Raw genomic sequence first — 70,564 nt, 5'->3', positions numbered from 1 at the left:
GAGCAAGAAACCAAATACCCGGTCCTGAGACATTGGTCATTGCCCTCTTCTTGTTGCTGGTTCTTTGTTGTTGTTGCCAGAAGTTAAAATATCTTTGTGTTTTTGCCCTATTCAAAACTGTTATTTCTCAGTTGTAGTCCTAAAGACGTGTGCCATTCCCTGTGTTAAGGGATTTTTTTATGAACAAAGTGTTAAGGAAAAATGTTCTGTGTCCAAGCACCAGAAAGAATATTATATAGCCATAAGCAACAAGAGCGGCTGTTCCAAAGAAACGTTTACGTAACATCATATCATCCGTAAAACCCCAGGGTCTCCGTGAGACGAGGGTGGGACCGCAGCATCCCTCCGTGAGTGACAAGCGTGGCTCTCCCGTGGCCTGCAAACGGGCCAGTGCTCAGGCCCGTGTTTCCTACGAGCCATCTGTTTTGCTATTTATGACTTAATGTGATCTAGAAAAAATGTTTTGCAACAAGCCATTTCCATCCCTGTGGACAGTGCTGCCTCTCTGCACCGCAAGCCTTCAGTGAACGACCCCCGCGGAGCTGAGGTTGGGAGAGGGGGTGGACGGCACTGGTGTCACCAGCTGCGGTCCCTGGGCAGAGCGACAAGGTGGAAGGCCCTTCCTGTAACCCCCAGCTCTGTGGCTCTTCCCCATTGCCCCCCAGAAGGCAGCTGTAAATCACAGGACATCATGCTGGACGTAACCCATTTAAATCTCATCCCAAGCAGACAGGGCATCGGTGTGATCCAGCCTGATCCAGATGTGACATGGACTTTGTACCCTCGTTATTTAGGAGAACCTCCCTTACCGTCCAAACAAAAGAACAAAACAAGTGAATTTCTTCTAGGCAGAAAACTCCTGGCCTCCATTGCAGGCAGAAGTGAAGAGTTACGGTCCTTTGAGACAGTGCAGAAAATAGGTAGTTGTAATGGAAACGGTGACAGACGCCCTCTCTCCTCGTCCGGCCACCACGGCGCTGCCAGCGATTTGGCTGCGCTGGGTCTCCTGGGACGCTGTGCTGGAAGGGATAGCCAAGCCAAGCATGTGAAACTCATGAGAAGCTCAGTTGCAAACCCTCCTTTCGGCTTCACGGCACACACTGTGCACTTATGAAAACCAGATCTCAAGCACTGCCGGGCTTCTTGATGAGTGAGGACTGTCCTCGCCATCCTTGGAGGAACCGCGGGGGTATGAACTCCGCAGGGTGGATGTGCATGCTGTGGGGAGAGGCGAGCGGTGTTCATCGCAGCACCCCTTCTCAAGATGTCCTCTTTGCTTGGGACTGCCACCATTTCGGCTGACAGTTTCCCATCTGGGCTCTCACCCAGAGATGTCTTCCATTTTAAGGTTGAGCAAGATGAAAGCAAGGGTCTGTGCAACAGAAGAGTAAAATGAAGTTTGAGCAGAAGCTAGTTTTACTATTCAGATTAATACTAATTTTACATTCAGATTGAAAAAAAAGATTTAAGTACAGTCTAGGCCTTGATCTTGCTCTCTAACATGACTGATCTCTGCTCAGGGAGAACAAATGCATCTTTGCTCACATCAGAAAAATCATGGCTCAGTCGCCTCTTGAGCAACTTTGCCACAAATTAGCCGAAGGCAGAGAGCTGAAGCTTGGGATGGAAATAGCTCTCATCAAGAACAAGTGCTCCAGGGAGTTGGGAATGTGATTTTATTAACTTTCTGACAAAGTTCAGTGCAGGATAAATGTCTATTTAAGAGTATTAGCGATGCACTCTGTCAGAAGAGCCATTTGCAAGACCTCTTTCTTGCCGGTCTTCTCACCAACTGCTCAACTCGCTTTGGAATGTAAATGAATGAGCAGTTGGGAAGTGTTTTAAAAGGATGTGAGTGGAGGTAACATGCACAGAACCGCTAAAAGGCCGCACTCGGCTGCTTTTGCGTGGAGCCTGGAGCAGCCCCTGCTCAGAGCAGGCGTGAGAGCCGCGTTTGGAAGCAGGAGTGATTGTGAAATCTCTCAGCGACGAGCAAGGTACTCACTGACCATTTCAGATGATTTATTTTGAAATGGAAGTGAATGTATTCCTTGGACAGGCTGTTCCTGTGATGAAAGGAGTCTTGTTTGTACACCAGGGACGCAGCATCCCACAAACAGGAGTTCGGACTTTGGCATAACGCACAAAAAGACAGCTCCCACGAGCAGTAATGGGAGCCAGGTGGGACGAAAAAGCAATTGCAGCAGACTAAACTTTACGCTGCTTGGTGAGAGCATGTGCTGAAGCTCACTGCTGGTCCCCCCCGTAACACCAGTAGGTAGGCAGAGCTTGTTCAGTTATTATTCACTTAACTGATTCCTTTCCCAGCTCGAGGTATAACCAAATGGGACCTGAATCCTACTGGGGGCTGTTGGGTAACAGGACCCCACGCTTCACTGCTGATTTCGAACTGAACCCAGCGTTTAAGACTGTCAGCTTAAAGACAGTGACCTGTCTGTAAAATTTACATTGAATTAACGAGTAATGCCCCCAACTCCTGGCCAGCCAAAAGGACATGGTGACGCAGCAGGGGACACGAGTGAGGTGTTGTCCCCTTGCAGCATCTTTTGAAGCAGGATCTGGAAGACGAGCTCGAAGCACCTCCCCTCCCGCTGCCAGCTGTGTCAGAAGGTCTTTTTTGGCACTGACTACAAATCCCGGCCTCCACTCTCAACAGCCGGGTTTTCGTTTTACTGGATGTTATAAATCCACCTTTGTTACAGCTCGGAGATGTCCAGCAGAAAAGGAGGAAGATCTCTCGAGAGCCGCCAACGAGAGGCAGTGGTCGCAGGAGCACTGGGGCTGCGGGGGACAGTGGTGCCACAGCTGGAGCGGGGGCCACGCAGCGTGGAGGAGAGCGGGCTGTCATCCCCCAGCTCCTTCTGCTCTCCTAGATCGCCTTTTCTTTGAAACACATTCCCAAAGTTCACAGCCCTTCATCTGGTTTTTTTATACCATCTGAAATTTTCTGAGCCTGAATGTCATCTCAGCTGTGCTCCTAGAGCTTAATTCATTCTGGGCCCGTAACCGTTCTTTCATGCTTAAAGTAAGTATTTTGAATTAGCTAAATTAGATTTCTCTCTGTTGTCAGTGACTGTCAGTCATGATGCTTTCGACTTTCAACTGCAAAACGCGTGCAGGTTCAAAAGCAGCACAGTAAGCCGATGTTTAAAGCATGAATTAGACTTTTAAGAGGCAAAAAAGAAAATGTGAGAAAGATTGGACTTATAAATGAGTTCAGACATGAGGCCATAAATTATTACATGCATTTGATTTCTGTATACATATATAGGGATTTTTAGGAGGCTGGTTGCTATGGTAACTCCTTTACTGCATGGTCCATATGTTGCTTCTGAAATTCTTTTTTCCTTAATGGAAAATTACACCCATGGACACAGATGACATCCGTAAATCTCCTAAAAAAGCAACAGTTTTTCTTTTCTTCCTAAATGTCATCAGCTGTGCAACGGAGGCTTTTGAAGTTCACTTTTTCCCCTGGTCGGTTTGCCAAATGAGAGCCATGAATGGCATCCCAACCTTTCTTTCTCTGCCCCGAAATCTGTCGAGAGCCTTGCTGCAAACCTGCCTTACCTTGCTGCCCCGCGCCCCGCCGCACCCAGCACCTGTGTAAACGGGCTGCAGTATTTGCACTTCGCCCTTCTCCAGTCTCTGAGAGCTTTGATACGTGGTCGGAGCACCTACAAGCCAAATCCCCACGGGGCAGGAGACAGGCAATAGTGAATGCCCCGACCTTTATGTGGGATGAGGATATGGGTCTGAACAAGCTCTGCATTACAGAATAGCTTCCTCTTGAGGCAGCAGCCGAAAGTGTAGGTAGGCAGCAGGAGAGAAGGAGCTGGACCCTATGCTGGTGTGAACTCAGTTCTCGAGACCTGAGTGCATTTGGATTTTCTGTTCCTGAATCAATCCAGATGCCTAAAATGGTTGTTTCTTGCTCTTGCTGGAAAAAGCCTGTTGTATTTTGTGGGTTATGGAAGGCCTTTCGTGAATGCACATGTCAACACTGCAACTATCTCACTGAAACATTATCAATTCCAACAGCGCTCTTGCCAGGAATTTTTATGTCTCTGTTGGGACAAGAAGAGGGCTTCTGCAAGAGCCACCCAGAAAAGAAACTATGGTGGTGCCTAATGACACCCTCAAACAGCCCTGGGTGGCTCGTGATGGGGCCTCGTGACGGGTCCTGCTCTAGGGACTGCGCCTTGATAGCTCTGAACCTTCAAACAGCTCTTTTAAGGTAGTGTCATTTCTCCATTCGTCTGCTGCAGTGGGGGAAAATAAGCAAACCCAGCTGCCTGCACAGTTGCAACCAATTGCTTTGCCTGGTCTGTTTTCAAAGTTTAAGCCAAGGGACTCGAAATCCACGGTACAAAACTCCAGTGCGGGAGCTGATGGAGCAGGTCCCTGAGCTGAGGGCCATCCCAGACAACTGCCCTTCGGTGTGCCCATGCTCAAGTTGTCCCTCAGCATTTCACTGCTGCCGTCAGCTAAGAATATGCGTTTCAGTAGTGATGTTAGGAGTGGATTTCATTTTGCATATCTGAAGTTTAGCAAAAACCCAGAGCCATTTCAATGAATTTTTAACCTTATTTTTTCCTGAAATTCTTGCTAATGGCTACAGCCTGGAAACTACTGCATCTCTATATTTAAAGAGACTGTGAATGTTGGCTTTTCAGAAACCTTTCTCTGAGCCGTACACAGCTGCACTCTGTTTTACATTTGAAAGGTTTGACACCTTCGCAGTATAAAGTTATAGGTTTTATCCCTAAAACTTCCCAAATGCAGTTTCCATTATTAACACAATCGTGACAGCTACAGTTTGTTTATATTGCTTCACCTGGGGCACATAAACTTAAAGGACTGAAAATACCTCTATGCAATAAAAGAATTTTATATAATTGCTACCTCTTGCTGTAAGGGACAGCTGGCCTTTGAAAGTTAGGAACTCATTTACGTCATCGAAGTAAAATGTAAGCCTGGGCTTTACATGGCTGTAATTTATGTTCCTCAAGCTCAAAACAAAAATATGGCTGTCCAAAGGGCAAATACCTATCCAAACAAACTAATATTTGTAATTCGACTTGAAGAAAATGAATGTCTACAGCTCCCTGATGGGAGGCCGTCAGCAGCTGTCGAGCATCGCTGCCTTTTCTTCTGCTGCCTCGCTTTGTTCCTGTCTTGGGTTTGTTGGCACTGATAAGTTAGTGATGTTGATGTTTCTACGGACACTTTGCGAATTCAGTGGGTGGAGAAGGCACCCGCCGGATGCACCCGGGCTCTGGTGGTGGGTCAATGCACCAGACACCCCCGTAGCCCCGTGGTTAATTATTTTAGTGTCCTCACTGGGGTCTGCGCCAGTCCAGCCCATCACACGCAGACGTGGCAGTGGCTGTGCAATTCGAGTGTCTCTCATCCCTGGGAATGGCCCAGTTCATATCGCTGGACAAAAAGGCAGTGTCCAGCCTGCAAGGCGAATAGCTAGAAATCACCCTGGAGTTCTTGTGAAGAGTGTTTTCTTGTCACTGCCTCTTGACATTTGTCTGAAAACCACTCATGTACTTCAGGTTTAGGGCCCAGTTCCAAACAGCTGTTGCTTGTTTGGATTTTTTTCCCCTCTATTTTATTTTATTTTGTTTTATTTTTTAATTTATAACATTGAAAACCTCTCTGGAACGGGCTGACACCAAAAATATCTGTTCTGGTCCTTGGATGCAGGCACCCACCCGTGCTCCATGCTTTTATGGTTTGCAAATTCACCAGCACATCTTAGGGTGTTGCAAAACACCAGCGACAAAAAGAAACCAAACCACAAATCCCTCCGAACAGATTCCCGTCTCAGAGCCCCGTTGTAGGCCTGCAGATCCAGCCTCGCAGGGAGCCTCCGGCAGTGTGAAAGGTATCTTTCCAAATCTTAGTTCTGGCACGAGCACGAGCCTTGGCTCCGTCAGACAGAACGTGAATTTGTCATGTGCTTTTAATATGTGTTTGGATGCATCTGTGACTTAAAAATAGTTAATCGCATTTTTGTAGGATTCAAAAATTTGTTTTTGTTGCCTAATACAGCTCAGTGGCAGATTTTCTTATTACGGGATTGTGTAAGTATGAACACTGAAATCCGGTTTCCAGTGCAGAGAGGCGGTGGAAATTGAATTCAGGTTTCGCTTGAGCGTCGTGTGGGTGAACACGATTCCTTCCCTCGCGCCGCCTCGTCGGGCAGACTCGCTCCTGTAAAAAGTGAGCACAACTTCGGACAAAACATATCCAGCTAAAACGAGACTGGATATTCAGGTGAGGTTTGCTGCTGTATTTCCCATGGGCGTGCCGAGAAGGTGCTTCATTTTAATTTATTTTTTAATTCTTTGACAGGGCAAATAACAAAAAGCCTTTGGGGCCCCGAGTGCTTGAGTCTGGTCCTCTGCAGTCAGCAGAAATGGCAGCAGCGGCGAGCAGAGCTGGGGTCCAGGGTGGAGATGGAGGGGCTGATGGGGACGGACTGGGGAGCAACCTCAGACAATTCATGTGTGCCGTCCTAGCAAAATGAAAGCAGTAAAAACCCTGTGAAATGAAGGCAGTATTTCCCTGTCTCACTGGCACCATGTGAGAACACAGGGTTTGGAAGATGCCAAGATACCTTGCGGAGCAAAGGGAGCCAGAGGGGAAGCAGCAGACAGGGCTGATTACACCAGCTCGTGAGCAGGCTGTCATGCTGTTCATCGCGGCCTTTTTGGGCTGGGTGCCTGGCGCTGTGGGTTTGCGATGCCAGCTAGGTGCGTTTTTGTTTTGTGCTCAAATGCAAACAGGGGGTACGTTCCTCAAGAGCAGACAAGGACCTGGGGGAAGGAAATGCAATGGGAACGTGTCCTGGTGGCCGGCTTAGGAAAACAGCCTGGGGAGTCCAGCTCAGTCCCTGTTCCCAAATTTCCTCATTTCCCAAGCCCATGAGCAAATTGGCAATCCGTCTTGCAAGTGTCTCAGCAAGAAAGCCAATGTCTGGAAACTGTACCGGCCTTCTGCTGTGAGATCTAGTCCTGCCAGGAGGGGACACATCATCGGGGCCAGGCGAGAGGGGTGGCTGAGCACGGCCTGTGAGGATACTGTGTCAGAGGAGGGAGAATAATAATAAAAAAACTATTAAAAGTTAACCGAGGTTTGAGAAGGTGCCTTGCCTTGCAGCAAAGGGCCTCCCAGACGTGCTGCCCATTTGCACGTCCCTGCGTGAGGCTGGGGACTGTCTGCTGGGCACGCGGACATTTGGCCGGCAGATGCAGCCGGAGGCTTGGACTCGGAGCCAGCCACCGCCCTGCACGTGCCGATCCCGCTGGTGCCCGTGCACCGTGCTGCCCAGGCCTGGCCCTCACAAGATGTGATTAATTTTAACATTTTTCTAAAAGGGCACTTTGTCTGTATGGAGGACCTATAATGAGAAGGTTTGCTACCAAGCAGGGACTCTTCCCTTCCCGAGAATTAAATGACAGAGGTGACTGCAATGGCCTGGGACTGGTCTTAGGGACCCAGGCAGTGTTTAGTCCTACCTTTTCTTGCCTACCTGCTTCGAAACAGCTGTGGATGCTGAGAATTTAAAGCTTAGCCCTTAAGATCTAACATGGCTGAAATGTCTATAAACACCTCGAGTCTCTTTAGAGGTCTCAGCGTTGCCAAAATCTGCCACTCGCTGGTGTGCCTCGTTATACGTGGTGCTTTCTGTAAAGATCCCTCCTGGAAGCCGTGATTAAGTGAGAACTGCAGGAAAAGTACACTTAAAGACCTCAGCACACCCTCACTGCTTAAGCTGAAAAAAGTTGATGAAGAAACTCTAATTTCATTAAAAAATTTGAAAACCTTTGTTAGTGTTTAAGATGACCTCAGAATTTGGAGTCCGTCTGTGGCTTTTCTCCAGCACTGGCAGTTATTAATATTGACATATGATCAGAAAAGGGTTTTTTTTCCTTTTTTTATTAGCAAGCCAAGACCACATATTGCTCAGCTGTACCCTGCTGAACATTAGTTACCAGATTTGATCTTTTATAGCTGAAATAAATCTGATTAAAAAGCACCGAAACCCTTCGTAAAACTAGTGACATGGCTCACCATATCTTCACTGGCTGAAGGGGGTTGCTCAGAGGAGTCAAGTTGTGCTTTCAAATAGAAATATATATTGCACAGCTGACCTGGGTGTGTCTCTCTTAAAAAATATATCCAGGATTTTAATTAGCAGATCTCCTCTGTGTGTGTGTGTGTGTGTGCGTGCACGTGTTTTAAGAGGATGACAAGCTACTCAGTCTAGAAGAGCTCCTAGGATATAGAAGGGGCAACATTTTCTTGGCTTTGGCTGTAACAGATTTTACATTTTCTGTCCCTTTTTGGGGCTGGGCGTCATGCAGTATGGTTTGGGGGCTGTGTGGCTGTGTATCTTCCCCCATCACAGGACACGGGCTTTCCCAGTTGGTGAGAGGATGGAGAGGGCAGGAGAGAGCTAAAATTCCTGTAGAGCTCATTGCTGAAACCCCCCCACAGTTGTCTTTTGTGACTGGCTGCAGGTTTTGCCTCTATAGGTTGAGAAATGTTCTCCTAACCAGTAGGAACAGTATGGGTCTGTCTACATAAGGGCTGTCATTAGGATCAGGAAAGTACTTTTGAAGCAACATCTCGGTCATTTCTGCTTACAGCAATTTGGTTTCCACCACGGAGTGGTCCTGCAGCATATGAGCTGGATTGTTTTTGGAGGAGACTAAACCTGACAATGTGCTCAGGCTCCCCTAATACACTCCGTTTGCTAAGGAGCACCCAGTCCAGGACCAGGGCCCCAGATACATACAGGAGGGAGATCCGGATCTCCGATCTGCTTGCTACAGGCTGATGCAGATGGAGCTGCTACCCGTGCTCGTCCACAAACGTGCTCACAGAGCAACGAAGAGACCCCAGCTCCCTGTGAACCAGTCAGCCTTTCTAGGGAGAGGTCGTTCTTGTCAATACGCAAGCAAGAAGAGACACTTTTTCAATTTTAGGGACTTTCCACCATTCATCTTGTCGTGCCCTGCCTCCTCCCTACAGGTGTACACTTCACACAGTCCCTTTCCTCCCGGGAAGGCACACGATTTCGTGGCAGGCAGGAATGCTGACCCATCTGCCTCCTGCTGCAAGCACACATCAAACCCGGCTTCTGTGTCCCCCGGAGTCTTAATTTTCCTCTTGACAGCAAAGACAAATGACTCCCTTGGGGCTGTTTGCTCATGTCTACCCAAGGTTTCCATGACGTGTCTCGAAGATGACCTGTTTTTCAAGCACACACAGGCACACGCTGAGCTCGCTTTTCTCTGCCACCTACCAGTGTGAAGGCAGAGTTACGTTTGTTTTAAGAAAACCTTATAGTGCCAGTCCTGGACAATCTTCTCTCTCTGCTTTAGACTTCTGGTTTTGGGTGTTGTCAGCTGTAACACTTGCCTGCATTTGGTGGTGTTCTGCACAGATACGGTGATATTTCATTTGAGGTGGAACTATTAAAAGGAAAATATGTTTTCCAGTATTTTTTCCAATGCACCACAATTCACCATGAAAGTTGGCATATTTTTTCCTGTCTGTTCCGCCCCTCTTTCCTCTGCAAGGCTTCACTCTCCCCAGCATCATGTCTCCAACTCCCAGATGGTGGGAATTTCCCCAGCAGGAAAATCCGCTCCTCCGTGCGGCTCCCCATGTCTCTAGCATTGCCATCACTTCTCCTGACCACTGCTGATACTCTGGGAATCGGGAATCCGTGAGGCTGGGAGCTGGTGTTGGAATCACCAACCCCCTGAGAAGGAACAGTTGGTGTGTTGTTTAGGACGATGGTTTCACGGGGTTGTTTGAGGTGGTGTAAGCAAACACGTCAGGCTAGGAAGTTACGTTATGAAGATGGCACATGGTCCCTTGCTGGCGCTGGTCCTCAGCGCCCACCCAGGTGTCTCGCCGAAGTGGCCTCGCTCTGCTGCGCCTTCTCCAGCTACTTGTCCCCCACGTCACTGTCATGGGGCAAATTGAAGATAATGAAGCGCGGTGATTTGGGAGGCGCTTTGTGTCAGGTATCTGCTTGCCTAGGAGGGGCACTGCAGATTAATTGGTGAGCAGGGAGAGGGGCTTGCTGCGGGGAAGGGGCTGATGGACGAGCCCGAGGAATAATCAGCCCGAGCCCCACCGCGGCGCCTGTAACGCTCGTTAGCTGTAACGAGGCTAGGGATGAGCCACCAACGCCTGCGGGATGGCTAAGCCCAGGTTCTGATCAGACTTTTTGTCTCTAGCTTAAAAAGAGACTTGCTCATACAGAGCGGTGGATCTGTGAAGCTCATTTCACTCCTTAGAGTGAGAGGGTGACGTCCAAAGGTGGAACCAGAATGCTCTTTATTTCTTCGAGTTAGGAGACCCCACTCTGATCCTGCAGCCATCTGCCTGGATGTTCAGCCTCCCTCACATCGTTCCTCCTGGATATGTTTTTCATGTGCTTATTTCCAAGATATTTGGAAGCAAAAGCAACACTTGTAAGCATCTGTCTCAAAGACAACTGCTTTTCAGATACTATCACCTGAGAGCAGAAGAAAGCAAGTACAACCTACTTGTCAGACTCTCGTCTGCTCGCAGGTGGCTTATCCTCTGCAAAAGGGTATCTTAAAAGCAGTGCCCCTTCTCTGCAGTCGCATCACACGGACGTGAACGCAGAGCTCCAGGGGCTTGTTCCCGAGCTGGGAAGGCATGCAGGAAACACACGGAAATAGGAGCTGCTCGTTTTATTAAAACCTGGACTATAAAGCATGCAGAAAAACAGGGACAAAGTAACTTCAGCTCCCTAGTTTTCTAATTTCTGAGAGCTTGTCTTTGTAGCTGGAATACATCTTTTTAATATGATCCTAGGCAAAAATGTCCTTCCTTTTATTCCCCTCCTCCCAGAAAACAGAAACTGTCCCGTGGCATCATACAGCGCAGTAGCACGCTCTTGCATGGGGAAATACCAAACAAACTTGTTTGTAAGGAGCACCGCCAGCCCTGGCTGTAATCAACCTCATAAAAACGAAGAGGCTCTAACCAGATTCCTCCCAGCGTTGAAAGAGCAGAGAAAGTAGCTGCCATTTTCCAGTTTCCCTTGGCACAGGGATTTTCCAAGCAAGCTCGAACGTCCCCGGGAAGGGGGATGTGGCGCGGGCCCGCCTGCGTGCTGGCTGTGCTCGGGGCTGGCGGTGGCCCTCGGAAGCACCAACCCTCCCAAGCGCTTCAGGGCAGCCCCGCGGTTGCACAAAGTCTTCCTGGCTCCGCCGCAATGAGCCTGGACCCACAAATGCTGCCGTCAGACCGTCTTTGCTGGCCAGCTGCGCTGAAAATAGCTGCAGCTCCTTGGTCATGTGCAAACCGCGCCGTCCAGGCGTGCGATACAAACCCGTCCTGGCTAATCAGTGCAATAATCCCCCACGAGATCGCTATAAGTTATTGTGCATATGAATCCCAGAGGCCTCTCTTAACATGTATTGAATCAATTAAACAACCCACATGGCATAACATGCCCCTAAATGTTTAGCTGAGTGTCCCCAAATTTGTTTTGCATGTTTACCCTTCCATTTGTTTTGAACATTAATGTTCTTTGACTTTGCCCTGTGCCTTTCAGCATTATTTTATGGAAATTCCAATTTCCTGCCCTGAAAGAAACCCTGATGATAATGAGAGGCTTGAAGCTTTTCAAGCAAAAAGGCAGTTTGAGTCAATTCTGTGTTTTGTTCTTAATCAAAACTAGTTGTGTGCATTTGCATCGACAATGAGCTCCATACACAATGCTCCATATGGGCTTGGGTGCTGGCATTCAGCAAATGGCAGGAGCAACTGAAAAAGTGTCCTATTTTTCAAAGATTCGGGGATGACCTTGCAAAGGTGTCATTTGTCACTGCCTTGTCTGGAATTGCTGGAAAAATCCCTGGAAACGTGCTGTGGAGTTACAGAACCAAATTCTAGTGTTGCAAAAGCAGCGCAGTAACACTTCTCTACATGGAGACCCTGGAAAATAACAAACTGAACGCTTCTAATGGAACTCTGCAAGTCTTTTTCATGATGTATTATCTGGATACTGCTCTTCCACTTAGGACGTGATTCATTTTTCAGGCATACCATTTCGAATCAGTTTATACCAAGGCTACAATAAGTATGAATGAAAACAAGTTATGGTCCATTAATCCGGACACCTATTTGCAATTCTGAAGAGGCTAAAACACTTGGAAACGGTTTGCAAACTTTTACTGTTCCCCAGTTCGGGCCCGATCTTGCAGAACCTCCTTCCTGCTAATTCCAGCTGAGTTACACACAGGAGGGGATATCCATGGCAGCACGGTTTTAGGACCAGGGCCCTAGTTTTGAGCACTTTAATAGCACCCAGAAGGGTCGCAGCGCAGACTTTGCATGTCTGTTCTGCAGAGCACGAACAATTAGGACAAATACCGACTGCAAATCGCACATACAACCCGGTACACGCTGTCGTGAGTGGCTGTAGCATTTCTGCTCAGAAAGGATTTATTTCTACTCATTTTGGTCTTGTGGCTGTGAGAGGCTTGCAAAACCTTTCACCTTCTTTCCCTTGAGCCGTATATATTTTATGAGAAATTTAAGAATTACCTCTTATTAAAATGCGGATAGGGTAATTACCAATAAAAAGCAGATGTTATGGCATGACTAATGCTTAAAAATGTGTATGCAGCAAGCACAACATACCAGCGCATCCAGGCTTTTCAGTAAGATAATAAAAGTCGTCTTTGTTAAATTTGCTGGCCAAGTCACAGAGGTCGGAGGGAAATCGCTACCGCGAATGCTGAAAGGCTGCGCAAAAGGCCAGGCTTTGCTCCCATTGATCTCGGGGGCAAAATGTGACTGTGGAGGAGGTTGAGATGAGCAAGCGCAGCTGGTTCGGGGTGTGCAGGTATCAGAGATGGGCTGTTTGCCTTGCCGGCACCAAGAGGTGCCTGGAAAGCAGGCTGTCTCCTACTTGCAGTGCTGGGGCTTGCCGTGCTGAGAGCATCCTTCCTCTGAAAGTTGTATTGAGGTCTTAATTAGCGACCTTGCTTACACCTCAGGCAGCTCTCCGTGGAGCCATAACCCACCTGCAACAGCCAGCATCAAGCCTTGGGGTCAGGCACAAGTATTTTGGCACGTCGCGTCTGGAGCGATCCGCGTAGGCTGACTTTTGCAACAGGAATGCACAAGCATCGTGTGAATTGAGTTGTTCGACAAATGTCTTCAAGCAGTCCCTGGGTTCACAAAGTCAAACCGCGCTCACAGTTTCCTCTCCTTTCCTTCCTGGTATATCGAATGAGTTGCTTTTCACTACAGAAGTGTTTTTAAAGCAAAGCTCTTCTCGCAGAAGAGCATTCGCGGCTCCAAAGAGTGTCCCTTGCATGAAACGGCACGGATGGGAATTGGGGACGTGGGAGGAGGACTGAGCTGTGCCTCGTCCTGCCGAGGGCTGTCAGGAAAGGCCCGGGCTGGGGCTGCCCGGGCGCCCAGGGACACCGGTGCAGGTGCTGGGGCAAGGGGTGACCCGAGACACCTCCGAGGGCAGGGGCTGGTGCTCATCCCTGTCTGCTCCCGTCTGCAGATCCTTCACGCAGAGCCTTGCCCAGACCCCAGCGATTCGGGGCACGCTGGAGACCGCAGAACAGGCGTGCTCTCACTCCTCCTTTAACGCACTCAAAGCCTTTGAGGTTCACTGTCTTTTCCGTAAGACCTTCCCATGATCATTTCTTAATTTCCTGTGCACATGAATGTCATATTTCAATTAAAAAAAAAAAACAAAAAACCTGTTCAAATCCTCCAGCTATTCTTGGCAATGCAGAAGTGTCAGTTCACGAGAGAAACCTGCGGTAATTTGCTTGCGTGCTTTCCCGGCCGGAGGCATGGGGCACTCGCAGGGCCCGCGCGGAGGGAGCACGTCCTCCGGCCGCGCCGTGCACGTGCGCGAGCTGGAAATGCAACTGCATGGAGAAAAAGTGGAAGACTGCTCTTTTCCCCCTTTGACGATTTTTTTTTTAACATTTGCTTGTACGAGTATCAGCTCTGTCGTTTCGTGAAATTAAACTAAGACGTATGCATGAGCAACCTTGACAGCAATTAGTTCTGGCAGAGTCTTTGCGGTTAATGAATTTCAATGAGACTGGGGTTTTTGGTGCCCAAACGCTTCATTAACTGTTGGTGTATCACGCTGATGCAGTTGAGAAATCACATTATAATAAACCATACTTTATTTCAGGCAGCAACCAGGATGATAAACAGGATGAATAACAATATAGTCCATTCAAAATCATTTCTGCACTTCAGAGCTCTGGAATTTTAGTAAATAGATCAAATACTATATGGGAATGAATCTCATTCCGAATTTCTCTGTTACTCAGCTGTTTATGAACATTTTTAATGTATAGTCAAAGGAACTGCTCCACTTGATTACATTTGCCAATTAAAAACCAAAATACATATGTGTTGGTACAGTAATATGAAAAATCATCTATAATTCAGCAAAAAATATTTTAAACCTGAATATAGGAAAATAGATTGTAACTATTTTAATATGAAATATCAGGAAGTCTTATTCTATAATTTCCACATATTTACAGTATAAATCTTTTTTTTTAAGTATCAAAATATATGGCTCTTGAAAACATCTTAAAAGGCACAACTGATACATTTCCTTCAGCATTTGTAAACCAAAGGGAATAGCATTCCTCTGGGTCTTGGTATAATGAAATTCATACTAATCACTGCCTTCACAGTGATTAGTATAAAAATGTATTTATCTGATGCTATTTCTGTTGAAATCGAGCCTGTCTTTCAAATATGTCACTTTGGCTCCTGGTATCTTGCGCAGGACTCGGTGAAACAGGCTCTCCAGCACGGGACAGCATCCATCGGTGGCCTCTCTGCTAGAAACCCAGCTCGGGCACGGCTGCCTTCCGCACGCCTCGGCCCGGCGTTGCCGAGGACAGCGCTTCCCAGGGCAGGATGGCTTTCATCTGTCCCCTCCGGGCTTTGCCGAGACCTCCTGGAAGGAATAGGGGTGGCTCACGCGTCCCACGAGGGCTGTCCCCGTGTCCCCATGACCGTGGCCTCGATTCGGAGAGCACATCCTCCAGGACGCAGACTTCACTGTGGAGAAGTTGTCCCTTGAAATCTCTCCCGAGGACTCGCTGAGCTCCTTAGGTCTCTGGTCTTCTGGTCCAGCAGGAGAAGCTCTCCCTGGTGGCTCCAGGGCTTTCGGAGCTCCTCCCAGCTCGCGCAAGCCAAAAGGACAACCACCAACCCTCCCATCTTGACCACCGCGTCCCTCCTTGGCCTCCTCCTGCCGCAGAAGTGCCGCAGCCCGGCCCCGGTGCTCCCGGCTGCGGTCTGGCAGGTCTGGACTCCATCTGCCGCGTGCCGGGGGTGCTCGCCGCTGTCGACGGCAGCCGGGCTGCTTCCCACCACCTTTCAGAGCTTCCTGCATTTCAGAGGTGGAAGTTCACACTCCGTTCCTACCCGATCTTCACAGAGGCAAAACCCTTGCCGAGTTCAGTCTACGCCAAGTGAGGCCTGCAAAGGGTAACCAGCAAGGAGCGATGCTTCTGGCATGCTTTAAGCATTGAACAAACATCAAATCAACTTCTGCGTTCTCGCAGCGCTGCCTTAATGCGGTCACACTTTGTGGTCCCTGCACCGCGTTGCGGCATCAATCCCGGTGTGATCGTGTCTGTGCAAACGTGACAAACGCATCTTCCTCCTGCTGCACTCCCTTTGCACCAAATCCTGAAGCCATAGTCCTTGAAGGGACAGAGAGGACAATTTACTTTTCTGGGGGGAATTTAAAACAACAGAATGCAATTTTCTGAAATCTCTCTTCTTGGGGAAATGGGAGTTTTCCCTGGATAAAGTCCATACAACTTTACCTGTGGGAAAACAACTTGTATTTTCATAATTAAAAAATCCTCCTAAATTAGAGGTAACACTTCTATGGTCCTTGCTGATGAACTAGCCCTGAATCGTTATTCCCCCTAGTGGAACCCTGGAAAAAGACGTCCCTTTTTGGTTTTGGGTGAATTTGTTGAGAAAGCTGAGAAATCTAGCCCTGAAGGGACAAGAATTCCCTTTTTTCCCCAGCCCCAACCCAGACAAAAGTTAGATAAAAACTGATGACATTCACCAAGAGGTTCAATCCTCATCCTATGTAAGGAAAGTTGTCTGGACTGTCATAGCTAATGGTTGATTAAAATGTGTGGTTACCTGGGAAGAATAGAAGAATGGACCTCTTCCCTATTTTTCTTGTTTGAGATACCATGTTAGTCATGAAAAAAAATCCTAGGAACTATGACTGCTCACCTAAGGATCTCCAATGCCATTAATGGAGAAGTTTAAAGAGTTTTTTTCAGAGCAAATTATGCCTTATGAGGGTATTATAACCGGGTAAAATTAGGTGGCTTGTAGGATACGTCTGTATCTTCTTTTAAGATATATGTAACAGACAGTCGTCAAAACCAGCAACTACTGGATAATCCCAAGAAAAACAGACTTGCTTCTAAAAGCAAGTATTTCTAGACATGATGGAAGTAATATGTCAAAAATTCTCCCATGTCTCCAACCCTGCTGTGGCTGTGCGCCAACAAACTCGAAACTACCAGGGAAAGAGCAGCTTCAGACTTTGATATATATATGAGTTCTATATACATATTTATGAGCTGCCAGATAAAAAAATGTTAAAAATACAGTGGGTGAGTGCCCCGGAAGGTCTATGTGATGGACGGCTGCTAAGGCGGCAAGGCTTTGGGCAGGGATGTGGTCCTGGCATCTCCTTGGGGGACATCAATCTGCTCTGGAAGGACGAATGGGCATTTACCAGAGCGAGGGGGAAAGGGAGGATCGTTTTGCTGGCAGCAAAGCCCGGCAGCTGCGTTGCCTGCGGATACGTGATGCCAGCATCTTTGTGATGCAGCCCTGGAACCTCAGCCGCTAAATTCTTCCATTTCCAGAATTCTCACAAGTGTCACGGATTTAGGTTTTCAGGACACCATAAATCACGCTAAATAGCCTGAGCTTGTGGGAATCCTGCTTCTTTAGTTCGGAGTCTGACAAGGAAACTCATGAGATCAGATGTAAGTTTAACTCCGGATCAGGCCACGTTTTGTAAAATGCCAGCAGTAGCCTGTGATAGTCAGGCAACATGGAGACAAGGTTCTTAGAGCTGAAGCTTGGTTATTGCTTGGCTGCTCTTCATCAGTACAGGGAAAACAAGAGATTTTGTATTTTGTCCGTCTGAAGTACTAAATACTGCTTGAGAGTGTAGGAGCTAATGTGGTATTAGTATAAAGTAGTATAAAGTAGTTTTGATGGCAAATTCTTCACCATCTCTCTGTTGCTGACTGGGCCAGAGAGATGAGAGAAGGTAGAGCAGCTACCAGAGATTTCAGATAATGAGCCAAATCCTGATAATCCACAATTCTAGTTTTGCCAATCTTATAATTAACTTTGTTATCTCCTTGCAATGGGTGGTGTGCAATGCCCTGGATGGATAGCTTAACTGATAAACCTGGATGACAGATTTTCAAGTGGCTCTCACCCATCGGTAGTAGGATTTTGTCTTATTGATCAAACACAAATTTCTTTCAGGCTATTCCAGGAGATTTGGAGACAAGTGCTGAAACTGCTCCATCCCATTCCAGCCCCAGTGCCTTCGACTGTGTCCTTCTGCTGGCTGAGGATGGTGCTGAAGACTTTAATACTGAACTCTTGCTTTTTAATGAACAGTCAGCCCCAAATTACCTGGTATCTTCTCTTCAATATATCCCGTTCTACAGGACGTCTGAAGTCTTCATCAGCCCTCACTCCCTCATTGCATCGCACATCAGCACAGATGCAGAAGAAAGCCCTGATGGTCACCAAGTCAACACTAAGCAAGATGAGAACTTGGATGTCTCAGCTCTCTCCACAGGATATTTTCCATATTACAGGTCATATGAAGAGCCCCTTGGCAAGCCACTTGCATATAACTTAAATGTGACTGCAGAGGGAAAACAGCCTGGCACCAGCAGGAAAGACAGACGGCAAGGCGGATGTGCCCGGGCTGTTTGCAACGTTGAGAAAGTAAGTGGCAAGGGAAGCTGCTCGCTGAGATGTCACGGGCTCGGGGTTAGGGCCAGGGCTCTCCTGAGCAGCGTGGGGCTAAGATGTCTCCTGGTGATAGCTGGCAGGAGGAGCACAAGGGGAGCACCAGCAGTGAACCCCAGCCTGAATGGCTGCGGGGCATCTCTGCTTCCCGAGGAGCCTCGCTGGCCTTTCCGATGGATTCGGCGCTACAGCTGCGTTAGACTTGGAGACGTGCTTTGCCCGAGCATTGCCATTGCACTTTATCTAGTTGAGGCCATGCATATAAAGAGCGCGTGCAGCTAGTGTTCATGCACAAACACGTACTGTCAGGGCAAGAAGCGATAAAACTGTGAAAAAACAAAATAAATCAAGGTGAGGGTGGGAGCCATTGCAGCTGCCTTTGGGGGTGCGCAGTGCAGATGTCCCCGTCCCAGCAAGGCACCCTCGGCTCCCTGTCCTTGCGGGCAGGCAGGGACCTCATCAGTGTCATTCTAGGGATGATCATGAGATCATCTGCAGGTAAATACAGGTCACATGAGTTGCTAATTACTCTTCAGAGACTATTAAAAAGTCTAAGCAGCTAAATTGGGTATAAATACCTGTACTGTGAGATAGGTGAGGTGAAACCTACTTTTAATGTTTTCTGGAAGGGAGGAAGAGAGCTGGACACACCTCAGACCGTACTCTTCCCCAAAATTAGGCTCTTGTTTCAAACACAATAATGAACTGTGCTCTGAAAGCGTATTGCAGGAGCGCAGCTATCTGAAAAGGAGAAGAACCTGGAGACGATGCTGGCAAGGCCTCTGTCTCAGCAAGCCCCTGAAGCAACCGCATGGACTCCTGCTTTGTGCTGGCAGTATTTGCTCTGGATGAGAAATTGCCCAGCTGCTGTGCGGGAGCCAAAGGCAGTGCGGTGCCCCGTGGGCCCTCCTCCTTGGCAGCAGTGGGACAATCCATCCAGGACTTTCCACGGCACCTTGGGAAGCTCCAGCAGTTGGGGGGAGCCCTTTATAACCGCATCCCCCTTCTGACTCAGAAAAACCTTAGGGATGTGTTTGCCAGCGTTCCCACTGAAGAGATCATATTCACCGCTCCTCAAAGGCAGCATAACCCTCATGATCATTGTAACATATCGTACCCCCTTTTTTGTGTGTCTGAGACCTTAGCTCTCGGTCCTGTACGTGTTTCTTTCAGACCATTCCACCAAGTTTGGAGCCAGACAAAAGGGCAGTTTCCTCCAGCGCTGAGCCACCTGCCCACCCGCTGTTACTGGAGAGCATCTCCGAAAACTGCGCTTCGAAGACCCCCTTCCTCAGTGAACTGCCAAGCCTGGGTCAGCCCTTCTCTTCCTCTGGGTACTTTCCTTATTACAGGACACGTGGAGACCTCTGCATCAGCCCAGCTCCTTGTGATAGGTTCTTCACCAGGATAGAAATTTTGGGGGATGAAGAAGGAGGAGGAGAAGGAGAAACAAATGTTTGGAATTTGAGTGCCAGCTGCTCAGCGTGCTGAGAACGAGGCAGAAAGTTTGTCAGAGAAGGACAGGTTGATTCTACACAGGAGTGAACAAGAAGGTCTTGAAAACTACAGCAATGACATGGAAATCTGCATGAATATGGAATAAAAATACTTCCCCCCTCAAATGAAGCAACAAGTGCGAACCTAGACTGTGTAATGACAACTAAAGGAAGCAGACAGACAAATGTTGGGGGAATCCAGATCAACTTGCTCTAGAAAACCTCCAGAAGGAGGAGGGTGAAGATCAGGTCTATGTTTTTCTGCAGCTAATCCCAAAGAGTAGGTACTCACTTCAGAATTTCCTCCCTGCTAAGACCAGAACCACGATCAAGGGTCTGGGTACGTTTTATATCAGGGTCGGCCATCCACTTAGCACATTATTCCTGGTGCTGGACATTGAATTCCCTAATCTCCCTGAAATACCCAGTTCCTGAAAAGCAGATTGGGATACAAAGATATTTTGTAAAAAAGCACTCCGGACTGGGTGACAGGGTAGATCACGGGACCTGGCAGCAGGTGATGAAGAATAAATTCCTGTGTTTACAGAGATGAAAGAAAGTAAATCCACCAAGTCATCAAAATCATCAGCAGATGGAAGATGTCCTTTTTATCTTTTTGTGACCAGAAACGTATACATTTAGCTTCCCCATGAAGAGAGCCTTTCATCAGTATGGACTTCACCTTTGCCAGGCCTTGTGGAGGTGTGTTCGTGGGAGCACTTGACAACTGATGACAAGAACGAAAAGATAGTGGTGGCACACAAGGGAGATGGCCAACGGGAAAAATAAGAATTCTTTGAATCTTAGCTGCTCAGAGGAATTAAGCAGAGACATAATTTCCAGTAATGATTGGGAAATACATTTCCTCTCCCCTCCACTACAATCCTTCCATTGTATTAATGGCAGCTGTTAGACCTTGTTCTCTTGCACAAATATTATACAGAGGAGAAAAAAAAATATTTAAAATCTTTGTAACGAAAACTTTTTCAACACAGTTTCATTATTTCTGTCTTCTTTTCACTTGTACAGTCACTTATGAAAGTGCTCGTGATTACTTTAACATGTGTAACTATGGACTTCTGTAAAACATCAGTTTTGACTCTAGAAGACAACAGCATCCAAGAGCAACTTGACTTTGGTGAAGCTTTACTGATTTACACCAGATGAGGATCTGACCAAAAAGCCAGCTCAAAGTTTTCTTTGCAATTGTGAAATGTTGCTACACTCTCTCCTTTCTGCCAAATATATCACCTCTTCGAGACACCACACAAGTCGACAAAACGTGTCTTTTTCCCATTAGTGCTATGTGAGTAGCCACTTTCTGTTGAAAATAGATGCGTTTATTCCAAACTAGTGCATGTTTTCAGTGCTTCTTTAATCATTATTAATTAGTATCCTCAAATACCAATAATCAATAATGATATCCTCTGCTCTTTGGAGAGCAGTCTGCAGTTGAATGTAGCCATGTTACTTGTTTTCCCTTAGCAATCGGGGAAGCAAACTACATCATTTTTGCTTGTTTCCTATCTCCATAGCTGGACCAGTTTTCCCTGTGTGGGAACTGCGATTGGGAAGACCTCAGCTCCATCAGCCGATGCTTTGGAGAATACTTTCCTGCCCACCCCGCACCTAAGTGTTTTTGGCAGGCACTGAGGGGCTTTGAGCTGGATGCTGGTGGGGACCACAGCTTTGACCCCGGTCTTTCTGCCCCAAATTGCTCGATATGAAGCGATGCACCTGCCCTGGCAGCGGCTGTGTCTGTCCCACCGCGGACAGGCGTTGGGTTCTGTTTCAGGGAACCTGGCGTCAGCCAGACCTGGGAAAACGTGTGCCGGGGACAAGCAAAATTCGGCAACCGCAGTCACAACAACATCCCTCCACAGCATTATCTTTTTTAGTCACCATCTCACTAATGAACAAGAAGAACCAGATTCTCGTTCAACTGAGTCAGGTTTAATGAAATTAAGTGTTAAGGCCTGCACGTTGGGTACTTGGAAAGAAAGCCATGCAAAATGTCGTGGGATTATCTGAGTTCCAGGGATCAGGGCAAAGGAGGGAGGGAATTCTGCCTGAAAATCAGGTGTGATTTGTTCTGAGAATATTAAATTCAGTGTTTCAATAAATTCGGCATATTAAAAAAGTTTAAATTATGTAATAGCATCTCTGCAAATCTGTCTTCCTTCCGCTAGATAGATTCAAAATTAGCTGCTTTGTATTGGCAGCACTATATAATTTATGGGAACAATGAACATAAGAAATCAAGGATTTGGGAGATTAGAACATTACAAGCTTTACCCTTCTGGATCAGAAAAGCCTAATTTTAAGCAAAAGCCACCAAATAGCATATCACATGTTGCCATCTGGAAACTGGAGCTTAACTAAGCTCATGAATTTAATATATTTTCCATACAGCTTTGCTCAGAGGTAGAAAGGAAAGGAGGGAGGGCGGCATTGGAAGTTTTCATGTTTCTCTCTAAGGCTTATGTCGTTTTATTACTTTTCCACATAGTTAACATCCTGTACACAGACAGCAAATGATTTTTCTCAAACTGCTCCATGGGTCAGATTGCTACCTTAGAGAGGACATCATGCTCTTTATGCCAAGAAAGGTCCTATTCAGCTGGAAATAACAAGCATGTCCTTTCAGCTGAGGTACTGATAGTGTATCTCCTTTCATCTCTCTATTTGGAAAATTTGTAATTACTGCTCTAAATCCTCCGTATTTCAATATTACTCGTCCTCTGGAGTTTGAAGAACAATCTGCAATTACTTTGATGCCCACTGTGTAGTCTTCATTGATCCCATTTAAGCTTTTAATCTCATGAATCTGCAATATTAATTTGTAAAGCAAACCAAACAAACCACAACAAAATATGCCCTTTAATAACAGCCATGGTGATGACCATAACTGTCTTTGGGGATTTATTATCATGCAGGTTCTTCTTTCTCAGTGGCTGATGTTAGACTTCATTTGGAAAGAGGGGAAAAGGGCATTGTCACAATATTTGTTAATCTGCATACCCCTAGGGAAAAACCTATTTCAAAGTCAATGAAAAGCTTCACATCGACTTCACTGGCCATGGAATATGTTGAGAGACCTTTTTTATTAAAGCTTCAGGCCTTGAAAGGCTCACCCAGCATCCTGAAGTCACAAAAACTCCCTCTGCTTCGGCACGTTTTGGCTCAGGCCCCCGGTTTCGCTGGCTGGTGAAAAGCAGCACGCCGAAGCGGTCGCTCTCCGCGAACGTGACCTCCGGCAGATGTGGTCTCCAGGAGCCAGCTTGCTCGGAGCCGTTGGCTGCCGTGGCGGGACACGCCGCCCCCAGCACCGGCATTCGCTCAGCTCTCTTCCCTCTCCAAAATCCCGATTATGTCTACGTGTACGACTTAATAACTTTACTTTGAACTCTGCTAAAAACTAAGCTTTTGGCAAGCAGCACTTATCGCAGAGGAACAGAACCCAGCATTAAACAGAGAGGCTTAAGCGGGTTCTTTCTCAACGCAGTAATACAGAGAGATGGAAGTGATTCATTAATATGCAATCGCTTGGCTTCTATTCAGAACCTTATTTACAGGGAATGATTAAAAAAACCCTTGAAGTGGTAAAGAAATATATACATCCCATACAAATACCAGCACACGGATGGGTAAACCCACTTGTTGGGGGAGCAATAGAGATCTGCCTGCTGATGTCTTTATTCTAATCTTCATTTTCCAGTGCAATTTAGGAATCGCACCAGGTATTAGAAACTGTGCTTTGCTGACCAGAGACAGGTTTAACTCCTTTACGTGCATGAGGGCTGTGCTGAATGCTGATAACCGCCAGGAAGAAATAGAAATAAAAATGAGTAGAAAAGTGAGACATCCAAGCTCTGGTGATTCAGATGCAAGCTGGTGTGTTAAGACAGCAAGCAGCTGTGATCCCAGTCACACCTGGACCCTTAAACACATTTGATTAGTCTATCGTGACATACATATGTATTAAGATATATATATATATATAAACTGTCACCATGCAAATGTGTGTGGAGTCCAGGTGAGGTGTCTGCCCCAATCAGTCATACTCAAAAATAAGAACAGGAAGGCAGGGCTGGGCTGGGCTGGGCTTGTCTCGTCTCTGATCATGTCTCAGTTAATGATACAGGTGGGAAGAGATAAATAAGGAGCAAAAATCTCACTGACCCACACAATCCCCCATAAATCTATCTGTCCATACACCAGTGCTACCAGTTCTCATTAACCCTCCCCGGATTCCCAGGCTGCTTTGGGTGTTTTGTCCTTTTCCAGGAATGCAAGTTGATGACATTCGCAGGTGGGGATAAGGCATAAATGCTAGCACCTGAGACAAGTTACTCAGTCTTTATTTTGACTTCTGCAGCAACCATTAGAGTCTCACACATGGAAAAAGGAGTAAGCTCTCTATTTCAGTTAGCAGCATTTTATCGCGGCTGGTGTCCTTAGGCTAGTTTCTGCTACCAGTAAACTTAAATGGAGACTCAAATCCCGTGGGCAGACTTGGGAGAGGATTGCCTGACCTGTGGGACTCCTCGGGGCTGATCTTTGGAAAAATATGTACGTATTGGGTGGTGTGTGACTGCAGTGCTAGCTCTGCTTTCCTCAGCCCGTCCTTGTGCACCAGCCCTTGCTCAGAGCGCAGCACCTGCGTGGAGGTGGCACGCAGCTAAGGAAAGGGGCGTGCGAAAGATGGGGGGCACAAAGCTGCTCCATTGCAATTTGCTCAGGGAGCAGGCAGGTTTCTCGATGGCCGGAATGAGCAGTATAATCAAATGCAAGCGGTTAAAATGGAAACTCTGGCTGGAGCCAGCTTTTTTCCTGCTGACAACATGGGCAGGATGAAGGGAGTGTGGTGGAGAGCTAGGAGTTAAGTTGCTTCGGCTGAACGGAGGCTGCGAAAATGGGCCCCAGCCTGGCTGGGAAGGGAGGCTCGACGCCGAGGCTGCGCTGGACCTCCCGTCCCTCTGCAAACCTCGGCAGCAGCCGAGACTTCCAACAGCAACACCGCAGAGCCTGAGCAACAGGGACCTGGCAGCTGCAGGTGGCTTGAACGGTGTCATGTGGGAAAGCTGATGCCAGAGCATCAGTGTTTTGGCTTTTCCTGCTTCCCTGAGCTCCATTGGCTCTACCCCGCCACTGCCCAGCACCGCTTGCTGAGCAGGAGGGTCTCCCTGGGGTCCTGCCTCCTCCGGGGACCCCCGGGCATCCTGGATTATCCTGGATAATCCCCAGGTTTATGGCCTTCCGATACCCCAACGGGGAGCGTCGGCCACCCTGCGCGCAGGCGAGCAGCGCCTGACGCCAGCCCTTCGGCAAGGCGAGGAAAAACCCGCTTTCCCCTGAATTTGGGATCGGTCCCGAAGTCCGTCTCCTTTTGCATAACTCTGCTCGTTGCTTCCTTTGAAGACCCCGTTTTCTCCCAGCATCCTCGTTAAGTTGTGCGATAGGTCAAGGTGCTGGTGTCTCGGTCCAAGCAGCTGCCCCCTTAGCACCTGATGCTGGATAATAATAATGATTAATGAATCTTAATCTTTCTGTCACAATTCCCTTTCATTAATATTTATATCTGGCAGATGTACCCCCATGGGGGAGCTTGAATTGCTAAGTATTAGTCTGCTATGTACAGCTGGTATTTTATGCAGCAACTTTGAGGACGTTCTTCTAAACAGCATATTCCGTGCAATTTTTATTTTCAACTCATCATTAATGTTGCCACGTGTCCTCTTAGAAAAGAATGTTTGTTTTAGACCCACTGATGAATTAGAAAAGAAAAAAAAAAAAAAACCCTAAATACCAACCTTTTTGGGGAGAAAAGGATCTGATGTAAAAGAAAGATTAAATGCTTAAACAACTGGCATTATCACAGAGGTCAAGCTCAGCTGTGGATATGCCACTGAGCCTCCTAATTACAAGAGGGTATAATTTAAGGCATCTTTTTCAGACAGTGATTTTCAACGTGTGTCACTTCCCAGTTAGACATATGTGTTCAGCTGCTGGGAAAAAAAGTCTCGTGCGGCACTTTTGGAAGAAAAAACATTCAATTAAATGATCTAGTTGAGTCCTTATAATTGGGTTGAAGTCTGTTTGTAACTAATTCATAACACAACATCTTTAGACAAATAATTAATTGGTAATTACTCTGTGAAAACAAATTAATTGCTGTGCTTCCAAAACCATGATTCTCTAGCTACACACTGTGGCAAACCATTGGGCTCTGGTCTATGATTGTCTTGATTTATTTCTAGTTATCCACCTAAATCCTGTGTATTACGTTTGGAGGAGTCTCCGCACAGCTCTCAGCAATGCTGTCAGCTAGAGCAATGGGAAACATGAAAAGCATTTTTCATTTTTTAAATATTATATTACCCTACCCAGACATGTCTGAACTCTGGCTGGCTGGATATATTTTTTTTGACTGTGCCATCATTTGAATGTAAGAACATAAATCTTGCAATTGCATACGCTTAAAGATTAAGAAAATCAGCAGATGAGGATATAAAATATGGCCTGGCCTTTGTGCTTGAAACATCCCTTAACCTGCAAAGACTTCAGCTTTGGAGTCAGATTTCCCAAAATAGGTTGTTAAATCATATGGGTACAGAGGAAGCATCAACAGAGTGAATGCAAAAAAAATAGCTGCGTGCACAGTTCAGAGTTTTCTTCAGTGATTTATGGAAATGCCCTTGGCAGCTTCTTTGTGCAAATGTGCTAACCATGTCCAGCACAGCAAAATGTGATCTCCAATGAAAAAGATGCCTAATTTCATCTGCAAATAGGGCCTGCTGCGGTGCTCACTGTGCTCAATAAAAGGTCTGCTGTAGACAGCCATGGGCATGGAGGTAGCTTCACGGCTTAGTTTAAAAAAGTAAAGTTAGTGTAAAATGAGAAGATTACAAACTGAAAAATAAATCCTCAAATTGCCATTAAACAACTTTATCTCTGCTTGGTCTCAGAAAGAGGAGGAAAATCCGAAATCCATTAAGGGAAAAGAGGAGGCAAACAGCTCTCAGGGAAGATTACTGATAATCTGGAGAAGAAACAGAGCATTAGGAGGCAGCACTGAAAAACTGAAGTCTACTAAATGGAAGGAGAAAATGCAAGGAGAAACGAGACAGTGAGCCTGCAGAAACAGGTTCTGGTCTCCAAACCAGTCCGCAGATCAGCTCTCCTGTTGCGTGGCTGCGATGCTGTGCAAGGAGGACGGGGAAAGAAACACCCGTTTGTGCAGTTGCCTGGGGGCATCTGGAGCCTCGGAGGGACGGATGGGACCTGGCGTGGGTGAAGTCACCCCTGTTGTGGGATCCAAGTCATGGCATCTACAAAGCTGCTCTTTCCAAAGGTGCCATATGCAGCTCTGTACAACTTGATGCTATTGAAGCAGTATCAAAGGAGCCCTCATCTATATGACTGGTGCTAATCAGCCTTTTCCATACAGCTTCCCAAACGCCTACCCATTTGCCATTTTTAGCCTGTGACACAGCTGGAAGGACAGTCCTCCACCTGCGAAGCAAAGTGCCACCTTCCTCGGCAGGAGCTGGACCACGAGAGAGGCCAAACACTCTCGCCGTGGCCAGCACTCGTTTAGGGACTGTTTCCTCATAACTTTCCTGCTGTTCTTGAAAACAGAACCGGTCAAAAAACATGCACAGCCTTGTGTGTTCCTTCCTCCGAAGTGTTTGGTAGCTGCAGGAAACCAGGCCACTCTGCAGAAATAACATTGCAAAGGGACTTTGGACCTTTTCATTGAGAAAATGCAATCCTTTAACTTAAAAGCAGCCTTTGTGCTTCACTGATTTCATATAGCCGTGTTAAGTGTCTGTTCCTTTTGGTAAGGACGTGATTTCCAGATTGCACTTTGGATCATATTCCGACTTATTTAGAAACTAAGAATTAGCTACGTGAAGAGAACTGAAGGTCCTGTGGGAATTCTTATGTCAGCCTTGACCAGCGGTGACCAGTCACGTGTGGCCAAGATAAACCACGAATCATAACTGACCTCTCACTGCCATCTGATGAGCAATTAGCTGAGTAGCCCACAATTTACCGAAATCAGATCTACCTAAAGCCTCTTTATAGTGAGTCAGATTTCTAGCCTCTTCTAGCTTTTTTTCCCCGTTCCTCAGAAAGCGGTGAGCAGAGGTGATCGCTGCAGCAGCCAGAGCGCGGATAACCTGGTGAGCTCCGTCTTGCTCTGCCCTCGCTGGATGAAGCCCCTCTTGCTGGGTGGTAGCACGATGATGTGGCCTCTCTGGGTAATTTTTCCTACTAAGGAAGTCCACCCGGTGAGGGGACACCGAAGACATCAGCTTCTTCATTCTCTAGGTATGATTCATAGCAGCTTTAGTTACTTCACAGAATAAGTAGCTTCACTGATGTGCTAGCGATGAGGGTCGAGCCTGTTTTTCAGCTCGGATCCTCCAGGGACGCGGTGCTGATTGCCAGATTGCTTCCTGGATGAGAGCGTGACTCGGCCATCAAACATTTTTTCACTCTTTGTATTCGGTTTTATGTACCCAAAGCTCCTCCTAATGGGGTGCAGATGTTTCTCAAGCTCGGTTATCGTGGAAAACGGACAGGAGAAGGAACTACTGAAAACTCCAAAGGAACTGCAGGAAAACTCTGTTCGCTTGACTCGCTAGCAAGGAAGTAGCTAGGCAGAAAAACACAAATGGGCTTTTTTCCTACGACCACTGCTGCCGCCTCACGGGGGAAAGGAGGGGCGGCACTAGGACGAGACTGCTTGAAGGCAATCGAGGAAGTCTAAAATTTAATAAATCATAAAAAACCTAAAAAATAAGGGGAAAAGGCAATGCAGGCAGGGTTTCTGGCTGGGGACAGACTGCCAGGGAGCAGCAAGCAGCTCGCCAGTGCTGGGGTGGGCTGCATGCCGCTCTTGGCCCCAAAATACGTGTACTAACTGTGGTCCCCAGCAGCTTACTGCCAGCAGCGAGTAGCTGCAGCTATTTCCCATCGGGCCCCCTTGGACCGTCGCTGCCCAGAGCATCCCGACGAGGGGGCTGGGAAGCAGATGAGTGGAGATGGATGAAGCCAAAGCGCATCTGGATGAGGCACTTGGAGGTGCAGTTTTCAGATTTGGGTCCATGCAGACTAGAAGAAAAACCACTGTGTGGTAGCAAGCAGCTCTTGGGTAATAAAAGAGCTGAGAGCGTTTCTGCCTGCCTCCATGTCCAGCAGTTCTGTGCCTGCAGCTTTTGATACGATTTTCACAGCTTTTTCACCAGGCAGGAAGCAGTGGTGGATGAAGGGGAAGGAGCCTGGGACAGTCCCCCACTGGGACCATTTTTCTCCCTCTTGTCTTTTCTCTCTGTCTTTTTGCAATCAAAATGCCTTTGATTTTAGAGGCAGGACCTGCTGGTGTGGCTGGGTGCTGCGTGCCCTGCCTGAACGCGCTCCCTTCCCGGCATTCGAGGGGCTGAGGGTGTCCAAATCCTCACGGAGCAGCAATAATGAAAATTCAATCAGCTTTGGACTTGCTCCTCTGACATTCCCCTTCCTGATCAGGATAGACAGAAAGCCTGAGAAATGATGCTGAAATTACAACTTAAAAAATATATATACTGAAAAGGTAACAGCGTTCCTTATATAAAAATGTCACGGTCCAAAATAAAGAGGGCACGTGCCACCCGTGGCTGTTTCGGACCAGTCTGTCAGCTGCATCTGCTAGCTGGCATCTGAAAGCACTCACTGAACTGAAAATAACTGCACGTGTAGCCAGCCAAATGCCAAAAACGGCAGTCCTCAAGGTGGTCCATGTCCGAGCTGCAAACGAGAGCACCGCGGCAGCGTTCGGGAAATCTGCGGGATTAGAGCAAGCCCGAAAGCAACCAGGAGCAAAACCACGGCAGGATTTTTGAGGGAAGAAAGCAGATTTTTAAACCATCGTGTAGTTTAGGATGAGGAAGGAACATGCATTTAATGCTGGAATAAAACGGATTTAAAAGCTACCCCAAATACGACTGAGTACAGCGGCTGAGTGCTGTAAAAGCCACTGTGAGGACAGGCACCGCGGCCGGCGGCGGTGGCTCCTGGCATGGGCCGTGCAGACAGCGAGTGCCGGCCCGCTCACAGGTTTTATCTTTACTTAGTGCGAGAAGGTGCCTTTAAAAACCAAAAGCTTTGGTGTACATTAAAGGAGTGAAATAGTTTTTGCTGCCTCGCAAAACCCGACGCAGTAGGAAAGCAGGCTGCGCCCTGCCCAGCTCCCAGCAGCAAACGCGGCGTTTCCAGAACGGTGAAACACGGCACGAGCGGCGGGTGGGCGCGAAGGTGGGATGCACTGCTGGGGTTGTTCTGCACGCGGTAAATGCCGTGAAGGAGGATTATTCCCATAGCTGCGATGGGGAGCAGAGCTCCTGCCCGGCTGCAGCCCCAAGGCGACCGGCTCCCCTCGGCCCGTGCTCACGGGCAGCCGCGGCTGGGGCAAAGCAGGGAGGGAGCACAGTGGCTTTCAGCGCATCCCTACCAGCCCGCTCCTTTGCTGCAACCGCTCAGCAAACATCTCCCACTTATACACCTTAATACCAGGTTTTCTACCAGCAGGGAGGAAATCTCGAAGCTCTGCCCCAAACCGGGACTCGGCCAGCTCGGGCTGGGGTGACCCAGCTGAGGGCGATGGGGCTGAGCCCACGCAGGTGCCGCTCGCAGGGCACAAATTGCCCGGAGGGAGTAGAAATAGGACCTGCAGGAGGGCTCTGGGTTTGCTGTGCAGAGCATCTGGGGAGCCCTGGGTGAGTTGCGTGCTGGTTCCTGGAGAGCACTGGTCTGCCCTGAGCCAGCTTCTCTGCTGAGGCTGCCAGGCTGGGGGTGGTGGGTGAATGCATTCACATGATGTTTTCAGCCTGAAATGCTGCTTGTGGGATCACAGTGAGGATTTTTGCTGGGAGGCTCATTTTCTGTGTGTTTTAGGTGTTGTGGGGCCCAACAGGCTGCTGGGTGCTGAGCTCTTAGCAAGCTGCCCGTGTGCTCTGACTTGTTATTTCAGCTAATGAAACTCAGAGCTGGGGAAGGAGCAAGGATCCTCAGCAAGATACAGGGTTATTGTTATTCTCCAGCAGTGTGTGTGTTGGGGGAGCTGTAGTTTCCTCATCAGGATAAAGAGAAATATGGGTATACAGCCTTCCTGCCCCCCAGCAAAGAAAATGCAGCTTGTAGGGGGCTGGTGGATCCTCTCTGCTCCAAGTAACTAGCCTGATTTCCCTGGATCCTCTTTGCTGGCTTTCTCCTCCCCAAACCCACCCTCTTCGCAGCCTATATGCAGTTTGCTCTTTGCGGGTCAGATTTATAACCCTGGCTGCTATAGCTGTGAGCTCTCCTGGAGCAGATCCTCTCCGTGGAGACAGGCTGACCTGGCTGTGTAACCTGTGCTTGTTCCTGGGAAGCTGCTATATCTTGTGTTCGGTTACTTTTAGTATTTGCATTACAGTGATAAGGGAGAGTTATCACGGCCTGATGATACACAGAGATAAGGGAGAGCAGGGCACTGGCCTGCTCCCTCTCTGGGCTTCCCCAGCTGGGGAAAAAGCTTTTTTGCCTGCTTTTCTGCTGTTTTCCTGTGCTGCAGCACACTTTCCCCTTTTGTTTGAGCTTTGAGTGCATGCAGCCTCCAGCCCTGGCATTTCCCAGGGTCCAGCTGCTGCTGCTGCCCCCCAAAATCCAGGGAAAGTTTTACAGCTGCACTTTCCTCTCAGGTGCAACCTGCCTTTCTAGCAAAGCACTGATAAGATTAGAGACTGCATTGCCCTTCCAGTCAAAGGCAGGGAGGCTTAACTCTTTCCAGACCTTGGCAGTGAGGTCCAAGCTGGGGCTGAGCAGGGCTGTGGGATTTCTGTGCCTCTGATGGTGTGCAGGGACCTGGGGGAGCCACAAAAGCCCCTTATATTTAACATCAGAAGAGGACCCTTTTTTTGGTATTGATATTTTTTTTTCTCTGAGATAGTGTACAAACTCAAGGCAGCTGGATGGGTTAAATCGAAGTCTTCAGGTGTGATATCTTATCACTGATATCTTAACACTGAAATCCTTTAATGTTGCCCTTGAATCTATGTGCCCTCTGTAAAAATGCAGTTTGGGGCTGCTCTCCTTGGCGAGTTCCCATTTTCGGTGCCGGCATATTCTGTTTAACAGCACCCTCTGCAGTCGTGCGGCCCGAAGAAAAGCTAGTAAAACTGGCTCAGCGTCGGTGCATCACTTTAATCCATTCCCTCTGCATGAATCGAGACCGTTTGCTTCTGGGTAATTTAAGAGTAACTTTAAATAGGGGTGCAAAATTGATATGAAGTGTATCATCTGCAAAAACGGCTCATCTGCTCTGCAGATCCAGGCTCAGGTCCGGTCGTGCATCCGCTGGGGTGAAGGTTTGACTGCGAAGGCTGCAGCTGCTGTGGCCAGGGCATGAGCAGAGCTGGGCTCAGCATGCTAAGCGGGGCCCAGAGCAGAAGTCCCAGCCGTGTTAATGGCTGCTCTGCAGATCTGGGCAAACTACACTATTAATAATTTTTTTTTCCTGTTTGTAGTAACAGCTTTGAAAAATGAGAAAAGTATTCCTTGTACTCCTGGTTAGCTGGTATAAGGTATTGCTTTGCAGGAGATAGGGGAACGTGGGATTTAACAACTCTTGCAGAAAAAGATTTCTCCAAGATTTCTCTTCACTATTAGAGCAGTCTTTAAAGGCTGTGTTGTATAGGTCTGAAAATTTTTGGCTTCTGGGGTAAAAAGACTTTTTAGTCTTTCAGCTTAAAAGCATTAACTTCTTGGCACAGGTGCCTTAGGCCCGTGTGTTTCTGATAGAGATGGATGTACCAAAGGATGGCTGCAGGAGCTGACTGAGGAACAAGTGCTTGTAGTCATAGCAACTGCTCTGAGTGTGCAAATCAAAGGCTTTTTTGGATGAGTAGTTTACTGTGTTTCCTACTGGTGGCAGTATCTGCCCAAATATTATCAAATCATCAGCTGCTGTTTCAGCTGTAAATCCCATGGGGTGTCTGGCTTCCCCAAGGGACCAAAATGCAGCTCTTGCCCTTGTTGGAAACTTATTGTGGCAAAATCACTTCTATTGGTTCCACAGGTTGGATAGGGAAGGTGCTAATCTAAACAATTAGTTAATTAGCCAGCATCTCAATAGCAGTAAATACAAGCCAGGTGAACCAGAGCAGCTCATAATGCTGATGCAATCTGGAGCTGGAGTTCCTGTGTGTAAGGATCCTCTTGCCTTTCTCTTGGCAGTGGTTGCACTGATGGGGACGCTGATGTGACAGCAAGGATGTGCTGCATTTTGCAAAATGCAGAGTCATTTGCAAAACTGGAAGCAGTCATTTGTGAGAAGAAATCATTCAGGATGGACATCTCTTGGACATCTGGATGTTGAGCCACACACTTCCAGGAGGAAAAGCATCCTCCTAAAGCCTCTGTTGTGAGCCTGTGAGGCTGCACACCTGGTGTGCAAAGAAGTGAGTGAGGTGTGTGTGCTTGCTGTGGGGACCCAGCACACCCACTGTGAGGGTACCATGGCCAGGAGCCCATGTGAGATGTCACCTGCCAGGCAGAGCATCCTCTACAGCGTGTGGGCTGCAGGGATGGGACCATGACCACAGCAACTGGATGAACAATTGGGTTTGCCAGCTGTTACCTTGATTTTTCTGAAAGGCAGAAACAAACAAACAAAAACCCCTCTTTCCCAGCCAAAGCAACACGACTGGCTTCCCACAGTCACCTTCTACAATGACTTGCAGTGAGGTGGGGTGTCTGCACTTCCCTAGAGAGCATGGGCTGTGACAAAGTGTGACCACAGCAAAGGATGTGTCCAGAAAATCCCTTTTACACTGTCCAACTGTCACAGCCTGTCTACACCCTCCTATTGCAGTTTTGGGGCACTGAATGTTTGCAGAAGTCAGGTTGTCCCAGCCAGGGGCCTGTGCAATGTGTGCTGCATCATCAGAGGTGTCTGCAGCAGAGATTCTCTCTGCAAAATATCTGCTAGAGCTTTGCTTTGCTAAATCCCAGCAGAAGGGCAAATTCCTGGCTCAAGCACTATCACCTGGATTTTTGCAGTTTCTTCAGTAAAGCCAAGATTCCCCTCCTAATTTTTCAGTCCTCCCTACAGGTTTTTCATGTCTGAGCCCTTCTCAGCTGCCACCTTGATTATTATTTCCCCCTCCCTTTCAGTACCAGTGATGCTGCGAGCCATCCCAGCAAGGATGAGCACAGATTCTTCCTATAGGCACTGAAGTGAATTAATGGAGCTCAAACAGAACATTGTGAGCAGGGAATCAGTGGGGCTGAGCAAGAACAAAGGCTGTTTCTCCAGTAACATAAATGAGAAACTGTCTTACTGTGCTTGTTCAGTCAAACTGTTGCCCACAAAGAGATGGAGTTTGCTTCTCATGTAAATTTTCCTGCCGCTTTCAGGAGCTCTGATTGGTATTTGCAACTTCAGAAATCTCAGTTTAACTGTCTTGTCTGCCATTCTCCTTTGGACATTATTGATTGCAGAGCTGTTTCCATGCAAATGGGAGTGTTCACCTCTTAAAATTAGCCTGCTCCTCCTTCCTTGATGATGAGCTTCTATCGCAATCCAGCTGGGCTTGGCAACAGGACAAAATCCCTTCCCTACAAGAGAATAATGCAACCAGAAGGGTGGAAGAATGCTTGGAGGGGTAAACATGGAGGAAGCTATATTTAGCTGAAGACAATCATACATGCGGACAAAAAAATGTTTAAACTGAATTTTAGGACTAAATACTTTAATCGCTCACAATTACTGGGATTTTTTTCAAGGCAGTTTACAAAAGCCATGCTCCAAACTGCCATTTAGTTTTTTGGAGTTAGCTGTCCAGCTTCTATCAGCTGGAAAGAAGGGCTTATTCTCATTTTCAATTGCTAGAGGGGGTCTGTGTGAGGGAAACTGTGCAGTCATGTGCTGCAACTCCATGTGCCGAATGCCACATCTTTCTGTAAGCAGGAGTGGGGTGACCACATGAAGTTTGGAGCTCATCACCCCAGTGAGTCTTTGCCTGGTGGCTGGATTTGACCCACACAAGGCCTGAAAGCCTGCGGTGGGGTGTATGTGACCTGAGAGTGGATTTCAGTGGTGCAGGTGTGTACATCTCCGCTTAGGCTCCCACTGGGGACTGAGAGAATAGGTACTTCTGGGCCACAAGTCAACTTCATCTTAGGGCAGATACCCAAAACAGGAAAGACAGACCACACCTTAGGAACGGTGTTTTCCTGCCTTGACTACACAGGCTGCTGAGATGACCAGCTCAGGTGTAGATACCTGCACAAGGGAAATGTAAAGTTTGAATGGATGAATGCAAATGTAGAGAAGATTCCTTTCCACCACCATGTCTTTCTCCAGGACCTTCTCATCTCTCAGCCCTGCAGACTGTGCCGGCCTCCCGCCTTCACCACCACTTCTGCTGGCCTTTACTCCTGCTGTCTTCCACCATACGGAGCAGCTCCCACCTTCTGCCACAGCTGTGTGACAGGGACCTGCCAGTGTGATCTGACACAGCTCAGGTCTATGCTGTCTTATCAAAACCCCTTGAGAAGTTTTCAAAAGTTATTTTAAATTCCAAGGATGTTTTACAAGGGCTCTTGTCCATCAGGATGTCACTGTTGGGATAATGTGGTAGCTGTGTCTCATGTCTTTTGGCTGGATGGAAATCATCAGGGCACCTAGACAGTGTAAGCTGCTGCTCTTCCTTAGCTGTGTTAGTGTGAGCTCTTGAACTGTTCCCAGAGCTTCCACCTTGCTTGTAGCCTCCAGTGACATTTCTGTCTTCAGCCCGTGCAGTAAGCTGCCTCTGCTCAGCTGCTCTTTCTATGTGCTTGCATCCCCTCTGGGAGAGCGTGGGGGATCTAAACGTGCAGGACAGGAGGTTGTGTGAGTCAACGTTTGCTAGAGAGATCCGGGAAAGTATTTTTCCCACAACTGTCACATTGCTGCTGCAGGCAGCAGAGCCTGCACTGCTGAATTTGTGTCCTGGCTGAACACCAGCCCGTCCCTTGATCTCCTCTTAAGCAGCTTTCAGTCTTCCCTGCCTATAACAGTGAAAATGCACCTGTTAATAAGAAGGGTTGTAGCAGCTGAGCTGAGCGCTGCTCTGGGCTGTAGATGTTGCCGTCAAAGCTTGGAAACTTGTTAATGCCTTTGGGCAAAGTGCTCCACTTAGGCTCATTAGTAGTGTGACCACACAGTTCCCTCCGTGCCCGTGCAGCTGCCTCTGCCAGAGAAACTTCCTGCTCTTTCAAAACCTTATCAATAGCTGCTGTGTGGCGAATGGACTTGGGGGATGGGACAAGAGAGCGGGAGTCACAGCTGGCTGTCTTGTCTTGCCACCACCATGCAAAGTGCCTCTTCTGCCATGCTGTAACCGCCTGTTGCGGTATTGCTCCGCGCTCTGATTCAAGCCTGTTCCTACTGAGCTGTTTTATCTCGGCCAAAACCTTCTTGGCTTGCTAGGAGGGGTCAACCTTCCCTGCTTGTGAGTGTGGCTGCAGCTTGCTGGGCTCAGGATGATATTACTTTGCCTCCTGCTCTCCAGAAATCATTCCAGATGAAGATCTTGGCGTGCTGGAGAGCTGATGATATCTCTCAAGCTGTTGGATGTTGCTTGGGAGCTTCCTATGGGACAGTCCTCTGACTGCTGGGCAGATGCTCAGCTGTGCTTTGATTTGGGGCGATACTTTGGACGTAACTGAAGTTGCCTGGTCTCTTGAGGCTGAGGGTAGACTATGTCTCAGTAGGTCTGTTTCAGCGTTGTGTGATTTAATTTGTTTTTTTGGGGCTAGGAAGTGAAAATGCTTTTGGGAAACTTCGCTGTTCATTGCTGTCCGTTGTAGTAACTATCGCTGTCTTTATGCTGGTGAGGTGCCCTTTAGGCAATGGAATTATGAAGGGTCCTGTGCTGTTTGTCACCTTTGTGTTCGTTAATGCAGTGCTTATGACGCAGAAAAGAGCAATTTTCTCCCCCCCAATAAAATTTTTTAAATATAATGTTTATGAGCCAGGGTCACGAGTAGGAACCTCACCTTACTCGCAGCCTGTGTACTGAGATCCCCGTTGCATGTGTCCCTCCAGGTCCCCAGGAAGCCGCCGGCCGTGCAGGCACGTTGCGGCATCCCAGCTGCCGGCACTGGGGAAAGGAGAGGGAAACCTTTGCGAGCTCTGTGCGGGTGCGATGTGCAAACAAAGTGGTAGGATGCCTGAGGAGAAGGGTTGCTGCGTACAGGGATGTGATGGCAGAACGGCACTGCAGAAACCGGTAGCCTCAGCAGGAATATTGCCTGTGGTCCTGGAGACCTTCTCTTGTCCTTGGGAGACATCAGCTACCCTAGGCATTTTTCAGAGATGTTCCCTATATGACAGAATAAGCAAATGGGTGACGGAATGACTAGGGGATTCTCCTGGAAGGTTTCACCTCCTCATTCTGCCTGGGAAAGTATTTCTCCAGCAAGATCTGCCCAGGGCCAGTGCAAGAAACTGCACAGGAGTAGCTTGCAGCAGGTAATAACGTGGGTCCTCCACGCCTGCATGTACTAGATCGTTAGCTTTTGGCATATTTGTAGTCCCTAATCCCTCTTCCACGCACCCAGGCACGGTGCTTTCCTGGGGTGAAAGCACTCCTATCTCGCTGCCCACAGACACAAGCTCCCTTGGTGACTCCTGGAGCAGAGAACTATTTCTGCTATGGGGCCCCGACACATCTTCTTGCTGCCTGGCTTTATCTGACAGACGTAGCCCATGAAGCTGTCCTCTTATCGTTACTTACACACTGCTTGTGGGTGTTTGTATACATTTGTTTTTAATTTACTGGCTTCTGCTTGTGGGACCTGGCCTCGCAAACAGACCCCGAACTGGAGACACTGGGAAGATGACCAGGAACTCTCCCTGCAGCAACAAGGTTTAATGTTGTTTTACTTTTATCTTGTCCAACAGTTTAAGCCATCCTATTTTACAAAAAGGTTAATATTTAAAGAGGACTTATCCCTGGACCCAGCGGTATTTCCAGCGAAACGCATTGTAGTCCAGAAATCTTTCACAGTTGGACAATAAATGTGTAATCCCTTCCCAGATCTCACACACCCTGTCCCTGCGGAGCTCTTTCTTTATTTCCCACGGGGCGGTTAAGCATGAATCTGTCACGAGTCACCCACTGTGCCCTGGCTCATGCAGCACCGTGCTGACCCGCGGAAAACAGGCAGCTCCTGGTGAGAGGGCAGGGAACTTTCTCAGGTGCTACGAAGCCCTGTAAAACTCTGAGGTATGCAAGCGGTGAAATTACAGCTTGTGCGACTTGCTCCTTAGTGGTGACTCATATCAGCAGGGGGAAAAGTAACCTGATCGAACCAGTTCCCAAGAAAAAAACACTGTTGGAAGTGAACAGTAGCCAAAAGAAACTACCTGAAAAAACAGTCAACTTAGGGCGAAATGTTTCCTTTGATGGGGTTCCTCCCACTTTCCAGTAGCCTTAACCTGCTGCGAAAAGAAAGCAAGCGGCACGAAGGTGTGCAGAACTGTGAAAAGCAATTTCTTTGCAGTTGAGGAGGAGATGGGTGCTGTGATGAGCGGTGTTCAGGGATGCCGCGATCTGCCTGGCCCCTCTCTTGGCAGGATGGAGAGGATTCCTTATCAATTGAAGCCAACCGGTGTCCAGCCGGGGTGGGGGTCCTGCTTCTTCCCCCTGCGCCAGCGCTTGCTGTGAGCAGCTACAAACGCCCTTCACAGTTCAGAGCAGCAGGAAGGATCCTATTCCCGTGCTCCTGCTCCATAAGGCACTGCTGCCGTGTATAAGCGCAGGGAGACCCTCCGCAGCTGTGAGATGGTGGTGTACGCGTAGGTCTCAGCATACAGCAGTAGATCTGACACTGTCCGGTTGAAGGTAAGAGCTACCTTCTCCTCAGCCCACTTGGAGGGCTCCACTCTTCAGCTGGACGTGGTTTTGAGTGCAAAGACACTTAGTGCCCCTGCCCAAAGAAGGGCAAGAGGTTTTACTTTGCTTTAACAGATCCCAGGTCACCCCAGTAAAATGGGAATCTGGCAAAATACTCGCAGGTAGATCAGCGGTGGCACAAGTTCACCTACACCTGTGGTCTGCGTGGGAGCGTCTGTCCGTGATCCGTGGCTGATGGTTGCGATAATCTCTCTTTGAACTACATTATGTTCTAGCCCACAGATGTTGCAATCTTTAAATTTTGCTAAATCGGGTTTATGCTGCAGAAGTGCAGCAGGAGAGGCGGTGACCACTGAGAGCAAGTGCCAGCACGCTGACGGGGCAGCGCGTGGGTGCTCTCCACCCTGCGCACTGGTGCTCCTGGTTTGCACGGGGGCAAACGCATGCCGGCAAACCCACAGCAGAGCAGGGAAACGAGGGTCCTAAAGGGTATCAAGCACCCCTGGCTTTTGCACATGTGTCTCTGCCCTTTTCAGGGCTGATTTGCAATTTTCTAGGTATTGTCAGCTGCTGCAGGCAAGAGCTGGATGTGTCCTGCACACGGTTGGCGTGTGTGTGCACAGCACAGCTCCAGGAGCGCTTAGTCCCTTCCTGCCTCCGCTCGAGCTCTTCTAGCTTTCTCTTCTCGGCCAGGAGTCCCTTACGATAACGTCACCGTAACACTTGGCTTCGGCTCTTGGTTCAGTGCAGCACAAAGCCCGTCTGCAAACTTCTCACGAGTCAGCAGATGTTCTGCATTTGGTGTGGAAATGTGTAACCCCCAGTTAAAGAGAATTCCTATGATTAATGATTAATGCTGCTGTCTGAATAATTGCCTCATTCAGCCAGCTTTTTGTCTGGCTTTGCAAGAAAATGAGCCTGGAAAGTGTGGACCTGGGATGAGTCTCCCTGTTTTCTCCCAGTTCTACTAATCTCCTAATTCTGTAGTATCACATCTATGGAATCACAGTTCTTCTAAAAGGAAGAAAAACATATTTCAGACAACAAATAACTGACAAGTTTGCACGGTGCTTGTGTGTACACAGTCTCCAATGTCTGTCCCAGAGCCCAGCCCCTGAGATCTGTACTGTGCCTCTACAAACCCAGTGGCTGAGGAATGTACCAAGAGAACACGCATTGTTATATACATTGAAATATCTAAAGTTTCAGGGGTAGATTATCTGAGCTGATAACCACACACCTAATATCAAATTTCTATACGCACTTTCTGGATAAATGCTCCCTTTCAGCCAACTCGGTGATAAGGTTTCCTATGTATATGTGCGTGCACATAAGGGGATGTTGTTTTAAGACCTGCTTGAATAATTCTGTTTCCTTCATGTTTCTTTTTGTGGAAAATATTGACCTTTCAATGGAAATTCAAATACTAATTATCTAGGCTTAAAAATGAAATATTTATATTTTCAGCCAATATTTTGTCTTTCAGGAGTTCTTGCTTAGAAAGCATCAACATTTTCCCCAGTTAGTGTTTTCTATTTAGACAAAAGACATTTTGACAAAAAGCAATCTGGTACTCCAGGAAGGTAACGTGCCAAATTTGATGCCAATCTTTTTCTGAAAGCATCCAAAACTGATCCAAGGAACTACTGTCTACAGAAATCTGACCTCCACAGGCCAAAACTTGTTTTGAACCCTCGTAAAGAACCAACTGATGAGACGGATGCATTAAGCACCGCAGGGAGAGGCCAGCACAGCTCTTGCAGAGCCAAGCCATGCCCCAGGAGTCGGTGAGCAAAAAGGATTTGGAGACCTGGTTAAGATGCTGCAGACGCCTCATGCTATTGAGTGGCCAGATGCTTTTCAGGCATATGACATTAAATTTTACTGGCTGAAAGCATCATATAGGAGGCAAAATCGCCAAGCACGGCTAGCAAGTAGGTGTTTACCATTCAGGAAGGAGCTTAGGCTTTGATGGTGATCGGGAAGGCATGTTAGGAATTGCTGGAAAAGGGTTTGAGATCATAACAGAAAACCTCTGAGTGCCTGGTGCACTGCTGTCGCTTGTGGTTCTGGCCCCCAGTTCAAAGGGTTTAAAAGAAATTACTGAGGGGGGTGAAAAGGAGCAAGTTGCATAAAAAGAGAAACTAAACAGAGCCGCACTCCTGGTTCGGAGAAAGCGAGGACTGGTGAGGAGCGGCTGATAGAGGCACAGGAAAATCATGAGTGTTATTGAGGAAGGGAATAGGGGATATTGATTCGTTGTTTGCCAAAATACATAAAGTGCTGCTATCTCCCGAAATGATGAGGCAGTGAGATTTCAGCAACGCAAGCAGAGTTCTCCTTCAGCAGGGCAAAGCTGTGCAAGATACGCTCTTTATCTCTGGATTTACAACTTTGAGAGTTTATAACCTAGTAAAATCCTGCCTTTTACTTTCATAAAGCAAATCCTGTCACCACTTGCCTAGTCAGAGAAGAGGAGACTCTGCTTTTCCAGTTCCTCCGTACGAACGGCTGCAGAGTAAACAGGAGCCTTATCGGAGAGTTGCCGGGGTGAAGGATTGCGGCATCAGGCCCAGCGGAAATATTTGCTCTGCTCCTCACCTGCAGCCCCAGGCGGGCTCAGCCCGGGCAGAGAAGTCACTCCTGTTCATCCAGGCGTTGCCCCCGCTGCTGACTGTCAATCTCTTCTTTGCACGCGACCGGACTGAATATTAACTATTGCTAAAAGTTTTATGACCAAACCTGGGATCGGAGACGTTGCTCTTCAGTGACTTGAATAATTTTCGTTTTAATTATCTTGCGAAAGGGCCTTTTCCAGGCTAAAGGACTGAGAATTGCTGTCGGCGCGGGTACCTGTGCTCACCGCCCCGGGCCCCCTGGGTCCGGCGGCCCCCCCGGTCCCGTCCCCCCCCCCCCCCCGCGGCGGGGGCGCGCCTGTGCGGCGCCGCGCTGCGCCTTTAAGCGCCGGTGCGTGATGTCAGCGCGGGTCGGCGACGCTCGGAGCCGGGCGGCGGCACCGGGACCGGGACCGGGACCGGGACCCCGGGGCCTCCCCGGACCGCACCGCACCGCGCCGGCATGGGCAGCAGCAGCCTGCAGCTGCAGGACTTCGTCGCCGGCTGGGTAGGCGGTGAGTGACCGCGGCTGCGGGGAGGGGGGGCGGGAGGAACGGAGGGGAGCTGCGTTTTCCTCCGTGGCACCGGTGGGCCGAGGTCACTTCGGTTTCGCTCGCAAGCGGGGGTTGATGCCGCTTGGGCGGCAGGACGCGCCGCGTTGCAACAGCGGCAGCATCTCCGGTGCTGAGCCCCCCCGGAGCCGCTGCCCCCCGCGCTCCCAGCGCTGCCGGCGGCGGGGGGCTCCGTCGGTCGGGCCGTTTGCTGCAAGCACCGGGCGAACAGGTAGCAGTAGTACCGAGGGGGGGGAAAAAATGCAAACGGTAAATTTAAAGTTGCCGTTGTGTTTAGCTGCTGAAGCGCAGCCGGTGCTGGGACGGGATGCGTGAGCGGGGAGGACGGGCAGGGCAGAGATGGGAAGCTATGGACAGCGCTAGCTGTGCGCAGGGTGTCAACGCGCCCGCCGAGCCGGGAACCGGCCGGGAGGTGCGAGGCGGCTCACAGCCCCTGACCCCTCCAGGCGAGGTTAATATGCTCACTTAATCTAAAAAACCCAGAAGCTCTGCCAAGAGGTTGTGCGGGGAGCTGATTTTCTGACTTTGGCAACGTGCAGCGGCTGCGCGGGGCGTAATCGCTCCGTCCGCCCTCTGCTCTGCCGTGCGTGCCCGCGAGCGGGGCGGCACATCTGGGCAAAGAGCCAGCGGCGGCACATCTGGGCAAGCAAAGAGCCAGCGGCGGCACATCTGGGCAAGCAAAGAGCCAGCGGCGCTTCCCACCTGTCCTGGGTCCAACCCGAACCTCACCAGCCGAGAGGGTAAAAGTTGGCATGAGTTTATCCGAGCTCAAGGGAAATGGGAGTCGCTGATGGGCAAGGAATAGGCCACCCCCTCTGCAAGCTGGGACGCCTTCGGCGCAAGCAGTTGAGAGAGTCCAGGGCAGCATTTGGGAGAGGCAGCGCAGTGCGTTTTCTCCCTAAATTTGTCTATTGTCAGAGAAAGGACTAGGAATTGGGAGTCGCTTTGGTCTCTGGCCGCAGCACGGCGGTTCTTAGGGCCGTCTCTCCTCCTGCCACGTAACTCGTTGCTGCTTGTCCTGGCGCAAAAGCTGCTTCGGCCTTTCGTGTAATGCTCTGCTTCCCCCCCCCAGGAGCGGCGAGCGTCCTTGTGGGCCACCCCCTGGACACAGTCAAGGTAAAACACCCTGCTCCAAAGCACCATTCGAAGACGCGCAGACGGGGAATTACCTCCCTCCGGGTGCTGCTGCAAGCGAGCGTCACGGTCCCCGTCACCGCCAAGGTGGATTTAGCCTAGCTAGAGACGTTTCCGCAGCCTGCGCTCTGCCTGTCTCTGATGCTGATTGCAAAGCGGAAACTAGGACTGTCTGGTCTCTATGAGTTCCCCTGGTCAGGATTAGTGCTGAAAATTAAAACTGGCCCTCACGTAACGCCCAATTTACTGAAAAGTTCTGCCAGCATCGTACTGAACTTTGCCACGAGCAAGTATTCAAAGGGCAGAGGGGGAACTGTTTGTTTTTGCTACAGGCGTATTTTTAAGCGTTTTCCTTATGTTGGCAATGCGGTAAGGGCAGAGTGCAGAAATTGTTATCCCCGGGCTATGAGAGGCAATATTTGCTATTTCTGCAAGAGAAACATGCCTCGGAAGGAAGGATTTGCAGTTAAAGGAAGATATTTGCCAGCAGGTTCCTAGTGTAGACGTTAACACATCCGGACCCAAATGAGCTGACAGTCTTTGCTGATAGAGATGCAAAGGAAGATGCTCCTCTTCCTCCTTTCCCCTTTTCTGGGTGTGATAGTCATCTCGGGCCACCTTTCGCGGCTCCTGGGTGCCCTCCTGCGCCCATGGACTCTGACCTCGAGGTCCAGCCCTGCTGCTGGGCCACCAGCTGTGGCAGATCCACGGGTCGATCGATGTACAGGCAGACAGCGTTGCTCGGCGGCTTTCTGCACGGCTGCCGAGGGGAGCAGCCCGGGGAGCGGCGAGGGTGCTCAAATGCCATTCAAAAACCCACCAGAGCGTGTGAAAACTCTCAATGTGTTGCCGGTGGTTTCTGTTTGTGGGGAGCATGCCAAGCTCGCTTAAACGCGTGGCTGCTCCGGTACCTAAGGTCCTTTCTCGCTGGCGAGGGGGAAGGTTGCTCCGATGCCAGCGCTGGGGCCGGGCACGGGCAGCGACGCGGGGACAGGGCGCGGGCTGGGTGCACCCCGCGTTGCCTAGGACCTGCTAAAGTCAGCTAACGGCTCCATTGTCAGGATTGTGGGAGTTTGGCAAAAGCTGACAGAGGATCCTCTGGGAATGGCCGAGGCTGTGGATGCCAGGAAACCGGGAGCCCATCTATCAGCGCTCAGAAAGACGAGTGTCAGCCCGACCCCTCTGTTGCGCTTGGCTCTGGGCATTGCCTGGGAATATCAAGTAGGCAGATTTGTTATCTTTCCAAACGTAGGGGAAGGGAAGTGGAAAGGAGGGCAGGCGACTGTTTACAAATACTATTTAGTATTTGTAGCATCCAGGGGAGGAGGGTTTGCCACCTGGAGAAGGAAGGTGGGCCAAAGGAAAGGTGAGATGGAGCAGGTCGTGTCCTCAGCTCCGCGGTTCCCATCGCACAAATCTCTTCCGCCAGCAGGTCGTTGCAATTTCCACGAAATTCAAGCAGCGGTTTTTCCACAGCCTTGCAAAACTCTGAATACTTTTGCATTTACTGACTTTTCATCCTCCACGTTGCGTTCATTTTCCCAGCGTTTTGTGCACTCCCTGGGCATCGCTGCTTTTCCCAGCTTCCAAGCGAAGGCCAAGACGAAAGGCAAGCGCGCTTGCGGAGTCTGCCCGGGAGAAAGGCCCGCTGCCCGCGGAGGGTCGCGTGGGGCGTCGAGCACCCGCTGGCTTGGCCCGTCGTGGCCTCTCCCGACCCTGCATTGAGGCTGCTCGTGCTGGGAGCAGGAGCCTGCATTTGGGGCAGGCACTGAAATTCGGGGTGCTGCGATCCCGGGAAGGCCCAGCCGAGGGGATGCTCTCGGGGGGGTGGGGGGGCGTTTGGACCCGGTAAAGCTCGGGGGCGACCGTGCTGGGTGCTGGCAGCATCTGCTTGCCTCAGGTGCTTTCTGCCCTTTTCTGCCGGCTGAGAAGCCGTGCAGACTGTCCCAATCCTTGCATTTCTGCCAGCAAACACAAAGGTAATATTAAAGTGTGAGAACGCTGCTCCGGGTGCAGCATCGGTGCCTCTTTTGGAAGGAAACTGAGGCAGCGGGCAGACGAGCGCCTTAGCTTTCCCTAGCAGGTGATTTGCTTTTTTTTCCCCCCTTTTCTCCTAGAAACAAGCCTCCCTACGCCCTGTCCCAGCTCTGCGCCGCAGCGGCTGCTCTTGCACCTCCCAGCCAAGGGCAGCTGCTGGAAATGGAGGCGTCTGGCTTTGCAGGGAGGCTGAGGTACCGAGACGGGTTGTCCCCTTAGCTGGCGGGGACAGCACTCATGGTGACCTGACAGCCCTAGTGCACTAACTGAAATATATATATGTGTATATATATATATTTTTTTCCATCAGGAAAATTCTCATTCGTATACATTATATATATATATGTATATATCTATAAAAAGACAATTTTCCTGCTGGAAATCCCTGCTGGAGTCGGCTTTGCTGGTACCGTGAGCAGGGAATTGAGCACTGCATGCTAACACCAACTGCTTGGCCAAAGAGCAAGTCTGCAAGGAGCAGTCTGGGAGGACCCTCGGCTGCCTTTGGTTACTCCTAAAAAGTATTAACTTGAACTCTATGTACCTGGTTACCGTGTAAAAGGAAAAAAAACAAGCCCAGCGGAAGCGAGAGGGAGCCCTCCGTGCTGGGGGGGCAAATGAAGCCAGGAGCGAGGGCAGAGCCGCGTGCCGCGGCCCCGCTGCCAGGGCATTCCCCATGGGCGAGAAAATGGCAAAAAAAAGCAGCTTTTTGAATTGTGGGCCAAAAAAAAGCAGCTTTCCAAATGCAGGGACCAGATAGCGAGAAATGAGGCACTGGGATGCAGGTGCTCGTTGGCCAAAGGCCGTGCTGGGGACAGCTGTGCGCTGCCTCTGCGAGGCTGAGCCCAGTGGTCTGGTCTCCTTAAACCTGCCGTTTTCTGTCCGCGAGTCTCCCTGGGCAGCCAAGGCCGAGGGCACTCGTCGCTCCGGGGTCCGAGCCGTGGCCGGCACCTGGAAAATGGGTCCCGCCAGCGCACGTGCTGGGTGCTGCCTTAAAAAACCCAGCTGTGGCCTCAGCATCTGGAGATCAATGACTTGGTCAAGCCACGGGTGGGTTTGTCTCTTGTGAGGACAAAGCAGGGTGGCCTGGGCTGCTCCGTCCCTGTTTTTTGGGAATGATGGAAGAAGGAACAGCTGATGTGAAGGCAAGAAATGGAGAAGGGGGTGTGGGAAGGGGGGACCTGGATGGGATGAATGATGCATGTATGTGTCTGCGTGTGTGAGAAGGGGAAGGTATGTGGAATAATACGGCCTTTGTCGTGATTTACAGGCTGTTTCCTACAGCTGCCGTGGGTATTTTTAGGAGGCGCATAAGCGCTGCTTTCCAGAGAAATTTTCTTTGTTTGGAACTGTTGAAATGTTTCGAGTGAGGAGGGGAATATTGCGGAGATGCAGCCTCAATGTCTTGGCTCCGTTTGGTATTTATATCCCTTAAAATCCCTTTAGGATCAGAAGAGATCTCTTTTTTTTTTTTTTTTTTTTTTTGGCCCCGAATTTTATCCCTGTTACTGTGCCTGATTTTTCACATCTTTGACGAACTGAACGGAGACTCTGCTCCGTGTAAGCAGCTTGTGGAGGGCGCTGTGCGGGGCCAGGGCGCCGTGTCGGGACTTGCACCCGGTTGCCAGCTGTGGAGTCCAGATGTTGCCGGAGGCTCCGGACTCCCGAGGCTCTGCTTAGCCCAGCTTCTGGCAAAGTTCAAGTGGGGCGGATACATAGATGTCTTGTTTTATTGCTCTGTTTTCTTCACGACTGAGCAAGGATTCACTGTCAAAGCAAAGTACCCGCTGTTTACAGAGCATGAGCTGGGCTGCAAGCATGTGATTTTAATTGCGTTTCATCAATGTATTTTACAGACTCGTTTGCAAGCTGGACAAGGGTATGGAAACACACTAAACTGTGTTCTCACCGTGTACAGAAATGAATCTGTAAGTACTTTATTTTACTTAAAACATGCTGGTGAAAAATGAAAATATATACATAGAAATTACTGGCACTGGCAGTGGGAGATGCACAAGGAGCGGTGCAGCTGGTGCAGCTGCATCCAGAGCCCAGAGAAGGACAGAGCCGGCAAATGCCCATGGCTTTTTCCCTTTCTAACCTGAAGGAAGGACACAGAGAAAAGACAGATCCTTGTCATGGAGCAATATCTGACCGTGTCTCCCCCGGAGCCGGGGTGTTACATCCACCTTGGCTCAGCATGTCACGGATGCTGAAAGTTTGCATGGGCAATCAGAGAAACTCATGGGAGAAAAATCCACCGAGGGCTAGTAAACACAGAAATACCACCCCTAGCGCAGGCAGAGCGAGTCATAAATCACAGGAGGCCACAGAAATGCTTTTCCTCGTCTTAAATTTTCCTTTAGGCACCCGTTATTGGTCAGCGGGCTGCAGTCTCTTCCTAAAATACCTGCTGGCCAAGCTCTCTACTGGAGGCATTTTGCTGACTTTGGTGATTCCAGGGAAGAAGTTGGCCAGAAGAAGGCTTTTTAGATATTTTCTGGCGCTCTGGAAAAGTTCCTGTACTCTGCATCATCTTTACAAGTCATTAAAAGCATGACTTAATTGTCATTTGCTCAGCACGTGCTCCAAGAAGCATCTGCTGTTCGGATCCGCGCTGCTGGCCTGATGGACAAGCCGGCTTCGCCTCGCTCCGTGCTGCTCCCCTCTGCTCCGCAGGCAGCGTTCCCGGGGCTTCGCTGGGATGCTGACGCTCGTGGCCCGTTAACCCGCGGAGGGGATCAGAGTAATCGAAATGTGGAAATGGGAATGAGGGAAAGATCCAGTGCTCAGTAGCTCATACCGCATAAAAGCCAGTTCCCAGTTCCTTGGGGGAGCAGGTGAAGGCAGATGCTCAGGGATGGCTGCAGCCCCTCGGCCAAGCCAAAAAACCCCATTTTCCTCCCCGATTCCCTCCCCTAACGCTCGCTGTGCTCCGCTGCCAGGTGGCCGGCTTCTTCAAGGGCATGGCTTTCCCCCTGGCCAGCATCGCCGTCTACAGCTCGGTGGTGTTCGGCGTCTTCAGCAACACGCAGCGGCTGCTGAGCCAGCTCCGCTACGGGGACGCCGCCCGGGCCCCCGCGCTCCCCGACATGGCCCTGGCCAGCGCCGTGGCGGGCTTCGTCTCCGTCGGCATCGGCACTCCCGTCGACCTCGTCAAGATAAGGCTGCAGATGCAAACACAGCCGTCCCTCCAAGGTAGGGAGGCGGGAGGGGTTTATCCCCCTCTTCTCTTGCGGTCCTGCGTGTTGGTGGTGGCACCAAGAGGACGCGAACACCTCCTTGGGCGCATGGCCGGGTCGGAGCCCTGCTGAGCTCGGGGGCGGGTTCCTTACAAGATTTTGATGTGATTTTTGCTGTGTTGGCGATGCTGCAGCCCCGGCGGGGCGGCTCCTCCCGACATTTCCGTTTGGGTCAACAGTGTGGAAATCGCGGGGCTTTGCCCCGGCTGCGGGCTGTTTGCTCAGCCGGGCTCCGAGGCGAATGACCGGCGGGCTGCCGGGCGCGCGGGGCCTCCCCAGCACCCGGGGTCTGTGCTCGGAGCCAGGCTGGGCTCGGCCCTGGGGCTAGAAGTCATTTGCACGGTATTGCAACGCCGGCGATGCTGAACTCTGTTCGAGCTGAGCTCGGTCAAGGGCTTCAGCAGCCCTTCGGAGCTGAGCTTTCTCCTGCAACATCTCCAGCACCCTGGATTAAGCAGCAGCACGACCACAGTACGCAGCAGCAGTACTCTCCATGCCTCAGCTGGTTTTCTAGGTCCTGCAACGTGTATAGGAAAAGCATATCAGAGTGGCCGTGGTCCCTCGTGAGCCCCCTCCCTTCCACCTTGGTCAGATCTCTGTTGAATTTTGCTCTGGGCCAAAGGCTGGTGAGAGAAGCCAGCACTGAAACACGCTGCAAAATGCAAAGAAAAAAGTCCCGAGCGGTCCGGAGAAAACGGCGACCTTGACAAGGGATCCCTTTAGCTCCTTTGCCCCAAGCAGCAGCGTGACTTCTGGCGGCTTTGGGTCCCCGTCTACCTTTGCAGGCTTTCAGGCTCTGACGCGTTATATCAGAGACGGGCAACCTCTGGGGGCAGAAGGGACGTCAGGGACCACCTTTATATCAAAGTTTACACGAGATTGAGCTGTGCAAAAAAAACCCTGCTGTTATTCCATCCTGCTCTGTTCCAAAGCAAAAATTTTAAAAATACACGTCTGAAAAATGCTTGCGTGGGGGGGCCGGTGACCCCCCCAGCGCAGACAAGCCGGGTCACGGGGGGCTGCCGGGGGACAGCCCATGGCCCTGCAGGAGCTGCAGCCCAAAGAGCCGCTGGCACCCGGGACGGCTGCTGCAGAGGACCGCAGAGCGGTGGTATTTTGTCTGTTTTTAAAAGCCTCTGAGCACCGCCGTCTTCCAAGGCTGATGGTCAGACCCCAAACGGCATCAAGGTGCCTGCAGACAGGCAGCTTGGCTCCAGGTGAAGTTAAAACCCATGGGAACCGGGCAGGTAAACCGCTTTGGAAACCTCACTAGGCACGTGCCTCGCTGGCAGCCTGTAAGGTGTCTTAGGAAATCTGTCCTGAGGTGTCTAAGCTTCTTTTAAAAATGGGACAAAGTCCCCTTATGTATTTCTAAAACCTTTTTTCCCCACGCCGGCTATTGATTGCAGTAAAAAAAAACAGGATGGCAGAGATTTCTGTCTGTTCTACGGTGGGGTTTTTTGTTTGTTTGCTTTTAAAGGAATTCTGTAGTTTATACAGATATTATAACAGTTGTCTCTCTCTCTCTCTCTCTCTCTCTCTCTCTCTCTCTCTCTCTCTTTTTTTTTTTCTCTCTCCTCCCAGCAAACGTTAGATTAAAGCCCACAGTTCCTGGATTTCCTGTATACAGAGGCCCAATTCACTGTTTCAGGACAGTCTTGCAGAAAGAGGGGATAGCAGGGATATACCGAGGCGCGGGAGCGATGCTGCTGAGAGATGTTCCTGGATACTGTCTGTATTTCATCCCGTATGCGTTTTTCTGTGGCTGGATTACCCCAGACGGATGCATTTCCCCTAATCCCTCTTCCGTGTGGCTGGCGGGCGGCGTAGCAGGTAAGCTCAGCCCTCTCCCCAGTAATGCCAGAACAGCAATAGGAACTGTAACGGGGCAGATCTATGGGGGTGGCTCGGGGCTGCCCGTGTTACCGGCCCCAGGGAGAGGATGTGGGGCTGAACCACCTTCCTCACCCCGCGCCAGCCCCCCGGCCTCGTGCCTGTGCTTCATGATTTGACAAACTTCATGGAAGTTGCGTTAGCAAGGTCTTCATCAGCCAGCAAGACGGAAAAGGGCTGGTGCATTAATGTGCATCCTCGCTGCACGCAGCAGGAGAAGGCGTGCTTCAACTGAGTCCGATACTGCTCATCTTCCATGACGGAGGCTCCAAACCTGCCACCCAGCTTTGCATGTGCGTCCCCCCGGCACGCTTAGGTGTATAAACTCATCCTCACGCTCGCTGCCCATTTATTTGCCTTTTCTAAATTGCAGGATCCCAAACGCATGCCATTGCTTGGCTCCAGCAGTGATTACAAAACACTAATTCTCCTGCGAGTAAACAGAGCCTTGGCTCACCCGCGCCGCTTCGCTGGCGTGTCCCAGCGCTGACGTGGGTCCAAGCCAGCGCTCGTCGGGGCGGCTCTGCTGCGCGTTGCAGCCACGTGCGGGGAAATCTCACAAGCCCGTAAAGCTCTGCAGATGGAAACAACATGACATGCCCGGGGAAGAGGGAACAACAGGAGATGATATTTGCTACCCGTGCGCAAGACTGATATTAAGTAAGAGCTCTCGGGTAGATGAGAAGCACCGCTACCTTTCCAGATAGGCAGGGTCCCCCATGCAGCTGCAGGCCAACCAATGCAAGCAGTTTCCGCACAGGAATGACAACGTAGATCAGCTGAGGGGAGCCTAATCCTGGTTGCATGAGATGCAGCAGCTTCTCTTTTCTCTTGCTAGGAGCGATTTCCTGGGGGACTGCTACTCCGATGGATGTCGTGAAAAGTCGACTTCAGGCAGACGGAGTTTATGTCAACAAGTACAAAGGGATCCTTGACTGTATCTTGCAGAGCTACCAGAGCGAGGGCTTAAAAGTAAGTGGTGTTTGAAGTAAATGCTGGGTGTTAGACTTTAATTTTGAATTGGGAAATACACTGGCTGTTACCAACCCAACTGCAGGCAGATGAGAGGTGACTAAAGCCAGTTGCTGCTGAATTAGGATAATGACAGTAGCTAACTACAGTGCAGCTTCTTTCTAAATCGTTACAGTGGGAGTAATAAAGTGCCTACAGAAATGAGAAAGTGAATGACCTGGGGTCATAGTCTGCTGGTGTTATTAACTTCAAGCAACACTTTATGTCAGTGTTGCTGATGTGGATATATGTGGATGTAATCTGAGTCAGCATAAATTAGCGGTGAAAAATCTTACCTCTGTGACTATAAAATGCAGAGGTGAAAGGCCTGGCCACACCAAAGTCAACGTGAACTGATTTCAGGGGACCCCAGTTGCACCCAAGGGGCGTTTGGTCACCGTGGGCTGCGCTTTGGCAGAGCTGGGCTGCGGCTTGCATGGCCCATCGGCATTTTACACCAAACCAGAGTACCTGGGAAATGCCCTTAAATCAGAATTGTTTCGGTTTCCAACACAAAGAAGGGCTGTGTCTGCTTTTCCCAGCCATACCTATTGGTCTAATAAAAGATGTTTGATCTGCCTGCAAAACTTGCCTCCGTGAACGGTGCAGAAGCAGGGTTGGCAGCTTTTGCTGGGAAGTATAGCTTCTGCTGTGGAATTAAATGGGTATTTAAGTTGTCATCAAAACACTGTGTAGGCTCCTAGCTCCAAAGTGCTCGTTTTCACATTCTGAGGGAAAAGTTACCAGTTATAAAAAGAAAGATAACCTGCAAAATCACAAGTCAATGGTTTTAATATTTGGCAACATTCCATTGCATTATGTCAGCTGTCACAGAAACTGGCAGCCTGGTTCCTTTTTTGCCACAGAGTGGAAAAAAAGGCACATTTGTATGAAGCACAGGCACATGCAGAAGTGTTCCTCAAGCCACCCTAAAGACAGCCCTTGGGTGGTCAGAGCAGGGTCAGGGCACCGCGGGCTCGACGCAGGCTGGGGACGTTCAGTTTGGCGTGCAGTCTCACCGCAGGACTTCAAGTGGCTCAAAAAATCATTTCCATGCATTTTCCCCTTCTCTCTCCATCCTCACCCTCCTTGTTCTGCCTGAATATTAACGATTAGTTCAGGCACGTAGTTCTCCTGCTTGGGGTCGGAGATGCCTGCAGTTTTTCTGCTGCTGCTCTTGGCACCGGGGAAGCCTGCAGAAGGGTTGCGGCACAGCTGAGCAAGGCGACCAGGCCCTCCTCGTAAGGATAAATCTTTCTGCGTGTTGGGAGATGCAGGGCTGGTGGAGCATCACTGAGAAATGGCAAACCCACGTCTGGCTGTTTATATTCAGGGATGTATGAGCAGCATTCTCAGTGGTGGAAATAACTGTCTGGTGTGCATGAAAAAAATGTAAATGTGGCGCTCTTGTTCGTTTTGATGAGAAAAATACATGCCTCTGGGCTCTTCTTCACAAATCTTCATTATTACTTAAGTTGGTTTTGACATATGTTACTTTACGGATATCAGAAAACCTTGAATCCCCTCCCAGAAAATTCTGTCTCTTCAAACGAAATAACACAGCCCTAGTAAATCAAGCAAACAATATCCCAGCTTCATGTTGCAAATTCCAACGTGAGCAGGACGCGTTGATTCTCTCTCACGCATGTCAGCAGCACGCCCTGTGCGCGTTGGATGCAGGATACGGTGGTGTTCAGCGAGCTCAATATTTCAGGGGAAATGCTGGTTAGGCACTTTAATCTGAAGACTTCCTGTCTTGGAGCCAAGATCTTCAATCCGTTCTTAAGGTAGCTGTGGGAATTTTGCCTTTCTAAGGCCTGGAGGGGGTTGGGTTTTGCTGACGTTACTGTTCGCATCAATTCTGAAATCCTGGTGTTTAGATTAGTGATCCCGGTGATTAGCTTGGCTGGTTAATGGAGGGATTTTGTGAGAAACGAGCCAGCAGAGACTACCCCCACGGCCATCGTTTCGTAAACAGGCTCTCCTGGACGCCCGCGTGGGGTGGTCCTGTGTGCACCCTTGCACATACCGTGCAAGGGTGTTTGTACGCGAGGGTCAGCGCTGCAGGGAGCTACGCCGGGCACTGGCGTTATTTTCCCTGCCCCTCTTCTGTGGTCAGTGAGGAGAAACAGACCCTTCCAAGGGTAGTGTGGAGCATCTGACCTCTGAATATCTTTTGATGGGAGCCTGCTTCTTGCCGCTGACTGCAGAAGGCAAAGAAGAAGCACCCTGAGGCTTATTCTGCTTGAACCAGATGCTGATCCCTGACTGTAAGAGCTTTTCTGCTCCTTCTCTGGTTCCCAAGTGTCTTCTGCACCTGTAGACCCAACCCCAGAAGTTGGAGCAGTTGCTGTGTGAAAGCAACGGCCTTCTTGTTGTAAATGGGGGTTTGTCAGCACGATCCACGCGTGCGTATGAAAAGGAGCGGAGGGACTGACACCAGGTAGGACTGCACAGGAGGAAATGCTAGATTTCCCGTTTTCTGTTCCCCACCAGTGGCCTGCCACCATTTGCTACCCTCTGCCTCTTCTAGCTCTTGCTGACAGGTTTAGAGGGTGCTCCACAGGGAACATGGAGCGTATCCGTATCAAACTAGTGCCATTGCGTTTTCATTCTCTAGTGTGTGCGTCAGCAAAGGTTAGCAGTGAGAAAGTATCTCTTGAGCAAGCCATGATTTTGTTCTTCAGAATTTCTCCATGACTTAGTTCAGTGTTTTCTTCTTCTTAAAATAGCCAGTCTGTTCCTACACGCTAACGTTTTTCCCTCCCCAACAGGTCTTTTTCAGGGGCATCACGCTCAATGCAGTGCGAGGATTTCCAACGAGTTCAGCCATGTTTCTTGGCTATGAACTTTCTCTCAAAGCAATGAAAAGAGACCAAACTGAGACCAATCCTTAACATCCAGGTCAGCGCATAAAGACCCTCTAGCGTTATTAAAATTAGAAAGTGAATCTTTGCAATTGTATGGATCTTCTGAGAGTCAGAGGGAAACCTGATACCTGGGTACCTAAACTTCTAGTGTCAAACACTTTTCAAATTTTGGTCTGCGGGATTTGGTGTAGATAGCAGAACTGCCAAGATTCTAGGTTTCAATCCAGATCTTCTGGAATTTCATTCCAGACATTCTGATTGTTGTGATTGTCTTGATTAGTGTGAGTCAGGAATGAAAATATGAAAGGAGTATATTCCCTAACATTTCATAATTTTTGAAATAACATTCTCATTAAAGTCTGTGCACCTTATACTTTCCTTTGTAGATCCATCTACAAAGCCCTGAAATTAAGCCCTATCAAAGAGTCTTGACTGTCAACTCTTTTCCTCGTAAACCCAGGATTGTATAAAGGATCAACATTAAAAATATCTAATTACAGAAACTTTTTTAGAAGTTAAATACTCAAAATTATTCTTGGCAGTCTGTCTTTGCTGTTTTCTGTGGTGCTTTATAAATCTCCTTCTTTCTTATTTCAAAAGTGTAGCTAAGAAGACCTGACCAGTCTGCTACTTTCCTGGGCCAAATGAGCAGTGCGGTACTGGTGAGGGCCTCGCTGTTTCCAGCGTGGGATTGACCTAAGAATCCCGTCACCCCACAAACCTGCAGCTCCTGAACCGTGCTTTCTGTTCTTCCATGACTTGGCCACTGGAGAGCTCCAAACCTGCACCAGCTCAATCCAAATCCAAAGAACACTTTCTTTTGAAATCTTCCGCTCGAGTGTCTAAAAGCATCTTAATTACTATGGCTGCGTTGGGCTTTTTCACTAATGACGATGTTTCCATTGAGCCAATAGAACAATTTGCTTTCTTTACACAGAAGGGCGATATATGTTTAAAAACAAGCCGCCTGACATCAGCTGAAGAAATGTCTTCTATAAAATACTGGATATAATGTTTGACTTTTTTTTGTAAACAGAGATCTCCCACTCTAGAAAGAAAAGGGGGAGGCATGCTGGGGGTGGGGGTGCTTTTCATGTAGGAAGTCCTGGATTCCTACCAAAATCCTAGCTTGGTTTCAAGATCGAAGAAATGGACCACTCCATGGATACTTCTGTTTTACATCACAAAATTCTCCCTACAGTTTGCCACAATTTAACACATTAAAAGATGTGGAGGGCTTCGACAACTAGAGTTTGTTATCCAAGCTGTAAATTAAATTGAGAAAACAAGAGGATGTTAAATGCGGAGTCTAAGCTGCTCCTTCCTCCTCGGAAAACAGTAAAACAAGTCTGTATTTCATACAGATAGCTGCCCATTAATTTACTTAACGTGCCTTGTAGACTTCCAGTGACTTGCTAGCATCTCATGATTTCTCGGATTTGATAGTCCATCTTGGCAAATGCCAAATCCTGCAGGCATCACTTTACTGCCTTAAGAGGTCACTGCCAAATGAAGCCTCTTTAAGGGATGTGGATTTTATCCCACACTATATGCTGTAAAATGTATGGGCCAGCTTTAGACCTGCAGCTCTTTGTTGTAATCCCACCCATAAGATGTAGGGACAGAACCAGGGGTCTTTTTGGTCTACCTCAGCCTTTCACTTACTCTCAAGATCTTGCATCATCATGATTATTTCTGTTTACGCTGTTAAAAATATCCATGCTTTATTTTCTAAGCATGGGGCTTCTGATGCCAAAAGCAGGAGAACCAGTTCTGCTGGGACTAGTGACGCTGGTGGCACTCGCAGGAGAAGTGGTGGGTTAAAGCGTCCCGTGCTGAGGGAGGTGCAGCACAGAGGAACAGTCTGGGACAACACTGTCTTGCGGAAAATGCACAGTTCCCCTTCTCCTCCTCCGGAGAAGGAAAGCTCTGGGGAAGAAGCCCAACAATGGCAGTTTTAGCAGATGCGCTCAATAAAGGTTTCTGAAGACACCTGGAGTAGCCATTCAGCTTTCCTCCATAAAAGGAGAAGGAAAGAGGACTCCTACATTCTTGTCCCTCAAGGAATGGAGGAACATTGACTGGGGACAAGAGACTTGAAGACCCCCAAGCCCCAGCAAACAGTGCCTGCAAACTTGGGTCTAGAGCAGTATTCAGAAATGGGTGCCCCGATCTCCTGTAACAGCGTGGACTACTTTTCCTTGGGGCCTGAATTAACACCCGCTTCCCCCAAAACAGACCCTAAAGAGTGGTAGAAACACAGCCCGTGTTGCTTCATCTCAGGACTTGTAGGGTGGATAGGAGGTTCACACAGTGCCTTTGAGCTTGGCAAGAACAAGAGGAACTGTTTTTGATATAGGTATAAAATTGATGAGCCTTCACACAAATATTTGTTATTGGCCACGTTTAAAAAGTCATTCTTTCCATGTTACCTGTTTTAATGCATACACATAAAGTGTGTTCTCTAGGTGTGTAATATCAGATGACTCCAGGGATAATATTTGGGAAAACTGCTTCTTCAGCCCAACTAAACCACTTCAGCTATCTAACTACTTTATGTACAGTGGACTATGAATGAATAAAAATGATGAGGTTTGCAATAAGCTGTGTATCGGAATTATCCTGCCCCTCGGTTCCGTGTTTTCAGCGCCCACCTGTGTGTACCGCCCTTGTCAGCTGTATGATAATTTTTCCCGATTTTCTCCATACAATGAAACCAATTTCGGGATGGATCCCCGGGAGTCGTTCAGGCAAAACTGATGTAATGGATGCTTGCTAGCAGGAGCTCTCAGGCAGAGCCATGCGTCAGCTGGTGTTGAAGGGGAGCAGAAGGAAGCTTTTAATGTAATTAAATGAAAACAAAATGGGAGGTTAATTAAAGGGGTTTGGCCACATGGTGGCATCCTCGTCCGCAGCAAGGACAGGGAGCGGCCGTGGTCCACGTGAAGCGCACCGGCATCGATTGCTCAAGCCGTCAGGAAAACACCTTTCTCTCTTGCTCCATCCAAACCCCAAGCCCAGGTTTGCTGCCAGCTGAGCCCACGTTTCCCTCGTAATGGAAGAGCCCCGAGGGCAGACGTGGAGGCCAGAGTATGTGACCCAGGGTAATTTCGGCGTGGTCCTGCCCTGCCTGGCGTCTCCGTGCCCTGGAAGCGCTGGAGGCATGGGCTGCCTGGCACACCCCAGCCCTCCGCCGGCCGGCTGATGCGCATCTCACGAGGCTAAAATCTGTAGGGAAACCACCAGCGAGGCAACGTGACGGCGGGCTGCTGCAGGAGAGGTTTGCTCTGCCGTGCTGTTCAGGCTTGCTGAGTGAGAGAAGCCCTGTCAGCCGCGCAGGAGGTCTGGTCTGACTCCTGGCCAAAGGCAGCAGCGTTGAGACAGGCATGGAGCAGGATTTGTGGTATGGCGCTTCATGGTGTGGGTGAACCCACCACTGTGATGGATCATAATGGATCCCAATTTAATCTTGCTTATAAATTGTAAATAAGTAAAGCAGTAAGTGCCGTTGAGAGGGAGATTCAATGGTAGGCGGGTGTGTGTGGCCCATGGTGTCAGGGGCTGGGTGCTGGAAGACGAGGTGGTTTTAGCTAAGACTTAGCTCATGAGCATGTCCTTTCTTGGGGGCCTCTTGAGCCTCGGGACCTGATACCTGCACCCCGGGGTGCCGACCGGCTGCATGTGGTGCCTGGGCCTGGAGCTCCGAGGAGAGGGTAGGGTGAGCCCCGCAGGTGGGGCAGCCCTGCGTCTGGAACAACGCGAAGGATGGCAACTGAAACTTGTGCTCGGACTTGACAGGTCTGTCTTGTAATGCCTTTTCTTTTTTTTTTTTAATCTATTAAATACATTATTTTTCAGAGATAATATTATTATCCACCGATAGAAATCAGTGTCTCTAAGGAATCCTCTCGGGGGACTGCTGATGGGATTTTAAAACAACGTCTTACCGGGCAGGCAAACAGTCATGCTTACAACTGTTCCAAATCCCTTGCATGGGGCACTAATTTCGTATGTCGGTATTTTTGTCCCTGGACTATGCCAGAGAAGAGTGCCCTCTGTCAATGTAATTTGGCATAAAGACCAGCTCTTCTCTAAGTGTCGTGGCCATAGTGACCTGCTGCCAGTGGCATGTTCCCTAGCACCATGCAAACTGAATTCAAAGAAACCATCGCAGAATGTGAAGCCTGGCCTAAGGCTAAGCCTGGCCTAAGGCTAAGCCTGGCCTGCAGCTGACAACTCAGGCAGGAACTTGGCTCCTGTGGTTTTCAGCACATCTAAAACCCTGGTTGGGATGGCTCTGGGCCAGACAGATTTTCTCACATCTAGGGAGTCCCTTCGAGACCTTGTGTGGTGTGTTCATACTACGGGGGCAGATGAGATCACAGTCCCCATATGAATTTCTCTTTTTCTATTGTAATATGTGACGTGGAAGCAGGCACCCTCTTTTCAGCCACTAAAACACAATGTATCTCCTTGGTTTGTCTGAAGTTCTTTGCTTCGTAGTATAGGAAGCAACAGGATGTTATGGTGGTGATTTCTCCCCTAAACCCTTGCATTAATGTAAGCCAAGAAGGCCAATGCATGTCTTGTGTCCATGAAGAAAAAGTTAAAGCGCATAGTCAGAAGAAATGGTGACATCCAAGGAGAGAAATAGGAAGAAGTTGAAGCAGCTAAATTGAATATAAACTGTATGGGAATAGTTTCTTTTCTTTAAAGACATTTTCTTTCTATATATACTGCTATAGCAACACACGCTGATAATTACCAACTTAGATAAATAACGTGCAAAGTATCCTTCCAGAGGTAGACTCCTAAGGTAATTAAGCCATACAATGAGGGAAAATTTAAGCAGTTACAGTGATTTCCAAAGCAGTTTTCCTAAACTACATGTTCCACTGCAGCTCTTGCAGGCAGACATTACTGAAACAACCTGTTAAGTGCCACATGTGCAGCAGAAGGAGAGTATCTTTTTAAGGAGGTCTCAGCGTTCCCATATGAGGTTTACACTGCAAGATATAAAGCACTGACTAAATCAATAAATTTTTTTGTTAGTGATGGTAGATCATCAAATCTCTGAAAGGAGTATGAAAGTCTTTTTCATTATGGAAAAGGCAATAAATACTCCTGGGTCACCAACAGTATAAAGGTTTTGAGAAAACCAGGAACTTGCAATTGAAAGACCACTGGCTAAGAGATTGTCCTGCCAAGACCACCCAGTGCTTGAAGACTGGCACCTACTGGGGCCTCGTCTGGTGCAAGAACCTCAGGACTTGTGTAGATCCTCTTCATGGACTGGACCAGTTCATCGTCTACTTCCTCACGTTTCAAAGCATTTTATCATTCACGTGGCCTACTTTAGACATGGTGCAGCAAATCCTGCCAACTCCTATGGAGGAGGGCCAGCCTATTCTTACTCATGCAACTAGTGTGAAGTAACATCTGTGCTCACTCTATTAAACTGTGATTGCTGCATTTCCATCAAACAGCCTTCCATCAAACAGGTTTCTAAAGGGTTCCAGTGTGGAATCAAGCTGCTTTGTGGGTTCAGCCACTGCAGGAGTCTGGTGCAGCCGTGGAGTAAGTGCTTTGCACTGTCTGTCTGTCCTGTGCATTCGTCCTTCTGCTGAATGCTGCTCTGAGGGCAAAATCCAGCCCCCGGGGTCATCTCTCAGCAGGAGAAGCAGGGAAGGGTGAGAGGACTTATGCTATGAGAGCTCTTCAGTAATGTTTATCTTTTGCGGTATCGAAGCGGTCAGACCCACAAAAGGGCATGCTGAAGTGAGGACAGAGTATGTTGGTAATGCTGAAAATGGCATCAGGAAAAGCTTGAAAAAATAAGGGAATTGGTGAGCTTTGCTGCCAGTTCCTGCTTTCCTCCGCTTCCTTCTGGAGACTGCTGGGCATGAGATGCACTTGCAACACGTGCAAAGCCAGCACAGTTGGCATGTTGTTATCAGGGCTTCATGCTTTTAGATGCCTCAGCTGTTGCTAAACATTATTGCAGCATGGAAAGCTTTGCTCCCCTGCTAGGAAACCCTGGAAAGCTCTGATGACTGTACTATTGCATGAAATAGGAATGACTTAAAGCTCTGAAGGTCCTTCTCAGATGTGCCCCAAGGTGCTGGCTCCCCAGGCTCACAGTTTGCCACCCAGCAGGTTATCCCAGCTCACTGCCCAATGTCATACCCACCGCTGATCTTGCCGCAGGCTGGGAACAGCAGCAGCCAGGTCAGCAAATTGCAATCCCGACCAGCTGTAGCTGTAGCAAATTGCAATTGCTGTCAGCTGCAGCTGTAGTAAATGCTTCAGCCTTTGCAGTCCTGTAGAGATTGACAGCTAGAGCCTGTAGGTTGGAAGGCTTTTATCCAGATTGGAAATGCTATCATTCCTGGGCTGTTCCCAGAAGAAATGCTGTCTGTCCCTCTTCCCTGCTGTTTCCACACAGGGGGCTCAGTTCAAAACATAATGGTTCTCCAGAAGATTGGTGCCCCTGCAGCCTCCTCTCAAAGGTATTTTTGCATGGTGAGAGTGTCCAGCACAGCAATTCGTGCTGGTGAGGCTGTTCTGTGGCTCCCCATGGAGCTGCTCAGCCAACTCGCATTTGCCCTTGCCTTCGCCCTTGGTGCAGGCATGATGCTGAGGTGCTGGGACGAAGGCCCCAGTCCTGTCCCCATGTCCTGCAGTGGCTCGGGAGCACCAGAAGTTTTTGCCTTGGTGCCCTTTGGGGCAGCTCAGCAGAACCAGCCGGCCGAGCTGCCTTCCCAGGACTCCCGGTCTCTCTTCTGATAGCTGAAAATACTGGCAAATGTTTCTTTTGTTTCTACTATTTCTCCAGAAAAAACCATTTTCTTTACTTCACTTCTTTGCTGAGCACTGCTGCGAGCCCTGAGCAGGTCCCGCAGCCTGCGCACTGGGACGGGAACGGCGTGCGGCTCCCGGGAAGGGCTGCTGCCCCCCTCCACGGGGCACAGCCCATGCTTGAAGTCTTCCCCGAGTTCATTTGGGTTTTACGTCTCTGTGTCATAGGCAATCCCAGTGTTGTTACGCTATGGTTCAGGCTTTTGTGGAGGAATGAGCATGACTCTATTTTCCTTTATTTCTACAATAGCATATGTCATCTTTACTTAAGAGGAAAGTAAAAAAAAACATACTACAAGCCACCTTATCTCTGGAAAGTTCAACTATCAAGAGCATCTTTTCACGTGTGGTTTTTGTGAGCTGTTGCATCTCGGTAAGTGTACACAGCAAGCTTAAACCAAGCTGGTATGTTATCTTTGGTTTTCATCTGCAGGGAATCTTTTTTTCTACATAAAAAACCAAATTCTAGAGAGTTTCTTGGAAACACTATAGCAAGCTGGAGATTCTCTCTTGAGAATGACATCTATGCTGACTATCCCCAATACAGGCTAAAATACTGATTTGGAGGTTTCACTTTGCAATGAGATTTGTGGGGCATTTTCGGTCAATAGGCATTAAAAGAGAATACATCCACAAGTATTTATATATAAACCAGAAATATATAGGACATTAGATGAGGATTTCCAAAGGAGCCAGAGGGAGCTGCCTGTGAAAGACCACAGCCATATACTTGGAGGGTTTTGTGTGTTCACCTTTTCCGAATAGCTGTTCTGGGCTGAAATCTTACAGTTTTGTCTGGCGTTGAGTTGCAAGTTGAACGTTGAGCGTAGAGGGCTGGGTGATGGCTTGGCTCTGGCAGCCCGGCCAGCTTAGGGAGCTCTCTGCCTCCGTCCTCGCCTTCGACTGCTTATTCACGACATCCCGGAGCACGCGGGGAAGTTAGGAGAGGCGTGCAGATCTACGAGCTGTTAATCCAAGCGCCCCAGGCTAGCCGGGCCACGGCGAGCGCTCCCCCGATTCGGTTTCCCGCTGGTGGGGTAGGGACCGTTTACACGGGTTAATGCAGTATTACGGACCCGGGGTTTTAGCTCTTCGTTTTCCCTCTGATTTTCCCAGCCACAAAGCTTGAGAGGGAACAAAAAGCATCAAAAAGGAAAGCTTCAGGCTTAACCTTGGCGGCTGCGCGCTTTGGCGAGAGGCCTTTCGAGGCTCATAGTCTGCGGTTTTATGGCCTTGGAGAGAAGTGGGCTGAAACAGTGACCTTCCTACCTAATGCAGTTTGAGGTTAGGACTTCAGCTACGATGAATTTGTTTTAGCTGTTTGAGTGGCAGTCCAAAAACCTCTATTTCATCTCTATGCTTTGCTCTATTTTGCTTACAGAGAGATTAGGAGAGAGGAAACATGGGAAGATCAGACACCTAGAAATGAGGACTAAAAACAATCTGATTTTTATTTAACACACAAATTGCAACATATTTATGAATATATGTTGTCATAGCTGGTCATCAAAATGAAGACTTTTAAAATATCAAAGCTGTTTGAAGATTATATATAAAAAAGCTTGTCTTTTTGCTGGGGTGGCAGGTAAAAGGGAAATATATTGTAGTTTTATTTTAAATCATTGCATTTAATGCTGATACTTGCTGATTCATCTAAGATGAAATTCCATTAATGCAAGAGGACAAAAAGCTGAAAGATCAGAATCCAGCCCAAAGTCCTTAATAAAACACCAAAACATAACTCTTCTGTACAATCAAGCAAAAAATCTCTAGCAGCATAAACTACTGGTCCCCAAGGTCCCAGTTAAAGATTTAATAGGAAAACTTATCATTATAAATCGTTCATTTAGCCCAAGTTTCTACCACATTATTCTAACATCAGAAACCTGAAGACTTTCAAAATAAAATTAATTAAAACAATTAATAAAACTAAAATAGGTAATAACTGTTCAAGGTGTGACTTAAAATCAATTGTAATCATTAAAAAGACTTATACAGATTTTCATGGACTTTAATCAGCCTCTTAACGCTGGAGTAGAGCCTAAACGCTGAAGAGAGGCCATGCAACCAGTGCCACTTACTCATGTGCCTAATCCACTACTGCTATAATCAATAAATGGAAAGTACTTTCTGTGCCAGTGTGACTGCTGGTGATTTCTGACTCACTGTAAACTTGAGACAGCTTCTCCAGGAGCCTATTTACCCTGGAGCAACAACAGCGCGAGTAGCATCTCACTGAGCAATCAAATGGAGATGAAAAGATGTAGAGATAGTGCTGGCACTGCCGGCAGATGCAGACTCCAGGAGGAATCACAAGGCTTGGTTAGCAGCTCATGACTATATTTCTTCTTTAAATAAGTCAGATGGGATGAAGGGAATGACAGTTTTCCTCTCAGCCCGAAATTACCACTGCTAACCCCTATCCCAAATCTTTCCCGTGATCACACTGCTCATTTTCCCTTAATTACGCCATTTTTTGTAAACGAGAACTGGGAACCCTATTTCATCTGGGAACAAACAAATTCAAAGAAAATGCAGCTTTTATCCTCCCCGCTGTGCGGAGTTTTCAAGAGTAGCGACTGCATTAGCCCTAGTGAAGTGTGCGTGGAAAAACTCGTAGAGAAATGGTAAGCAGAAGAGGTTATTGAGCCTAGCAATGAACTCAGTGTCTTAATTAAACCAACACCCCGGCCTAAAGACACGAAAAAACAATTTTGCTTTTTGCTTCGCATTGCAAGCAGCAGCTCTCTGTTTTCCAAAATGTCACAGGTTTCCCAACTGTCAGATTAAGGGCACTCGTCTCACTCATCTCGTTCCTTCCTCGCAAGTTCTACCAGTTTGATTCTGAATCGGAAACAAAAATACAGATTTTGTCCTTTTGGGCTGTAGGCACAGGAAGAAATTAATAGATGCAAGGTGTAGTTTGCTCATACTCTTGCAGATGACTGGAGATTCAGGCTCGGCCTTTCTAATTCTGGGCTGAAATGTTTAATGTATCAGATCTGGTCTACTGGCTGCCCAGAGACTATAACTACATCTCATGGATGGAAGAGCTTAATTACGTATCTCTCGTGTGTAGTTTATGCCACCAATTATTTTCACTTACAGGGCATAGTAACTGTATTGCAACTTTATTCCCAAGGTGAAGAGGCCCATCAGTGAACTCTAAGTATATTATCACATTTTGTAAAGTTCTTGCAACAATACAGCCTACCAGCTACTGGGCAAAATTTTACTTCTAATGGACACACTTTCCTTGAAAACAAGAAGCAAGTAGACACTCCTGGCTGTCACGAAGAGCTCCCTGCCCCGCTCTCCCCACGGCTTGTTACAATGTCCTTACACAAGCTTGGCTGAATCAAAGATGGTTGTGAATGCCATTCTTTAAAACCACGGAAAAATAGCTTCTTCAGCCGTCTGGGAAGTGTCCCACAAGTGTTACACATCCCTTATTTTGTTACGGGATATATGCTTCAAACCAACAGTTCTAGCTCCTGCCATGGGGTTGTGCTGGCCAAGGAAAGGGAGGAAATGTTGCTTTGCAGGAGCCAAAAGCTCTCTCAAGAGAGACCTACCCATCAGGGAAGCCTCTTTACTGCGCTGCAAGGCATCACGTACTCGGGATCACAAACCAGTGAGTTTAGCCCTTCTCAAAGAGCCGAATGCCTTGACAGATGCCGTTGCCTGGCTCGTGAACGCCGCCCGTCCCTGCAAGACGCTCCTGCCGGCATCCCGCTCCGCTCGAACGTTGTGTGCGCTGCTGCCAGCTTCGGCTTGCCAAGGGAGGGCCTCTGGCTTCAGCGAGCTGTTTCCCTGGGCCTGTTCGAGAGCTGTACCTGCCTAATGGGATGTACACTTCCCACGCAAAGTCACCTAAGGAAGAACATCAAAGCGCAGGCATGGTGCATCCGCCCCAGCCTGGAGAAGGTGCTCGGCTGGGTAGGAAAGGCAGAGCTGCTGCTTCTCCCCTTCGGTGCAGGCAGCTAGCGGAGGAGGAATGCCCAAGTGGCAGGCAAAGGCCAGAGAAAAGCAAGCAGATGGTAACTGGTGTTTTCTCTTTGCAGGACGGTTTGCAGAAAGAGCCCTCTCAGCTTCCAGCCAGACTGACCAACAGAAGGTCGAAGCCTTTAGAGAAGAGCTTTGAGGCACAGCAGAAGGAAGGAGAAGTTAAAAGCCAAAGCTGGTGATCTGAAAGAAATCAGAAGGGCTAACATTTGCTCTGCCAATGAGTGCCACTTGAAAAAAGAAAACTTCTGGGGCCACAGAAACCTGTAGCAGTCATTCAACCTGACCTGGAGACTTCGCCTGACGGAATTTCCAATCTAATATTGTTTTGGTCACTTAGGAATATTTCTGCATCTAGTCCTTTCTCTTTCAAAGGGAGAGGGTGGAATGGCACAGTGCATTCAGTTTGGCACTCGGAGGGCCTGACTTGTGTCTTTATATTGGTGCATTTACATTCAGCGTTGGTGAGATCAGCGTCAAGGTCTACAGGACTACGCTCCGTGTGCAGGAGCCGTAATTCAGCCAGGTCGCTTCTCCAGACACCGCTCCGGGCTCGGGCAGTTTCCCTTGGTCTGGTCAACGGAGTCCTGCAGCATTATCAACTTTCTTTGCGAAAGGTCTTGCTTTGCATCCAGGGGAGCGTGAAGCTTGCTGAGCATCACTTGTTTTCTGAGGAACTCCGGCAATGCTGCACGTTATTGTCTCTTTGCTTTCATGGAACCACGATTTACCCAAACACAAGAGGCAAAACCCACGTCTGAAAAAAAAATGCTTTCGTAGAAGAGTTTTGACCATTGTTTCCTGTTGGGGAGTGATATTACAATGTTCAACTTAATCACTTCTGAGGAGCATTTGTGAATTTCCACGGTACTAAAGAAAAGTCACTACAGTAGGTGACTCAATTCCACGTTTGATTTTTCTAAAATGCTATCCAAGCTAGTGGGAAAAAATAGTGGGCACCTGGTATCAGTTTTATAATTGGGTTTTTCCATATGAGAATGGGAATTTTGTGCAGACTCGATTAAAAGGAGTGTCCTCCTATTCTGCTGTCACCCATCAGACTGAGATGCACGCCACTGCCAGCATGCTCTCATACGTGCTCTTCTCTTGTTTGCTGCTCTCTGTGCAAGCACACAATTGCCAAGTCAGTGAAATTATCCGCTTTACAACTCGTCTGCTTGTAAGTGGCTCTTTAGCACCTTTGTTTGGTAAAAATGCCTATTTGTAAATGATGTGATAATAAATACTGATTTCTCCCTTGTTATTCTTTCAGGATATGCAGGCTGAAAATTTGCAGGATAAAAATTCAGTAGATTGCCCATGTACGGAGGCTACGGCCAGTGTGAGTAAATCAGCTTCGAGAGTACCATGAAACTAAACAACAGTTTATCTGTGTATTAAATGTCAGCAGTGCTGAATTTTAATTCTCACTCTTTGCATTTTCAGTCATGCTCATGTCTTCCTATTCCTGAGGTAAGTAAATGCTCTGTTTTTCTAAGTTACTTTAAGTGTTAAAGAAGTTAAGTATTAGCTACTTCTGCTGAAGCGTGTTCATTTTGCTCCTTACATAAGTTTTGCTTTCGGTTATGAGGAAGATTTTTAATACGTTAGCAACAACTGAAAAGAGAACTTGATATTTTCCCTCCTGAGGGGCAAAAGTGGAAGTCCTTCCACCAGCAGTGGCATTAGCCAAGCCCCGAGTTAGGCACAGGCTCTCTGTGGGCTTGATTTGCTCATCTGCACTCCAGGTGCACGCTTTGAGGAGCTCAGAGACCTTTGCTTTGCGGGTAGGTGCCTAAAAACCTTTGCAAACCTGGGCGGGAGATGCCAGGCCCCCGCTGCTCAGCTCTGTGCGCCCCCCAAACGCCGTTGCATTCGTGTGTGTCCCCTAAAACGGGGGGGAAAGCAGCGTTAGCAGGAATGCCACTGCCAGCAGTGACCTCCACGGCGTGAGGCTTGACGTGGGCTCGGAGAGGTGGGCGTCCTGCAGACGGGACGCCCTGGCACTTCACACCACCCACAGCTCTCGCGTCGGTTTTCTAGATAGCGCAGACCATGTTAGGTCCCTTTTGTAGTGTGTTGGCTTGCTAAGGAATACGTGTTTCTTTTCCCCTGGTAGGTAAGTATAAAATGCATCCTCGCCGCTTGGCAAGCTTCTCTAACACCTTCTCTGGTTGACAGGCTGGCCATGAGTTGTCATGCTTTGTGGAAGGAACCGAACACTTGATGAAAAACAACATGAATTCAAAGGAAATCCTTCAGCGGCTTAATCGGTCCTTCCAGACTCAGCTGGATAGAAAGTTCTGTGGAGTAAGAGATTTCTTACTTTTCTCTAGATATTTATCTTTTACAAAAGAGAGGCGTTTTTTATAGCTTAAATACTTGTAGTTGTTTGATTAAATGCAGATGTGTTTTAATACCCCTTATATGCAGAAGCCACAATATGATATTGAAACATGGGGAATGGAAAACTGTTGAACTTGGCAGAGGGAACGGGGAGACGGCTGTTCCCACCCGGTGCCCTTTGCCGTCTCCAAGCCCCCCAGCACGAGGCTTTTTCAGAGCCCAGGCACTTAAACACAGGAGCTTCATTTAAATTGCTCTGCGATTTCCCTTTTCCCCAATGTGCTGCCACACTAAATAACGCAGATACGAAACCCCGGAGGAGGCGTGCGGCAGGGCTCAGGACGGGCAGTCAGGTTACGTCCTCCAGTTTCAAGGATGCTGAGGCACGAAATGCTACTGCAGCTGGTAGCATCCTCAACCCAGTGATCGTGCTCAGAAGGGACAGACTTCTGCATCTCCAGTTGCCTCTTCTGAAGCAGTGAAACATCTGTTATTTACACACACAGATGTGTAATTCAGTGAAGCAGCCTAGTTTAAGTGACGTGAGCTGCGACTACGCTGCAGTCCAGTTTCACAGCGTGCACGTCCTCCAGGTCAACAGCAACGGCCCCTCTCACACAGCTCTTTAGGAACCGTATTTGAAATCCTTGATTAGCTCCAAGGAATGTATATTTTAAGTCTTTCTTCTAAACCCTACGTGCTATGCTTTATTTCTTACAAAATGTTTAGTAACCCAGACTTTCTCCTTTCTTCCGCCACAGCACCTGTCACACAGTAATCAATGCCAGGCCAAAACCAAGGGAAATGTGAAGCAATTCCTGACCGAAATCCTGAAAACCTATCAAGCAATCAAAAAAAGTAAAGCTTGAGAAACTAAAAGCTTTACCAACCCAAAGCTCTGAGATGAGAATGGGGAAGGGGAAAAATATTTATTGTATTTATTGTCCACAAGAAATATAAAAGGTAGAAGTAACAATTGCTAAAAATAAATAAAACTAATTTAATGAACACCAACAGTATTCGAGAGTTTATTTTATATGCTTTACATTATATACATTCTTATTTCACAGTTGTACAAAATAATAAAAAATTGGTCAAAGCCAAAGCTTGATTTTTCAGCTAAGATTTCGGAGGAAGTGGACCAGGCAAGGAGACGGTAAAAAAAGTAGCTCTGAAATCGTATTTCCAACTCCTGAGGCTTATTCAGCCACTGGCATCAGTTATGGTTGCAAACACTCCTGACACCGCAGCGTCAGAGGGCTCTGGAAGTTTTGCACATCCTCCGTTCGGGTGGGAAAATGTTTCTGTTTCTGCAAAGCTCCGGTCAAACAATTTCCCTCTTGAAAGGTGTTACAGCAAAATGCACATGCGCTTCCAAAGGACCGTGTGCCTCTTCCCCTTCCTATCCCCAGCGTTTTGTCAGTTAAGATATAGAAGGCTTCTGTTCGCATATGTTAACGTTTTCATGACCTCTTTTGGTTTCACTCTGACCACTGTGGAGCATCAGAAAGACGTGTGCATTGCAGATGCAAACAGTAACTGTGTTTTCTTTCTGCATCAGTTTTACTTTTTGAAAATCTGTGCACCGTTAATACATTGCTAGCTTCTTTCCTGCACGGCTGCAGATTTTCCTGCCCCAAGCCACTTGGCTTTTTTTTTTTTTCCTCTAAATTTTCATTAGTGGAGAGCTCATGAATATTATATACAAAGCCAAGAACATACCCAAGGTTAGTTAGAAGTTCTTAATGGGCTTGTTTATTTGGAAGATCACGTGGCCCCCGTTTCTCTCTCAGGACATATTTTCTCTTGGCTTTGAATGAGTATTTCTATATTGCAATGAGCTCGCGTATGCTTCGAAATTGCCTCTCCACTTGTCTGAACAGAAACAAAACAGGCAAAAAGGGAACCTTGCTGGGAAGGAAACATGTCAGGGGAGATGATTGTATCAGCCACCTGTTCCAGCCTTACTAATAGTTTCTTAGACCGTTTTACACAAAGGAAGAAAACCCAAGCAGGTGATTTCTCCACCACCTCCACTGAAATATGTTAGATTTTCAGTCTTCAGGGAACAGACATAGGTTTATAATGCCCTTTCTTTTTTTTACCATAAAGTGTGATATTGATGGGAGGGACACGGCTCTAGGAAGCGAAGCAGCATGGAAATTGTCATCAATGGCATTCTTATCCTTTGGGTTTTCATTAATACGGGTGTGGGGGGAAAGAGAGGAGTCCAGTAATGACAGACCCATTTAGGCTGGAAGGGACTTCTGGAGATCTAGATCATATTTAATAATGATGAAACAAGACTGAGATTACAGGAATTGCCTTTTCTATAACTATATAAAGGCAGTTAAACTCATAATACATATCAGACAAATGCCTTTCTTTTTTCGTCACCTGCTTGAGATAAAATAAGAAGATAATAAATATTAAAATACAAAAGACCATTTTCATGCTAATCCCTACGTAGATGAAACTCAGAAATAAAGTAACTGTTTTATCTTTCTCATATTTTCATATCTTCCTACGTTTTCTACTCCCAGTTCAGATCAGACAGTTTCCCCTATCTACCTACTTTGGATTCTGAACAAAAAATCACCAGCATTTCTCACGGGGACTTGACTCAAATCGGCAAAATACTCAGGCATGCTACTGACCTTAAGCAGGCAAAAAGGTCTCATTAACATCCACAGATCTGATTGAATCTGGGGCTCAGTACAGTGTCTGATTTTAGACAGATTTCCAAACATCTCTTGAGCAAATAATGGCATTAGTCTTGTCAAGTGCAAAGTCCAAGTGATTTTAGTGTTTCCATGAAGCTTTTATTTTCACATCTTTGTGCATGTAGCTCACCAGCAGTGTGTCTGGTCACAAGGTGTAGCAAGTGTAAAATCTGAAAAACAATGATTCATTTTTATAAATGAGAAAAAGAGCTTCAAGGTCCTAAGGCTGCAGACAGCTGTTCTAGAACGTGTTTACAGCAAGCTGCAAGCGAAAAGAAAATTCTGTATCTAATACTCTGACTCCCCAAAGAATTTCATTAAAATTAAGAAAAGGATACTGTAATTGTGAAAAGTGATGTAATGAATTTAGTTCTAACCATCATGATGGGCACCAGATAAATGTGGTCGCCTTCCAGTTAAATAACTTCTGCAACACAGCAGTATGAAACTCTTGCACAGAATATTAGAGCCTGAACACATGTACTAAACTGCAGAAGATACGTCTGCAAAATATCTGTTCATCTGATGTCTTGGCTTGCAATATGTGTGCGAGAAATGATCATTGTGTGCTTAAAGCATTCAGTGCAGAATTGCACAATCTGAAGTAAGTGCCTCCCCTGCCACGGCACACATGCCTCTCACCTCCGCGAGCCTGGGCTCTCTAGCAGCATCGTTACAAATCTCATTGTAAA

General features: G+C 48.3%; 1 protein-coding gene across 11 annotated transcripts; it reads left to right on the top strand.

The window, feature by feature from the left end:
• The first annotated feature begins 38,261 nt into the window (after positions 1-38,261).
• On the top strand, positions 38,262-68,163 carry SLC25A48 (solute carrier family 25 member 48). 11 transcript variants are annotated; one of them, XM_064521101.1, is made up of 11 exons: positions 39,089-40,353; positions 41,008-41,696; positions 42,826-42,869; positions 46,781-46,852; positions 47,870-48,122; positions 49,751-49,999; positions 50,898-51,031; positions 66,077-66,145; positions 66,250-66,276; positions 66,985-67,113; positions 67,911-68,163. In XM_064521101.1, the coding sequence occupies exons 2-11, from the start codon at positions 41,645-41,647 to the stop codon at positions 68,016-68,018; spliced, it is 1,137 nt and encodes a 378-aa protein (XP_064377171.1). In that variant the 5' UTR covers positions 39,089-40,353; positions 41,008-41,644; the 3' UTR covers positions 68,019-68,163. The 11 variants fall into 11 exon arrangements, with proteins under 11 accessions (XP_064377173.1, XP_064377171.1, XP_064377169.1 ...); XM_064521099.1 differs by having other exon boundaries at positions 39,089-41,696; XM_064521104.1 differs by lacking the exon at positions 39,089-40,353 and having other exon boundaries at positions 41,548-41,689.
• The last annotated feature ends 2,401 nt before the right edge of the window (positions 68,164-70,564 follow it).

This window comes from Dromaius novaehollandiae, chromosome 15, assembly GCF_036370855.1.
Source record: "Dromaius novaehollandiae isolate bDroNov1 chromosome 15, bDroNov1.hap1, whole genome shotgun sequence".
Taxonomy (NCBI): Eukaryota; Metazoa; Chordata; class Aves; order Casuariiformes; family Dromaiidae; genus Dromaius; species Dromaius novaehollandiae.
Note: the sequence above shows the minus strand (reverse complement) of the source record. Positions and strands in the feature narration are given on the sequence as shown.

Excerpts from the sequence above, each read along its gene's own strand:
- SLC25A48 (XM_064521098.1), top strand. The coding sequence starts at position 43,992 with ATGGCCGAGGCTGTGGATGCCAGGAAACCGGGAGCCCATCTATCAGCG. Across the intron at positions 66,146-66,249 it reads GTACGGAGGCTACGGCCAGT|TCATGCTCATGTCTTCCTAT; the intron begins GTGAGTAAATCA and ends TTGCATTTTCAG. Across the intron at positions 67,114-67,910 it reads TGGATAGAAAGTTCTGTGGA|CACCTGTCACACAGTAATCA; the intron begins GTAAGAGATTTC and ends CTTCCGCCACAG.